We start from the raw sequence: 72,089 nt of genomic DNA, 5'->3' as shown, positions 1-72,089 counted from the left end.
AAAGAGTCAAGTGCAAAGCCAGTATCTGCCATGTTTAGAATGGAATTCAGTGCTCAACACTCACATTATTTGAAAGCCATGTTGTTATCCGATCATAGTGCAAGGTCATGATTCAGTACAGTTTGTCTTTATATGGCGTCTATCTCGTCGTGAGTGTATAAATGCACCCAATCGCAAGCGAGACACCCTGGTTTTGATTTGCAGGCAGTGCGAAACATTGTGTTTCCTTTATCCGCACGTCCGATAATGAATAAACCATCAAGAAAAGAATCATAATAATAATTTGGGGCGAAGGGATGGGAGGGTAATGCCAATAAGCTCTGTCAAATTTGTTTGCTTTGAGGCGGCCTTGAATGAATGTAAAAAGGAAAGCAATTGGAAGAACTCTGAGCTGTTTTTCCAGAGCCTGGGAACAGAATCTCTGAATGTCCAAACGGAAAATGATACATAGATGGGAGGCGTATGAAACACGACAGCTTTTGTTGAGTCTTTTTTATGGCTGGTTCGATGTTGTTGAACGATTTCGCGGAATTAGGGCAGCGGAAGGTGGGCGGAGTATCCACTTTTCTTTGGAAAAGTGGAGTCTTTGGCCTCCGAAATTATTTTGGAGCAAACGTTCGACTTAGGAGAAGCGGTGGGATAGCGGAATGTTTTGATGTGGTCCAGCCGTATCTGCCGATGCACTGATCAGTTAGATTTGAGCCTTATGCGAGCAATGGGAAGCAATTGTGCTTTGACAACTTTCGTGAGCAGGAGGCATTTGGGATGTGAGTTGAAAGGGCATTTCGAGTGGCTGAGAAGGAACTTCGGATTACATTCGCTGATAAGGATCCCTCCTTGTGGGATTAAGCCCAGACGGGAAGATTTTCAATTGTCTCCAGGTCAAGCGATTCGGTGTTGGGGGAGATTTATTTCCACGGCGTTAGGAAATGGGATGGCTTGCGTGGCAAGGAAGCGGATCTAGGAAGTTTCGGAGATGATGCAATGCTTCGAGATGACTTTCTACTGATGCTGTTGTCCGAAAAGATGAGTCTCTGCGTTAATATTAAATCAAGTTGGTAGTAAGGAGGGATGAATTGGAGGTTGTCATCACCAAATTCAAGGAGGCTACACCGCTAGGTGTAGCCAGGCGCTATTTACAATACTGTACAAAAATATATATTAGTATGGCTACTTTCCCGTCGAGAGGACGTCTCAAGGCGATGGACAGTCAGGGATTTGGATCTGAGCAGGGTGTTGCGGATTGGGAAAGGGAGAGTTCAGGGCAGACAGGCTGGGTTGGAGGATGGAGACACATTCCAAGAGTAGTATCTTCAGACGCTCCGTGAAGCAGGCAAGGGACGGAGCAACGTGAACAGAAGGTGGAAAATGCTTATGTTCCAAAATCTAATGTCGGAGTGGCTGAAGGATCGTCTGTCGATGGTGCGGCGATAGCGGGAAGTGAGCAGACCAGTGATTGCTGATTATGGAGAGTCTAAAGGTTGTTTATGTATAAACAAGTATCAGAGGTAGGAAGGTGCAATGCTGTGGGAGGAGGGGGAGTGGGGGAGGGTTGGGTTGGACATGAATGCAAGGATTTTGAATTAGACCGTCTGAGAGATGGGATAGCGTGGAGCCAGGCGAGGGTGGGAACGATGGGGTTATGGAGCCTCGTGCGGGAGAAGACATAAGCTGCAGATTTCTGCATGATGCGCAGCGTGTGAATTGAACATTTGGGAAGGCCGAGCAGCAAGTAGTTGGCATAATCACAAAGCAATTTGTTGCTGAGGCGCTTAGATCTGAGGCAGAGGGAAGATAGATGAGTGGAAGTGTAAGAAAAGAAGTTGATGGGAAAAACATGAGAAGAGCAGTAAGGTAATATTTGGAGTACTGCAAATGTGTTCCGTTGAGCAGTTCAAAACAACAATATGAACTGGGTTGAGAAATGATCAACGTGGTGGGTTCAGCATGAAAGCTTCACAGGTGGTTCCACCGGCAGCACAACAGCGGCCATCGTAGTGACTCAATCCTTTCAGAAAATTTTGCAACAGCGACACCAAGACTTCCTGCCTCAAATCCATCCAACACATGATTAATGAACATATTGAATAGCGTGGGTGACGTTGCAGTCACCAGCTTTCAAGGAAGACGATTTCAATGTGTCCACTCTCGATCTTTATTTGGATCACGGCGGTAAAATACACATTGCGGATAAATTTTTAGCCCGACTGAAACAGGAAGGAACTGCATTTCCCTTGGCTACTCAGTTTCATCATGAGAGCTTCTTAAGGCTTGATCGAAAGCCTTGCGGAATACGAGGAACTTAACTTAGATATATTCACCCTGAAGCTTACGATTTACGAACTGATAGAAAGCAACATTTGAATTATCTCGAGTTGCTTTGCTGGGAAACGTCTGACCAAATGTCCCATCTATGTACGAATGAAACACAGCAAGCACTGTTTTCGTTCATTGTTAAACGTAATATATTTATTTGAAATGAATGAGAGCAAAAGGATATCTAAACACATACTTCAGATCCTCTCTAAACTTCGCCTGTGTCACCGCGTAGATAACGGTATTTGTACAGGAACTCAAAAGCTTAAGCATAAATCCCGTCTGTTGGAAGACATGTCGAGAGCTGTTAATTTTTGCTTCATAATTATAATTTATAATTGACCATTTCAATGTATAGATAATATTTGACATCCATAAAAATATAAAACTAGCTGATATACCGAAGAGTAAAATAATGGATTTTCTTCGCTTTTCAATCTCTGGATCATTCTGTTTGTTCCAATTTTTATTGATCCGAATTCTCCTGCGGATCCTGCTGGCTAACAAAATATGTCGGATGGTCAGAGCATTGAAGAGGGAAATCAAAAGAAATACAGCGAGAGGAGTGAAAACTCGGTTGAACCACGTAAACACTCTCCATATTGGTAAAGAATAATAGCTTGGTTTTCCAGTGCAGTAAAATGGAAAATTATTAATGATCACCAAAGGAGAACATACAAAATACCAGGGAACACTTTGTGCACAGTTTATCACAGTCAATGTTATTATAATGTAAATAGCAGTTTTCACAGAGCAATGTTTAGTTTTCATCTTCTGATGACAAATCGCCACAAAACGATCGAAAGTGAAAGCAACTGTAAACCAGACTGAACATTTTGTTGCTAAAGCCACCAAAACTACTCTGATACTGCACACGGGAGTGTAAAATAAGAAACTAATGGGGAAATAAAAATTATTAATGCGATTGAATATTACATCAGTGACAATGACCATTAGATCTGCCGCTGCCACGCATACCAAGTAGAGAGTGACGCCTTTGGAAAGACCACAATTTCCACGGACGAGGATCAGAATCGCCAACAAGTTAACTGTGAAAAAAATAAGAATAGCGAAATAATAATCAGACTCTTCGTAATGTATTTGGCAAACGGGCTTCAAATTTGTTAGATTGGGTTCTTTGTAAAATGAGTATCTTTGTTAGCGAGTCAGGTAGCCAATATTGGGACAGCGATATCCCCAAAGAATCAATGAATCAATTGACCAATTTTCTTTGCGTGGTTGTTTGACAGAACACCAAGCTAAATGTCATCCTCTGTACAAATTGGCATTGTTTTTTAAAGTCAACCCGACTTTTGAACTCTGTCAAACTTTAGGAACATTGTCGCAAAATGTCGGAAACGAGCCAGTTATACTATCAGTGATGCGGTTCTTAAGATAAAATATTGAACCGATTTACCATGATTTGAAGGACAGCATCTCTGACAATGTACCGCTTCTCATCAATGCAACGTGAGCCTTGGTTATGAATTCAATGTATCAAAATGGAGCTTGAACTGACAGTCTTACCTGTCGGGGCTCTGACACATTCAGAAATTTAATTAAGAGTTCATCATATATATGCCGAATACACAAGGAAATTTCCATATGCCTAGAATGCAAAGGAAACCTCTCCTTCGATGTTTGTATCTTGTTTTCAAAACACCCAAGTTTAATCTGCGCAGAATGAGGAGTTACTGGCAGAGTGTCAAGAATTGGTGATCTCAGTCAGCATGTACATTGCGGGTATTGCTTGAAAGTAACCAACTAAATACTGCATGGATGACAATTAAATATACTGTCTGACCTGCGTTGCTGCTCCTACTCCATTTCGCAACACCTACGTGTTAGAGATTCGGCTTTCAGCGTCATGAGTCGCAGGGAGTGATAATCGCTATTCCTTCCAGGTCCATCTGGTTAGCCAGGCTGACACAGCTTATCTATCATCAGCAATATTCTGGTGTACGATACCTCCGACTTCCGACACACGAACCTGGCTCAGCAACCTTAACATCGACACTGCCAGAGGATTGACTGGGTTCTGAAATTAGTTTGCCAAGCATTTTTTTTTTGGAATAATTCCAGTTCCAAGGAGATCCCAATAAACTTCAACCGAGTGTTTTCACTGAGCCAGGCAGAACAAAAATTATCAGGAATCACAACGAGTTCCATAATAATTCATATATTAAAATATCTTACCAGGAACTCCAACTATTGCAAGAATTGGGTAGTAAATTACTTCCACGTCATAAATGGTTAAATATACCATGTTTTCCAAAAGACAAGCACTCGCGCGTTCCTACTGCAGGAAGGCACCTTTGAACAGGATGAGATGGCAGCATGATAAGATCTTATAATAACGGCAAGCCTCCAGGGAAGAATTAATTGGTATGATCACTGATGTTATTTTACAGTCACCGAACACACATATCGCAAACAAAACAACTCTCTGATATGTAACAAAGGACATCAGGAAAAATATGAACTGGACACTGCGAATTTCTCTATTAGTTGTCGGGGAAATATATTTACCTTTACTTTAGGTTGGTGAGATTCATAAATTGTCTGTCTTCAGTTTTTTTATTCGCAAATTTTTTTGCTAGATTTTTGGAGAGGAATACACTATTTGCTCGACCAACAATTTTGCAATTTCTGGTTGTAGAGCGAAAGTTCACGCTTGTTGGCTATGACGAAAAGAAAGGGCATTGAGGTTGAATTGTTAACTCGCTCCTAGAGTCTGTGGAGAGAGAGAGAGAGAGAGAGAGAACCGAGAGCGAGAAAGAAAGAAAGAAAGAAAGAAAAGAAAGAAGAAAAAAGAAAGAAAGAAAAAGAAGAAGAAAGAAAGAAAGAAATAAAGAAAAAAAGGAACAATGAAAAAAGAAAGAAAGAAAGACATTTTCTTCTTGCGTTCAAAATGTGACTTCATCAGATCTTATTATACATATAAGATTCTTAAACATATAAGTTTCACTAAGGGTCTGTTTCACCTGGTAGAATCTATAACCAGCGGTCTAAGTCTTAGAATTAAGCGGCAGCCTTTTAGAACAGAGATGAGGAAACATTTATTCTCTCAGATGATAGTGAATTTATGGAATGCACTACCCCAGAAGTCTGTAGATGCTCAGTCTTTGAAATTTTCAATGCTGAGTCTGATAGATTTTTTTAGAAATAGAGGGATTTGGGAATATGAGGATAGGGCAGGTAATTAGAGTGAGTTCTGAAGATCAGCCATTGTATGATCGAATGGCGGGGCACAGGCTCGAGGAGCCGAATGGCCTACTCCTGCTCCTAATTCTTATGTTCTTTTGTTATAAGTTTCTTAAGCCGTCACAAAAACAACAATTTATATTGGGTATTGACTTTCATACTGGAAGAGGACTCACATATATCAAGGACATTTGTGAACTTCGACTGGAAGTTCTCATTTAGGATGTGCACAGTCGTGGGAATTAGCGTGATGCTAAAAGGAAAACTGTATGAGAGAACAGGGTTTGTTCAAACAACACAATGCAATATTCAAAGACTGAGCTGCAGCGGGAGGAGATGGAAGCCTGAAACCCATATTTATATAAGGTAAATCAAAAGGTCAAAAGTATGAGCACATAAAACATTTTTAAGCGACAGAAGGAAAAGTACAACTGAGTTTGCCTTCCACCATCGAGTTTACCTTCCAATCAATTGAGCGACAGAGACTTCTGTATATAACTTTTTGCAAGAGAAATACACATTTTGATTCATATAATTTCAGTCACAGTTTACCCTGGGTGATGAGAAATTACACCATTTGTAAGGGAGACATTGAAAGATAAAATCTGAATACAAACAGATGGAAACACTCACCTGTGTGACGTGGTACTGTTTGCTCATCCGGCTTCATGTTCGCTCACAACAGATATTTAAATGAAGTACAAATGACTCTAAAATTGATTTAGATCAAACCAGCAAATAATTTCGGAGCAACTTGTCTTGTACAGGGAGTACTGTAGCTCAGTGGTTAGAGCATTCGCCTTGCAAGCAAGACACCTGGGGTCACTTCCATGCAGGGCGAAACCTTGGGCAAGTTTCTTACTTCACGTGCCTATTAATAATAATCCATCCAAAAAAATAAACAACAATTAATTGGTCATTTTAAATCCAGCTAAGATGTGGGTTACATTTGACCACGCTATGCCACCTGTGCGTTTGTCTGCAAAACAATTTTAGCATCAACTGCTATTACCTATCTTAGAATTTGCTCCTGCCATAATGGAGGCCCGGGTCGATTCTAGAACAATCGGTTGAAATTTATGGAGTAAATGAACGCTGACTTCAGTAAATGTATTAATAATTTCAAGCGGCTCACTGCACTGCACTCGCCCACAATATCAACCTATACATCTGTCTGGCAGTAGCTCACTGATACTCCGAAGAGGTTTACTCAATGTCCTTTGATGCGACGGAGACATTACTGGGAACTGCACGTGGCCAACAAGACTTAGTCGGGTTTGGGAGTGGACAGAGAGCACGTCAACGGGAAAGCAAGAGCCACATCATAGGAGGGAACTTGGCTCTGTGTCTGAGAAACGGAGAGAAATACGGGGCTTACACCTCATTGCTCCTGAGAAAGAGATCTGCAAAGCTGAGATTGTAGCTGGACTATGACAGGTTTATTTTACGCTGATAACATGTGTCATCGCACACACTACGTTACAACATTTCACTGAGAAAATTTATCTTTACATTGATCGCGGTTTGTATGATGACGGGGAAAATCATAAACCTCTGAGGATCCGCGCAGTGACAGTTTATGAGGAGGACGTTCCTCAGTTAATACCGTATTAACTTAATTTCCAAAAAATCTAACATGCCGCGTATCTCATTCTTTGCTTTCCCCTTAGATATCCGCCGATTTTATAACGGGGATTGGTGGTCCGGGTTTAGTTGCGATATTCTGCGCGAAAGCAAGTCCACATCGTTTCGCTCACAAAATATGCAGTGAATTCACTTTCCAGTATGTTCTGTGAAGCGGGTTCAGACGATTAGAACACGTGAGAAACGCTAACTGTTGACCTAACATTACCTACCTACCTGTAGTACTAACTGTAGTACAAGGATTATTATTACTATTGTAACCAGTACAGTGAAAGCCGGCTGTCGCCACTGTCACTGTGCAGTCATAACACAGCACCGCACATTCAGTGTCAATGAAATACAATACAAATTCATATCTGCACACCGCCTTTCTCGTTGGGAGAACTTCCCAAGTCACGGGATAGTAAGGGATTTTGACCCGAACTGGGGGCACGATCGTGAAGTGCAGAACAGGTAGAACGGTGACGGAAGGCTCGGTCGAAGAGGAGGGATTTTGATACTCGCCTTGAAGGAGGAAAGTGAGAGAGCGAGGTCGAAGGAATGTGGGATGGATTCGCATATGGTGGGAGCAGAAAGGCTGAAAGACCGACCGCCGATGGAGCACCCACCCTCAAACCCCACTTCCACTTGTGAGCAATAGCTCGCTTTTCCATAAGATATGTGTCCTTAATGACACGTGCACTTTCAGCAAAAGAAAACCTTCTTACTCCTCCAGCTTTTTATCTCTGAGACTGTGTCTGTACTGTATATTGAATGTTAGGTCTATGTCATGTTTTATTTGCCCTTTTTTGCTGGAGATGTAGAACTCTCTTCTTGTTTGATAAAATGAGTAAAGCTTCATTGCTGATGCTTAAGTTTGATGAGTTTCAGGACAAGAACAACAAATTACATATTTAAATCACTTTCGCGTAAGGCGTATGTCCTAATTTGCTGGGCATTTAGTAAATTGGACCCATACAAGTGTTTGGGATTAGGAGTGATGTAAGAATGTGTGCAGCAGGGAAGTTTAGAATACAGTAGAACAGAGTAGACAGAGACAGGACGTTCGGCTCAATTGGTCTATGCCGCTGTTTACACTCCAAATGAACCTCCTCCTACCACTCTTCAACAAAGCGTTCAAACATAACATTATATTGCTATCTCCCTCATATACCTGTCTCGCTTTCTCTTAAATACATAAGAATAATAATCATTGCATTTGATATAGCGCTTTTCACGTCGGGAGGACGTCCAAAAGCGCTTCACAGAACACACTGTATAGTTAGTTAACTGTATATTTGTGGGCGAGCGCGGTAGCCAATTGCGATTTTTTTTCAAATTTTTAATTTTTAATTTTTTTTTCAAATTTTTAAATTTAGAAAGGGAGATTGGAGATGCAGCGGTAGATGGAGATCTTCGATAGCTCCAAGGAAGGTTTTGTTGAGGATGGGTTAACGACAGATATTTTCAAGGGGATGGCAAATATGCCAGTGGACAAGGAGTCGTCGATGCCGTTTGTTAATGGTGGGGCAAGTTATTGGATCTGGGCAGTGATGAGAGCGGTTAAGATGTCAAGGGAGAAGATTTTTGCTTCACTTTAAACATGTTGCTTCACTTTAAATATGTGATGCATGCTGGAGACAGAAGGTCAAATGGAAGGATGGGAAGGGCCGGCGAGTAAGGGCGAAATTTGCAGGTAGAAGTGCAGGGGTGGCTCAGCGGATCCCCTTTATTTTGGACGCGTGGAATTCGAGGGTATACTCGCAGTTGGAGTTAGAGTTGGAGGAAATGATGGGTGACGAGTGAGAGGGTGGGCGGAGTATCCACTTTTCTTTGGAAAAGTGGAGTCTTTGGCCTCCGAAATTATTTTGGAGCAAACGTTCGACTTAGGAGAAGCGGTGGGATAGCGGAATGTTTTGATGTGGTCCAGCCGTATCTGCCGATGCACTGATCAGTTAGATTTGAGCCTTATGCGAGCAATGGGAAGCAATTGTGCTTTGACAACTTTCGTGAGCAGGAGGCATTTGGGATGTGAGTTGAAAGGGCATTTCGAGTGGCTGAGAAGGAACTTCGGATTACATTCGCTGATAAGGATCCCTCCTTGTGGGATTAAGCCCAGACGGGAAGATTTTCAATTGTCTCCAGGTCAAGCGATTCGGTGTTGGGGGAGATTTATTTCCACGGCGTTAGGAAATGGGATGGCTTGCGTGGCAAGGAAGCGGATCTAGGAAGTTTCGGAGATGATGCAATGCTTCGAGATGACTTTCTACTGATGCTGTTGTCCGAAAAGATGAGTCTCTGCGTTAATATTAAATCAAGTTGGTAGTAAGGAGGGATGAATTGGAGGTTGTCATCACCAAATTTAAGGAGGCTACACCGCTAGGTGTAGCCAGGCGCTATTTACAATACTGTACAAAAATATATATTAGTATGGCTACTTTCCCGTCGAGAGGACGTCTCAAGGCGATGGACAGTCAGGGATTTGGATCTGAGCAGGGTGTTGCGGGATTGGGAAAGGGAGAGTTCAGGGCAGACAGGCTGGGTTGGAGGATGGAGACACATTCCAAGAGTAGTATCTTCAGACGCTCCGTGAAGCAGGCAAGGGACGGAGCAACGTGAACAGAAGGTGGAAAATGCTTATGTTCCAAAATCTAATGTCGGAGTGGCTGAAGGATCGTCTGTCGATGGTGCGGCGATAGCGGGAAGTGAGCAGACCAGTGATTGCTGATTATGGAGAGTCTAAAGGTTGTTTATGTATAAACAAGTATCAGAGGTAGGAAGGTGCAATGCTGTGGGAGGAGGGGGAGTGGGGGGAGGGTTGGGTTGGACATGAATGCAAGGATTTTGAATTAGACCGTCTGAGAGATGGGGATAGCGTGGAGCCAGGCGAGGGTGGGAACGATGGGGTTATGGAGCCTCGTGCGGGAGAAGACATAAGCTGCAGATTTCTGCATGATGCGCAGCGTGTGAATTGAACATTTGGGAAGGCCGAGCAGCAAGTAGTTGGCATAATCACAAAGCAATTTGTTGCTGAGGCGCTTAGATCTGAGGCAGAGGGAAGATAGATGAGTGGAAGTGTAAGAAAAGAAGTTGATGGGAAAAACATGAGAAGAGCAGTAAGGTAATATTTGGAGTACTGCAAATGTGTTCCGTTGAGCAGTTCAAAACAACAATATGAACTGGGTTGAGAAATGATCAACGTGGTGGGTTCAGCATGAAAGCTTCACAGGTGGTTCCACCGGCAGCACAACAGCGGCCATCGTAGTGACTCAATCCTTTCAGAAAATTTTGCAACAGCGACACCAAGACTTCCTGCCTCAAATCCATCCAACACATGATTAATGAACATATTGAATAGCGTGGGTGACGTTGCAGTCACCAGCTTTCAAGGAAGACGATTTCAATGTGTCCACTCTCGATCTTTATTTGGATCACGGCGGTAAAATACACATTGCGGATAAATTTTTAGCCCGACTGAAACAGGAAGGAACTGCATTTCCCTTGGCTACTCAGTTTCATCATGAGAGCTTCTTAAGGCTTGATCGAAAGCCTTGCGGAATACGAGGAACTTAACTTAGATATATTCACCCTGAAGCTTACGATTTACGAACTGATAGAAAGCAACATTTGAATTATCTCGAGTTGCTTTGCTGGGAAACGTCTGACCAAATGTCCCATCTATGTACGAATGAAACACAGCAAGCACTGTTTTCGTTCATTGTTAAACGTAATATATTTATTTGAAATGAATGAGAGCAAAAGGATATCTAAACACATACTTCAGATCCTCTCTAAACTTCGCCTGTGTCACCGCGTAGATAACGGTATTTGTACAGGAACTCAAAAGCTTAAGCATAAATCCCGTCTGTTGGAAGACATGTCGAGAGCTGTTAATTTTTGCTTCATAATTATAATTTATAATTGACCATTTCAATGTATAGATAATATTTGACATCCATAAAAATATAAAACTAGCTGATATACCGAAGAGTAAAATAATGGATTTTCTTCGCTTTTCAATCTCTGGATCATTCTGTTTGTTCCAATTTTTATTGATCCGAATTCTCCTGCGGATCCTGCTGGCTAACAAAATATGTCGGATGGTCAGAGCATTGAAGAGGGAAATCAAAAGAAATACAGCGAGAGGAGTGAAAACTCGGTTGAACCACGTAAACACTCTCCATATTGGTAAAGAATAATAGCTTGGTTTTCCAGTGCAGTAAAATGGAAAATTATTAATGATCACCAAAGGAGAACATACAAAATACCAGGGAACACTTTGTGCACAGTTTATCACAGTCAATGTTATTATAATGTAAATAGCAGTTTTCACAGAGCAATGTTTAGTTTTCATCTTCTGATGACAAATCGCCACAAAACGATCGAAAGTGAAAGCAACTGTAAACCAGACTGAACATTTTGTTGCTAAAGCCACCAAAACTACTCTGATACTGCACACGGGAGTGTAAAATAAGAAACTAATGGGGAAATAAAAATTATTAATGCGATTGAATATTACATCAGTGACAATGACCATTAGATCTGCCGCTGCCACGCATACCAAGTAGAGAGTGACGCCTTTGGAAAGACCACAATTTCCACGGACGAGGATCAGAATCGCCAACAAGTTAACTGTGAAAAAAATAAGAATAGCGAAATAATAATCAGACTCTTCGTAATGTATTTGGCAAACGGGCTTCAAATTTGTTAGATTGGGTTCTTTGTAAAATGAGTATCTTTGTTAGCGAGTCAGGTAGCCAATATTGGGACAGCGATATCCCCAAAGAATCAATGAATCAATTGACCAATTTTCTTTGCGTGGTTGTTTGACAGAACACCAAGCTAAATGTCATCCTCTGTACAAATTGGCATTGTTTTTTAAAGTCAACCCGACTTTTGAACTCTGTCAAACTTTAGGAACATTGTCGCAAAATGTCGGAAACGAGCCAGTTATACTATCAGTGATGCGGTTCTTAAGATAAAATATTGAACCGATTTACCATGATTTGAAGGACAGCATCTCTGACAATGTACCGCTTCTCATCAATGCAACGTGAGCCTTGGTTATGAATTCAATGTATCAAAATGGAGCTTGAACTGACAGTCTTACCTGTCGGGGCTCTGACACATTCAGAAATTTAATTAAGAGTTCATCATATATATGCCGAATACACAAGGAAATTTCCATATGCCTAGAATGCAAAGGAAACCTCTCCTTCGATGTTTGTATCTTGTTTTCAAAACACCCAAGTTTAATCTGCGCAGAATGAGGAGTTACTGGCAGAGTGTCAAGAATTGGTGATCTCAGTCAGCATGTACATTGCGGGTATTGCTTGAAAGTAACCAACTAAATACTGCATGGATGACAATTAAATATACTGTCTGACCTGCGTTGCTGCTCCTACTCCATTTCGCAACACCCTACGTGTTAGAGATTCGGCTTTCAGCGTCATGAGTCGCAGGGAGTGATAATCGCTATTCCTTCCAGGTCCATCTGGTTAGCCAGGCTGACACAGCTTATCTATCATCAGCAATATTCTGGTGTACGATACCTCCGACTTCCGACACACGAACCTGGCTCAGCAACCTTAACATCGACACTGCCAGAGGATTGACTGGGTTCTGAAATTAGTTTGCCAAGCATTTTTTTTTTGGAATAATTCCAGTTCCAAGGAGATCCCAATAAACTTCAACCGAGTGTTTTCACTGAGCCAGGCAGAACAAAAATTATCAGGAATCACAACGAGTTCCATAATAATTCATATATTAAAATATCTTACCAGGAACTCCAACTATTGCAAGAATTGGGTAGTAAATTACTTCCACGTCATAAATGGTTAAATATACCATGTTTTCCAAAAGACAAGCACTCGCGCGTTCCTACTGCAGGAAGGCACCTTTGAACAGGATGAGATGGCAGCATGATAAGATCTTTATAATAACGGCAAGCCTCCAGGGAAGAATTAATTGGTATGATCACTGATGTTATTTTACAGTCACCGAACACACATATCGCAAACAAAACAACTCTCTGATATGTAACAAAGGACATCAGGAAAAATATGAACTGGACACTGCGAATTTCTCTATTAGTTGTCGGGGAAATATATTTACCTTTACTTTAGGTTGGTGAGATTCATAAATTGTCTGTCTTCAGTTTTTTATTCGCAAATTTTTTTGCTAGATTTTTGGAGAGGAATACACTATTTGCTCGACCAACAATTTTGCAATTTCTGGTTGTAGAGCGAAAGTTCACGCTTGTTGGCTATGACGAAAAGAAAGGGCATTGAGGTTGAATTGTTAACTCGCTCCTAGAGTCTGTGGAGAGAGAGAGAGAGAGAGAGAGAGACCGAGAGCGAGAAAGAAAGAAAGAAAGAAAGAAAGGAAGAAAGAAAGAAAGAAAGAAAGAAAGGAAGAATGAAAGAAAGAAAGAAATAAAGAAAAAAAGGAACAATGAAAAAAGAAAGAAAGAAAGACATTTTCTTTGCTTGCGTTCAAAATGTGACTTCATCAGATCTTATTATACATATAAGATTCTTAAACATATAAGTTTCACTAAGGGTCTGTTTCACCTGGTGGGAGAATCTATAACCAGCGGTCTAAGTCTTAGAATTAAGCGGCAGCCTTTCAGAACAGAGATGAGGAAACATTTATTCTCTCAGATGATAGTGAATTTATGGAATGCACTACCCCAGAAGTCTGTAGATGCTCAGTCTTTGAACATTTTCAATGCTGAGTCTGATAGATTTTTTTAGAAATAGAGGGATTTGGGAATATGAGGATAGGGCAGGTAATTAGAGTGAGTTCTGAAGATCAGCCATTGTATGATCGAATGGCGGGGCACAGGCTCGAGGAGCCGAATGGCCTACTCCTGCTCCTAATTCTTATGTTCTTTTGTTATAAGTTTCTTAAGCCGTCACAAAAACAACAATTTATATTGGGTATTGACTTTCATACTGGGAAGAGGACTCACATATATCAAGGACATTTGTGAACTTCGACTGGAAGTTCTCATTTAGGATGTGCACAGTCGTGGGAATTAGCGTGATGCTAAAAGGAAAACTGTATGAGAGAACATGGGTTTGTTCAAACAACACAATGCAATATTCAAAGACTGAGCTGCAGCGGGAGGAGATGGAAGCCTGAAACCCATATTTTATATAAGGTAAATCAAAAGGTCAAAAGTATGAGCACATAAAACATTTTTAAGCGACAGAAGGAAAAGTACAACTGAGTTTGCCTTCCACCATCGAGTTTACCTTCCAATCAATTGAGCGACAGAGACTTCTGTATATAACTTTTTGCAAGAGAAATACACATTTTGATTCATATAATTTCAGTCACAGTTTACCCTGGGTGATGAGAAATTACACCATTTGTAAGGGAGACATTGAAAGATAAAATCTGAATACAAACAGATGGAAACACTCACCTGTGTGACGTGGTACTGTTTGCTCATCCGGCTTCATGTTCGCTCACAACAGATATTTAAATGAAGTACAAATGACTCTAAAATTGATTTAGATCAAACCAGCAAATAATTTCGGAGCAACTTGTCTTGTACAGGGAGTACTGTAGCTCAGTGGTTAGAGCATTCGCCTTGCAAGCAAGACACCTGGGGTCACTTCCATGCAGGGCGAAACCTTGGGCAAGTTTTCTTACTTCACGTGCCTATTAATAATAATCCATCCAAAAAAATAAACAACAATTAATTGGTCATTTTAAATCCACGACTCTTTCTGGGATTGCTGTGCGCAATTGTCTTCCACGTTTCGTCCACATATATACGGTCATTTCGCTTTACGCTGTGCATTGTGAAGCACTTTGAGACCTCTAGAAGACGTGATCAGCGCTACATAAAATGCAATTTTTTTTAAATTTATTATTATTGTAGAGTAGTTTGAAATCTAGTTATAAATACAAGAGTTACGTATGCGCAGCGAACAATCAGTTATTTTATTCAAGCTGAGCTAGAAGGCGTTACAAATAAATATTCCGAAAATGCTGAATGATTCTTGAAAACGTTACAGACAAAAGTTTCTGTGGGGCAATTGTTTAGTGCGTTTGGCAGTTAACTGAAAGGATGGTGGATCAAGCCCACCCACGATCCTCTCCTGGAATAAATATATTATTTTTCAATTCTCTCTTTGCACTTGAAATAAATCATGAAAAATATGATTGGCTCTGCTGTCTTTATTTTCAAAATATTCCAAAACACTCACTTGGTTCATTGATAAATTGGAACAGATATCACTTTCTCTTGGGAATTCAACGACTTTCTTCATCCTATCTTCCGGAAGCATTCGGAGTTCAAAGATAAATTGCTTGCCGGAAGATATTTATCTCTTGCCCATGAATGGCATTGTTGGAGATGGAGGAGTGAAACTAATCTATGCTGGAATCAACGTAATCCTACGGCTAATGCTACTAACGCATTCTGAGGATATTGCCTTATGAGCAAAAACTGATCGGGACAATGTACAAGATGAACAAAATCGTATGCACTTGATAGCGGTGGGATTCGAACCCACGTCCCCGAAGGGACTGGATCCTAAATCCAGCGCCTTAGACCGCTCGGCCACGCTACCCCCTGTCTGGAAAACAAATTATACGGTCATATCTCACTTTTCATGTGAAACATTTCTCTTGCTATGAGAGATTGTCCATTATTGGACAATCTGTTAACGTTGATTTAGTAAAGGAGCACCGACATTAGCCAATTCATCAACAATTTCAACATTTATTAAGCCAATATTTAAACAAAGCAGGTGGAGAAGCATTCGATTTTGATTCATTTAGAGATAGCAAGCAGCTCTCTGAAGTTTCCATACGCTCATGTTTCGAAACCTCCTAAAAAGATTTATTTAACTTTTGTATTCAAAAAAATTCACATAACTCAATACAGATTGGTTGGGATAGACGTGAAGCTCCAAAGAAGGGGACAATGGAAATAAAGCTAAGAGAAGTGGATGATTAGATTTTACAGTGGAAATTGAAGACGGATAGATAATGATTGGGGTGAAGTAAACGAGGTTGATCCCCAGAGGCTGGTGCCTTCTGACTGAAGGTCAGCATCTTTGGATTATGTTTTAGCTGAGTGCAGGAGTTGGGCAGAGACACACATGGGAGGACAGCTTTAGCTCAGCGAAACAGAACGGCAAAGACACATACGGAAGCTCAGCGTTAGAACAGTGCAAGATTTGGGCAAATTTGTGTTTATCAGGAAATCAGAAAGACAGGGAACTGCTGGGGAGTGATCGTACTTGAAGGAGCTGATGTTAAGGCCGTCCAGTCAAAATACAATAGTGACTGTATCTCACGTGAGATGTGGGGTGGTGGTGTGCGCTGCTTGAGGTGGGTGAGGATATGGGTTGGACGATTCGGGTAGCTGGACGTTCTGATTGATGGAAGTGTTGAGACCCGCGAGACCGTTGAGCACTACATTCACTACGAAATGTGGTAACGTCTTAACAACCTACCAGAGAGATACAGTTCTTCTGTTGGTGGAAATGTGCTGGCAGATTCGTATATCAGCATTCATAACCGCTGTTCCAAAAAAATTGATAATTTTATTTCTGGCAGGAAAAAAATAACCTCAGAGAAAAAATAAATGATCCGAAACACAAAAGGCAACCTCCGTCATTGAGTTTCAAAACATGTGGCTCGCTCTACGATGGCAAAAAAGAGTCAAGTGCAAAGCCAGTATCTGCCATGTTTATAATGAATTCAGTGCTCAACACTCACATTATTTGAAAGCCATGTTGTTATCCGATCATAGTGCAAGGTCATGATTCAGTACAGTTTGTCTTTATATGGCGTCTATCTCGTCGTGAGTGTATAAATGCACCCAAATCGCAAGCGAGACACCTGGTTTTGATTTGCAGGCAGTGCGAAACATTGTGTTTCCTTTATCCGCACGTCCGATAATGAATAAACCATCAAGAAAAGAATCATAATAATAATTTGGGGCGAAGGGATGGGAGGGTAATGCCAATAAGCTCTGTCAAATTTTTGCTTTGAGGCGGCCTTGAATGAATGTAAAAAGGAAAGCAATTGGAAGAACTCTGAGCTGTTTTTCCAGAGCCTGGGAACAGAATCTCTGAATGTCCAAACGGAAAATGATACATAGATGGGAGGCGTATGAAACACGACAGCTTTTGTTGAGTCTTTTTTATGGCTGGTTCGATGTTGTTGAACGATTTCGCGGAATTAGGGCAGCGGAAGGCAGTGGGGTCATTTGTCGGGGTGAATAAATATGGTGAATTTAATGACATGATCATTCGATGCTGATGCGTCACGAAATCAACCACCAGTGTCCGTGGGATTTGACTCCACGTTATACTGCAGATTGACTGCATTAAGTTGTAATGTTTTGTTTCTGTTAATATTTTATCAGATGGACACAACCGGTTTGGTCGCCGTATAACTGGCCTATCTCTGTGTAAGTCATATGATCCACATATATATATATAAGTCACAGCTTCCTTTTTTAAGTTTTCATGATTTAAGGCTACAATCAATTTTACAATCAATCGCATAAAGTAGATGCTACAATCAATCGCATAAGGTAGACCTAATATTTCCCCAAACGGAAAGACATGCAGAAGATAAATCGTAGATTTGGAAAACTTGAGGGATATAAAGCAGTTTGCCACGGTCAGTCGCACCATTTAAACAGTATCTCATGTCATAGCTTTGTAGGTTGGTGTCTGAAGTATTGATTCTGCCGATGATTTCGCGGAATTTTAATACCCGTGGTATATTTTTGTGGATAGATCCCAACACAATGTCCTGATGTATGTTCCTTGACATCCACACACACAAATGCATGAACACACAAACAAACACTCACATACACCACAAACACGCTGACACACAGAAACACAAAACCTGAGACACAGACTCTCCCGCCGACACACATACACAAACGGACACACAGCCACAGAGGCACACACACATTATGAAAAGAGATAGACATATGCACGCGCGCACGCATACATAAACACGTACACACACATGGGGTTCAGGGGAAAGGGGAGAGACACCATTCTGCAAATGCGTGGACATGGATGGTCCTCATTGTAAAGAATTTTCACATACCTGTAGTCCACAGCATTGCTAATAGAGTTTAGGGTAGAGAAGAAGATATCAAGAAATATAGATTTGCTCCAATATATCGACATTTTATAGTGGTTATTCATTAATTTATTTGCATGCTGCAGTTTGTAGAACAGAACAATAAAACCCCGAATGCCTGGAAATAACTTATGTTGATAGACACTACAGAGACATAAACTGTATAAAATCTGCACATGTGTGGACATAGGTTGTCCTCATCGTATAGGACTATCACATATCCGTACTGTACTACGTGTATAGCGTTGTTAATAGAGATTAGGGCAGAGAAGAAGACATAGTTTGGGTCGGGATTAACAACGATTTTAACAAGTAATATACATTTACTAATCATCTTTTCATCTATTTATCTATTCATTCCTTCGTCCGTCCGCCCGCTCGTTGCCTGCCTGCCTGCCTACCTGCCTCTCTCCTTCTCTCCTTCTCTCTCTCTCTCTCTCTCTCTCTCTATCTATCTATCTATCCATCTGTCCATCTATCCATCTATCTATCAATCCATCTCTCTCTCTCTCTCTCTCTCTGTCTCTCTCTATCTATCCATCCATCCATCCATCCATCCATCCATCCATCCATCCATCCATCCATCCATCCATCCATCCATCCATCCATCCATCCATCCATCCATCCATCTATCTATCTATCTATCTATCTATCTATCTATCTATCTATCTATCTATCTATCTATCTATCTATCTATCTATCTATCTATCTATCTATCTATCGATCTATCGATCTGTCTGTCTGTCTGTCTGTCTGTCTGTCTGCCTGCCTGCCTGCCTGTCTGTCTGTCTGTCTGTCTGTCTGTCTGTCTATCTATTTATCCATCTGCCTGTTTAAAACATATTCTGCGAAGCGCTTTTAGACGATTCGAAGATATCAAAATTATAAGTTAGGATTGGAGACGCTAATGTATGGAAATGGAATTGTGCATATTTCACCACCACCATCACACATTGACCTCCCAAAAAATATTACAGAAAACAATTCCGATTTACAGAGCAGCTTTATTTTTTTTTCAGTTGACTCGTAACTCGGCCAATATTGTGTGGTTGAATTGTGCTACACATGGGCAGCTTCCAAGCACATCACAGAATTGAGATTTGCAGGTGATGGAGAGCGATTCAAGCTCTCGCCCCCAAAGCCATGTTACCTGAGTTCGCGTCCCAGGCTGGATTATACCCAAGGCATGTTTCCTTACTCCATACACCGCTATTTACCGATCAGAAAGCAGGAAATCGCTTGATAGACTGGCAGATCACACTTTTGGGGATAACAATCACTTCAATAAGAAAACGAGAATATAGTAGCTTGTGAAATAATTCACAGCTGTTTGTGCTGTGCACAATCGGCTCTTGTGCTTCGCCCACAAAATATATAGTCAATGGACATTAGCGTATATTCAGCAAAGCGATTTGCATTTTCTCGAAGACGTGATAAGGCACGATATCAAATGCTACGATGATTAGAATTATTATCATCTTTCTCCTCACTGCGCAGCGCAGAGACTTGCGAATCACAATCGTGGACAACTATCAAAGTAAGTAACAGGTAAACCGTTACAGATTTCATTCAATGCTTGAGCCTGGCTATTAGATTTAAACATTGAGTGAATGGAAAAAGCAAAACACCATTTCTGAGCTCCTCTCTGAAATTCCTCTGGCTCACCGCATTAATACACGTGTTTGTGCCGCTGCTGAAAAGCTGGAGAATAATCCCCAATTCTTCTCTGATGAACAACGTATCGTCGAGACCTGTGTAGTAGTAGTGAAGTGATTCGGCCGTATATACCGTTGACCACGTAAGTCATCCAGAGGAGAGTAAAAGTGCCTGAAATAGCGAAGAGTAAAATAATGGAATCCTTGCGACTCTCCATCTCCGGACCATTCCGGTTCCTTGCAATATTGCCAGCCCGGAACTTTGCACTGACTTTGGTGCTCACCAGTATGTGTCTGACAGTCAAAGTATTCAATAGCAGAATCAACAGGAATGGGAGCAAAGGATTCCAAATGTATATAAAGTAGGCATAGATTTTCCATCCTAGCAACAAGTTAAAGCTCTCAGTGTGGACACAGCCCCATGAGACGTTGTTAATAACGTAGCGAGGACCAAATATAAAATAATCACCAATGCTCCTCAAACAGTTTATGATAAATAATCTGCCGATCACCTTGACCGCGTTTTCTTCAGTACAAAATATTGTTTTCAGCTTTTGCCTAAAAATGGCTATGAAGCGATCGAAGGTGAACGAAACTGTAAACCACACTGAGCAATCTGTGGAGGCCATAAATAGGACTATATTGGCACGGCAAACTGGGGTGATATTCAGCTCCGTGGTGGCAAAGTAAATGTAACCAGTGTAGTAACATATCATACCAAATATGACCAACATCAGATCTGCCGCTGCCATGGCCACCAGGTAGCCAGTGACGCATTTGGGGAGACCGCACTTTCCTCTGCACAGAATCACGATGGCCACTATGTTTGCTGCAAGAGAAAGGGAGAATACAGCTTCAGCAATTGCCACTTTAATGTTTACAAACCAGGTGTATTGTTATTTCGGAGCAAAACCAATGGAATTAGAAATGGACGGATGAATGATAAATTTCCTGCATTTCACTCCACAACCAGGACAGGCTGGACAGAGATGAAAAGACAATTTCTTTCACAGGTTTTTCACAAAGACTTATAAAAGACTGCAAGCACAGAAACAGGATACTCGGACCAACCGTTCTTTCTCAGTGTTTATATTCCACATTAGTCCCCTTCCCCGACTTTTCTACATACCATTATATTTCACTCTCCCTTACCGCTCTATCGTGCATTTTGTTCCTATGAAAGTGAGTTCCGCATTCTCACTCGTGAAGTAGTTCTTCCTAAATTCCCTTTGGAGTCAGTTTATTATTCCTTTGTTCTCCTGGTTACGCACTCCCCATCTTGTGTGAACAGATTATTGATACTATCCTTATCAAATCCTTTTGGGGTGTAGTTTACTGTCTCGTGGTAAGGAGCTCTCCTCGCAGAGCAGGACATAAACTGCTTTGTGTCGTGTCCCCCTTGAAGTTCACAGTCCTTACGTGGGTCTTCGACCCACAACTTTCTGAAATATATGTGGGATAGCTACCAGTTGAGCCAGGCTGACACCAACGTGCAGTATGATTGGCAAGACAACGGTGAATTCGATGTGGTTGCATTACACTTTCAGCTCCTTCAGGAAACTTCTCCATATTACCCCTCAATGTCTTCCTCACAGCAACTCTGCATCACCTGCTCCAGTTCTCAGCACGGGATCGTGCTCTGCACCATGATGTCTCTGCTCTGTTGGCCTCTGACTCGGAGGGTTATGGTTTCCAAACATGTCTTTCCAGTGCAGTGCTGGTGGAGAAGCTGCATTGACCGATATCAACGCACATAAATGTTATGAAATCAAAACCGCTACCGACTTGCTTTACTCAATGTTACTTGATTCTAAGCACTTACTGGGCACCTGAAGGGCTGCGACGATGGGATAATAAATGTAAGTTATTGGAAGGATAATTGCCTGTCGATGCATTTTCTGTGAGAAACAAACAGAAATGCTGGTGCAGGCCACACAGGATTCAATCAACAGTGAATCAGTCAGACGGCTTAAAAGTGCTTTATTTAAACTGCTGGAAGAATTCCCAGTGCGATTTGCAGGTCTCACAAGCTGCAGTTAGTGGCAATCTGGTGAACAATTCAATTAGTAAGCCTCAATCTGTGACATATGACGTTTCAATCAGTGCAACAGAAAATGAAAACAAGAAAAACAAAATCAATGATTTCTCATTATTTTTATTCCGCAGATATTTGAAAATCTGACGTGTCTTGGGAAAAGTCTCCCATGTGCGGAAGTTTGTTGCGTTTCTTTTTATATGTGTAACCAATGGAGCAGATGAACGGATAACTGCTGAAGTCAAAAACACTGTGGAGCTTTTTGCACATACCCAAACCCCAACTGAATTAAAACACTGAGGATTCAGTTTTCGAATCACAACAAGTTGTGTCACAGAAAGTAAGGGAAACAAATAATCCCTTTCTTAAACTAAATTGTGCTGCACAAAAACTAGCAATTGAAATTAATACAGGAACAACACACAACAATAAAAAGAATAATAATACTGATAAAAGTGCTTGAATTTGATGAAGCACCGATCGCAGCCGGAGGGTGTCCATAAAGTGCTTTACAGGATACATTATAATGGACATAGCTCCTTATTTTGTGGGTAACAAACAAAGACTTTTGCGCATAGCAATATCCCACAAACAGCCATGGATTCAGCAATAAAATTTATTTGGTCATTTCTCCCGTCTTTGGATCTTTGAACCTTGCTGACAGGCATCTTCACCTTCTTGCCGTGATACTACACAAGATGACAGAAAAAGCGTCTTTCACTTCCAGAGGACGTACGACGCCGATGAACAGTCGGATTAGGACACGAGCTGGGTGTTTTGGGGCAATTGGGGTCAGGGAGAGTGGAGCGAGAGATACAGGGAGGGTGGCCGAAGGCACGGTCGAAGAAGAGGGTCTTGAGACGCGCCTTCAAGCAGCGAAAGTTGGGAGCGAGACGAACGGAATGTGGGATGGACTTCCTTCATCCTCAGCCATCAGAATATGATTGGGGGCAGAGTCACTGAAGGCCCAACCATCGATGGTGGTGCATGCCGAATGCGATGACATGTAACAGGCCGGAGTCTGCTGAACAGAAGCAGCGGGCAGGTTCATCAGGTGTAGGTTAGCTTTCCGGAGATGTAGGAAATGGCAAGACCATGGAGCGCATTGAATGTGAGTTGGAAAATATTGATCGCGATGCTCAGGGATGGGAAGCCAGTGGAATTTGTAGAGGGTGGGTGTGTTGGTGTCACGAAGACCGGTGCGAGAGAGCACACGAGCTTCAGAGGTCTACATAATCTGCAGCATGTGGTGCGAAGATTGGAAGATCGACATGCAGGGTGTTGGTATATTGTGATGACTGAGGATGAATGAAAATGAGTGGGAGTTCAAAGCTCAAACTCTGCCACTGTTCTGCGCTCCAAGAAGCTACACTCCATAAAAGCTCGAACCTCTCTGAGACAGCTCAACAACGTGATAAGGAAATATATCAAAGAAGATAGTGCATAACTTTTTGCAGCTGCATGCGCAGCTCTGCATCGCTAATTTTGGCCCTAGCCAAGAAATATTTGATAATTTAATAATCCTTGTGTTCAATATGGCGCCTTATCGCTTGATTGAGAAGAAACAAATCACTTGACAGCATATACAGTAAAAAAAGCGATTATCGCTCCCTCCCTTACCCCATCACGACCACCCTGGAAAGCTCTCTTATTGCTTGGAAAACGGAGGTGTGTGGAGTGAGGAGATATGCCTAAGTTTTCGCCATGCTCTTGAATTAAACGTGGATCTTCTAGATAGCGAGGAGAGAGTTATATCCACTCAGTTGCAGGAATATAGTTGCAGCTACGATGCTGTATACCTTCTTAGAATTGTTTTAGCAATTCTAAACTACCCTGAACTACATTTACTCAGTCTGGCTCATCTGGTAGCAGTTCTTGTCTAATACAGAGACTTGTCGGTTCAATCACTATTGTTTTTTGCTTGCTCTGACAGTCAAGCACTGCATTCATTCATTCCCAGCACTTCACTAGGGAGTCATGTACGGCTATGTGATTAAAGCACCCGACTGGAACGTGAAACCCCAACTTTCTGCCTCAGACGCGAGAGTGTTTTCACTGAGCCAGGCTGACAAACCATACTATTTATCGCATTTTGAAAAGATATGAGTTTAGTGTAACTAGCAACAAGTCCCAATGAACAAAGAATCTGTCGTTTTTCCATCTGTACAATCTACAATGCTGTACTGAAGCTGTACTAACAAGCGCAACATGCATTTATACATTTATGCATTGATACAGCGAACCTCACTCACGGAGATGGGGGAGCCGGGTGGAGCTTGTTCACAGTCGTATGTCTTTATGCGCGAACTAAAGATGGGTTAGGAAGGCACAAGGCGGAGTGACACAGGAAGATTATTCTTCGATTTTGGGCCTGTGTTTGAAAGCAGGGCCAAGAATGGTGGAACGGATTGTACGAGGCACATGCAGAATGTCGGAGTCAGTCGAGAAGAGGAAGCCGGTTGTGGTTTGAGGGGTAAGCAGGTCGGAGAGATAGGGATGTGCCAGGGCATGCAGGGATTTGAAAAAGAGTGTACGTATCTTGAAATCGATCCGCTTGACGATAGGGAACCAGTGCAGTCTGTCTAATTCTAGTTTGGTGAGGCTTCGACGTTCAATACAGGTGGGTTTGCGGGCGATTTTCAATCAGCTGGATCCTGTAACATTTTGACTATCTTGCAGCCTATAATACATCGGTATTATGGGATACTGATGATAAATGTTCAAAAAAAAACTTATCTGGATTTCCAAACGCTGCAAGAATTTTATAGTAAATAGATATTATCTCCTAGAACCTTAGAAATGTCATGCCCTGATTTGCACTCCGATGTTTTTTGTAAGATGAAAAGATTTCAACAAAGCTGTGGTTTCGCTGACGCAACTTATAGTACTTATAGTTTGTGTGAATCTATAAGTTGCATCATCATTATTATTAGTGGCAAACAAGGGAGAGTCTTTACTCCAGAATTGATTATGTATTGATTGAGCCTGATTCATCATGCTGTAAAATTGTAAAATATTAACAGAATAATATTATTATTCAAGTCCGTGTACTGGAATTTTTCTATTAATGAGAGGAGAGCAGAGAGTCCAGAGTCATCCTTCTAAATAGGCACTGCTGGTCAAGTGTAATTAGACATTGATTTCATAACTCCTTGGGACATTGGATTGCCTGGTTCATCCACAATCATACACAGTCACTGCAATGACTTCCTGCTCACCTGACAGGCACCGCACTAAATGTGAAGATCATTATTGTGTGAATGAGGTTTACTTCACTCTATCAAAGTGACCGTCAGCGATGGAAAGTAAGCTGGAACCAACAACATTGACAAGTTAAACTTTAATATTTTACCTTCTGTCGGTTGTCTGTCAAATTACCCAAAAAACATCACCGTGGCATACGAGTTTTCAAACCACGATGAGAATTCCGTGCATCCCATCTACACAGGGAACTCCCAGGGATAGATTGCTAAAATGGATGGCCAACTTTCTCCTGAAGAGAAATATCCTGCTTACCGAATTCTAGAAAGTATTAGGCGCAGGTTGACAAATGTCAATGCTTGGCGACCCCAGAGTTTGGGTTCGGGTAGCTGCTGGAGTTTAACCTGCTGAAGCCGCACATCTTGCATTGATATTATTGTCTGGTAAGCTTTCTCGCTGCTTGGCCAGCTGGGATTATTTTACCAATTAGTGCTTTGGCTGGCTGGGTTAACAGCAGCTTAAAGGGGGATTCCGTACCCAGAGTTAACCAATGATTCCGGGTCCTGCCTTTGAGTCAGCCTGGGCTGTGCTGTCAATACTCGTGCACTTGAATACTGCAGACCGGCCTGGCTGAAGAATCCGACTGGAGACATTCATATAGGGCTGCATCGGTGCCAAAATTCAGTTGCCAAATAGGTCACCTTGGAGCCAGTTCTATTTCAAGTAGACACAAAGTACGAATACCTTGACAGTTCTGTTTGATATCACTTATTCCCATTCTAGAGACTACATAAGGAACCCGAATTTGTATGCATATCACTCACGGATGCAGCTTGTGTTCCAGAATACATGAGAATGGCAGAGCACTACGCCGAGGGAGGGGAAGGCCGCTATCGGCCTAGTCGGTGGGTTATATTTTCAGCCATGAATTGATGTTGGGGAATGAACGGTAAATGCGGAGGGACAGACGAATATTGTTCCAGATTCTAGGGATGCTGTGGCTAACATTATGGCCACTGATTTTGAACAGCGGGCAAAATCGTCAAGCTCGATGATTGAGATTTAAGATTGTAAGGATCTTAAAATCGAGTCGTTCAGTGAAAGGGAGAAAATGGAACCAGGCTAGGACTGTTTTGATGGAGCTTTAAAACGTAGTTAGCTTGAATGGGAGCCAGTGGAGGCTGGTGAGGAGATGGTGATGTGCTGTTTGTTGTTTATAATACAACGTGATACAGCATTACATTTGTATAAAGCCTTTCGCGTCGGCTGGACTTAGCAAGGCGCTGAAAGGGAATCAGTGGTGCTGAGCGAGGCATGAGTGATGGGGTATATAGTTTATTGTGTGTGATAGGGAGCCAGTGGAGCCTGGCGATACATGATGTGATGGGAGTACGAAGTTTGCTATATCTAAAAGGAAGCAAAAGGTGCGTGGCGAAGACTGTTGTGCTGGGATCGAAACTCACACACTACTGATACATTTCAGTCATACCGTTTCATGCCAAAGGTCTGGTATGCGTTGCTGCTAAACAGCATTTTTCGCATCTCTCCCTGTGCATCCTCCTCGAGCCACCCGTGACGAGTTTTCACTCTTTCGGTTGCACAGAGATTGTCAATGTCACAAACTGCGTCCTCTCTTTCTATGTTCCCCTTGTCTGCTTGTTCTTCTAGATCTCTCTGGACACAGTCGACCACACCATCCTAATCCGTCACTTCTATTCAATCGTCCATCTCAGTGGGATCGCACTAGACTGTTTCGAATCCGACCTAACAAACCATATTCACTTGATCGCTGCACCTCGATCTGTTCACCTTCGTGTTCGTAAAGGTTTCATCTATTATACCCTCCTCAACTTTACCTATAAGTTCCCTCTTGGCGATGTCATCCGCAGCCATGGTGTAAACTTCCACAAGTAGGTGGATGACACACTAATCTATTTCTCCTCCTCCAGCTGTGATTCCAGATCCGCCAATATTCTCTTGGAATGTCTGGCGGACATCAGAATCTGGATGAGCGGAAACTTTTTCCAACTAAATGTTGGCTAGATGAATGCAAAACTCATTTGATCCGATTAACATCTTCCATCCTCTGGCTCTGACTTCATGAACCTCCCTGCACTACCCCTCAGATTTAACCGAAGCAGTGGTCAACTTTGGTTTCAATATCAACTCAGGATATTCCTTGGTTAGCCAGATGCAGTCCATGATTTGGATCACCTACCACTTCCTCCGCCACATTGCCCTACTCAGACCGTAACTTACACCTGATTCAGCCGGTGAATTCGACTGTGCTTTCGTCACCTCCAGAATTAACTTCCCAACTGGCCAATTGTCAGTCTCCCCATTTCCCCCATTTACATCTTCCAAATTATCCAAGCACCACCATCATCAAGTTCACGCATACTAAACTCCGCACCCCCATGACTCCTGTTCTGTTCAATCTCCAATGTTTCCCCAACACTGAAAGGGTTGATTTCAAGTTCTCCACGCACGTTTTCAAATCACTTCATGCGATAGCAGCTCCCTATCGCTGACCTGCTTGCCCTCAAACTACAACACGCTGCCTCTGATCAACTGGCTTCAGCCTTGTGCATGTCCGTCGTACTCTCCGTTCCATCAGTTGTGACCGCCATTCAACAAAATTCTGGAACACTCTTCCTCTCTCCCTCCATTTTTTCCCTTACTTCCCTATCTTTATGTCGCCGCTGAAAACATTCATATCAGTCATAGTTGCTCTTCTTTGACCACTGAATCAATTCAACTCCTTCAGTAGTTTCTTCTATCACCCCTACAATGTCAACTGTAGTTTAGCTGAATGCTTTATTCTGGACCCGCTCATTTTTTCTATTTTATTCATGGTGATATCATTTGCGGAATTAGGACTCTCTCCATATGTATTATGATGGAACAGAAATCTACCTCGAGAAAGCGGGTCCCACTGTCCCATTCCTATCTCCTTGTAATATATTTTTATGAGAGGTCAGACTACAATCCTGTTGCTCCCTTCCATAAACAGAAACGAAGTGACACGAAATCTTCTTTGCACGCGAAATGTGTCATGAAACAAAAATCGTGAACGGCACAAATGTATAAATATCTTATAAAGGCGCATAATCAGTTCCTATTTCATGGACTGCTACCAACTAATGACATTCCTCCTGGGTGGGATAAGTGGGGTCTTCTCTGATCTGATCTGATCTGGCCACAAGATGACATCTTTCACAACAAAATCTAACTTCCGTGGTATTTTCCATAATCCAGCACCTGAGCCAGTAAGATAGGTTGATTTCAGGGAATAATATCTCGGGATACAACAACAACAAGAACAAGATTCCATTTGTAGAGCGGCTTTCACGTCGGGAGGACGTCCCAAGGCGCTGTACAGTTGGGTCAGGACCCGAGCGAGCGGGAAAGGGTCAAGGACAGGGGAGGGAAGGGAGGGAGGGAGTGAGGAGGTGGTAGAGAGTCGAGAGTGGAGTTGAAGGCAAAGAGAAAGGTCTTGAGCCCGGTCTTCAAGGAGGAAAGGGAGAAGGCAAGGCGAAGGCACTGGTGGATAGAGTTCCAGAACCTTGGGGCTGAGAGGCTGATGGCCAGGCCACCGATGGTAGGACGGTTGTGGTGGGGGATGTGGAGCAGACCGGAGCCAGAGAAACGGAGGATACGGGCAGGTAGGTAGTGGGATAGTAGGTCGGAGTGGTAGGAGGGAGCAAGGACGTGAATGGCATTGTAGGTGAGGATGAGGATCTTGAAATCGAAACTCTGGGGGTTGGGGAGCCAGTGGAGGCGAGCGAGGGAGGTAGTGATGTGGTCCCGAAGCCTGGTGAGGGACACTACACGAGCTGCAGAGTTCGGAATGACCTGCAGCTTGTGGAGGGAGGTGCCGGGAAGGCCGGCGAGAAGAGAGTTCCCATAGTACTGCCTTGAGGTGACAAAGGCGTGGACCAGAGTTTCAGCAGCGTGAGGGTTGAGGTAGTGGCGTAGTCTGGCGACATTCCGGAGGTGATGGAAGGCGGTGCCAGTTGTGGCGGGGATATGGGGGAGAAAGGACAGCTCAGGGTCGAAAGGAACATCGAGGTACCTGACTGGCTTTGAGAGGTGGGGAGTGCAGCCTTGGATGCTGATCCTGAGGCAGGCTTTCAGGACATCGGTGATCTTGGAGATGAGAGTAGAGGACGAAAGGTAGCGTTGCGAGTCATCCGCATACATGTGGATGTTAACCCCATGTCTGCGGATGATGTCACCAAGGGGGAGCATATAGAGGGTGAAGGGGAGGGGACCGAGGACAGAGCCCTGAGGGAAACCGCACGAGACAGTGCGAGGGCCGGAGGAAAAACCATTCGTGGAAAGAAAGTGAACACGGTGGGAGAGGTGCGACCTAAACCACTCAAGGACAGGGCCTTGAAGGTTGAGGTAGGAGAACATGCTGTGAAGAAGGATAGCATGGTTGACCGTATCGAATGCTGTCGAGGAGCACGAGGAGGCAGAGGGAGCCCTGGTGATAGATGTTCAGGATGTCATTTGTGACCTTGACCAGGGCAGTTTCTGTGCTATGGGCAGCACCGAAACCCGACTGAAGGAGTTCGAATAATGAATGAGTGGAGAGGAAAGAGCGCAGCTGGGAGGCGACAACTCGTTCCAGGACCTTGGACAGGAAGGGGTGGTTGGAGATGGGCCGGTAGCTTAATAGCTGCGACGCATCAAGGGAGGGTTTGTTAAGGTGGGAGTGATTGTGGCTGTTTTTAAGGGAATGTGAATAGAGCCAGAGGAGAGGGATAGGTTGACGATGTCTGTGATATGTGGGGCAAGCAGGTAGAGCTGGGAGATAAGGAGTGGAGTGGGGATGGGGTCAAGGGAGCAGGTGGTGGTTTTCAGGTTTAGGATGAGTTTGGTGACAGAGGGTGGGTAAACGGGTAAGAATGTGTGTACGGGAGGATGGGTAGCAGTCGGAGTGTGTATGTGAGGGGTAGGGGGTTGGTGGATGTTGGAGTGGAAGTTACCGCCGTGCGGATTCTCTTGATTTTGGCTTCAAGGAAATCCAGCATCTCCTCGCAGTGAAGGTTGGAGGAGCTCACCGGCGCGGGGTGGCGGGGGGAACGGAGGAGTCGGGATGGGGTAGAAAACAGTAGCGTGGTGTTGTTCTTCGCCACCAGGATTATCCTGGAGTAGAAGAACGACTTGGCCGAGGCTAGAGTGGAGCGGTAGATTTTGAGGAGGTCCAGCCAGATTTGTCGGTAGACTGTTCAGCCAGGTTTGACGCAGGTGCATTCTACGGCCCGCACCTGACTCTTCAGTGAGCGGAGGTAGTTGGCGAACCACGGGGAGGAGCGAGAGTAGGAGACAGTACGGGAGGTGATGGGGGCAAGAGTATCGAGTGTGGAGGAGAGGGTGTTGTGGAGGAGGGTGGGAGGAGAAGAGGTGTCAGTAATTGTTGAAGGCCAGAGGAAGAGGAATTCAGAGAACTATAAGGCATCGGTTAGGGATTGTGGGTGTCACTTCTTCCAGGGGCGGTAGGAGATGGTGGTGTGTCTGCTGGAGGTGGGTGGATGTGGTGAAGGAGATGAAGTGGTAGTCGGAGACGGCCTTGTCGGTGATAGTGACATCCGAGACACTGAGATCACGGGTGATCACCAAGTCGAGTGGGTGTCCGTAACTTCACATTGTTGAAGTAATCAACAATGGGGGAGTTGATTTGGAGGGAGAGGTTGAGCAAGGAAAGCAGGGAGGAGAAACCTGAGGAGATGGAGCAGCAATGGGTGAAGTGCAGGTTGAAGTCGCCCAGGATGATGACGCGATCAGAGCAGAGGCAAAGAGATGTATGAAGTGTCGAAATATCGGAGATGAAGGAGGGAGAGGTTTTCGGGGGCCATTAGAGGAGGAGGATTTTGAGTTAGAGGAAGGAGGGGTGGGAGAGGGTGAGGTGGTCGAAAGAGGGGACAGAGCCAGAGGAGTAGGGATATATGTCAAGTGGTGTCCTTGTGAAAAGGGATATACCACGCCACGGCGGTTGGGGCGAGGGATATATGGGAGGTTTAGCAGGGTGACGTGGCCTCCGTGAGGGAGAAGGAGTCACCTGGAGTGAGCCAGGTTTCCGTTAAGACCATGATGTCAACGCTCTCATCAAGGATGAGATCGTTGATGACCAGGGCCTTGTTATCGTGGGAGCAGACGTTTTGTAGTCCGATGTGGAGGGAGCGGTTGACAGAAGGGTGTGTGGGAGGTGAGGGGGTCCAGGTTGTGAGGCAGGGGTGGGGGAACTGGGGATAAGAGAGAAGAGGTTGGCTCCCCGGGTCTGTGTCCGTGGTGGCTGGCGAGTGTGGTGGAGAATGGGGCAGTCGGTGTGGCTGCTGCTGGATAGCCAACGCCGAGTGCCACTGTGATCCAGGCGGAGGATTCCAGGCTGGAACAGAGGGAATTTGTGGGAGGGTCAAGTGGGGACAGAAGGCGAGAGGGACGGAGAGAGAGGAGGACAGAGCGGGAGAGATGCAGAGTGAGGAGGGTTTGGGGTGAGAGAGGAGGATGGAAGGAGGGTTGAGGGTCTCGGGTCAAAGCGGCAACCATAGGTGGATGGCATTATACCATAGGCTGGGGCTGGGGCAGCCAACCCAACAGGACCATGGTGGGCCCTGATGTGAGCCCTGGGGGTGGGGTGGGGTCGCGCTGTTTTTTTTTTTGCGCACGCACACTCCCTCGCACCGCCCCCACAGCCCTGTGCTCTCCCGCACTGTCCTGCAGCCGATCCCCGTGTGGCTGCACTCCTTGCCGCCGCGACCTTAAATACCTGTGTTGGTAGGCCCAGGCTCCTCAACGCGCTGACCTGCACCCGCTCCCCGTGTGGTGTGGGGCTCGACATATCATCGACTGCCAGAATAGTGGAAGAGAATCTTGAATCGGTCTTCTTCGGCCTTGAAGTCTTTATGTTCCAGATTTTTTTGGACACGCTTGTATTAAGGATCCCATCTTCCCCGCTCCAGTTAATTTTCCTTGAATATTGTATAGTGTTGTGATAAAATTTTCCCATTCTATTGTGTAATATTCCTTCGTTTGTAACACCACATTGTGCACAATTATCCTAAATTGTAGCTTCCTGCAGAAGTTCATTGTTGTCCTTCTTTAACTAAAATCTCCATCCCAGTGTGAAAGACTCCACAATTGTTTTGATGTTGATAAAGATTAGTTGACACTTCTTTGAGGAAATTTTAACACAGCTTCAGTAGCTCCTGAGTCATATTTCATACTAGAATTCTTTCAAATATAATCTTCTCACTGGATCCACACATGATAATTTCTGTTTCTGTATCTCTGTTTCTCTCTCTCTCTCTCTCTTCAAAACACCTATCTATATATCTACTCTCTTTTCAAAGAATCCCATTTGAATAAGAGAAGATACAACTCAGTTAAGATCACATCCCAATATTCCAACAGTCAAAAGATGAACTGACACAGATAAATTGTTACATGAAATAAGCGATGCCTGAGAATAGTGTGTTACATTTGAATGACAATCTTCTCCACTATTTTATAGTTTCCATATTTTGACATCATGATGGTTGCCGTGGAAGTGCATAAGCATATTATATGTTGAGAAACAGAGGAACCTTTGCATTTAACCAACGCCTTTCACACGGGGAAGAGACATCAGCATGAAGTCTAAAAGCACATCACATTATTTTAAGGCATAATAACTTTATTTTCAAGTGAAATTGATAACCTTTCAGATATTAGAATTTCCACAGGATTTCAGAGCCTGGTAAACTTTGATTACTTGAGCCCTGGCGTATCCTCGTTCTCAGAAAAGCGTCTCTCATTCATGTACTTAACTAATGCTCTCCAGAAACACATATGAAACTTTCCTTCACTACCCGATCATGTAAGTAATATATTTTACTCCTAAAATCTACCAGTGTTTTTCGTGAATAAAAACTGATGTTTCTGAAGCTATTTCTTTGTCAACCATCTGAAAACTCCGTCTACAGTTTACATTTACAGATGTTTTTTGTCAAATATCAGAAAGCTGATTTGTATGCAATATGTTTGTTTAATGACTGTAAAACGGCATCAGTGTGTGTTGCAATTAATACTTCCCTGGTGGATTGCCGTTATTATAAATAACTTCTGATGAGGCTGCCCTTTCATTCTGTTCATGGGAGCCATCCAGGAGGAGGAAAGTACAAAGGCTTATCTTGAAAAAGTTGGCATTTTTAACCATTCATGACGTGGAGGCAATTTACTACCCCATCCTTGCAATACTTGGTGTTCCTGGTAAGATTTCTTACATGTTAATGATTATATACATCGCCGTCTCGCTGCGTATTCTGTTAATGATTTTATAGCCTGAGTTTATGCATCTTTCAGTGTTAACAGTTGCCAAGTGGGCAGAATTTTCATTTGTCAGTACCAAATTATTCGTGGTGGGTGGGCGCAAAGTAAGTGGGGTTTCCATTAACTGAACTGGTTCCAAAGTGAAACGCTGGCGAAACAAATTCAGATCCCAGTCTGTCCACTCAGGTCGAGCACCTGAGCCTGGTTTCTCAGTCTCGTTCATCGGGGATATCGTTCTGCTGGATACTGATGATATTAGACCAGCTGGTCTGACTCATCGGTTGGACATGGAGTGGCATTGGCAAAACTGATTTTTACCTCTCAAATACTGCTGACGCTGAAAGCCAAATGCCTAACGGTTAGGATTGGCCAAACGGGAGCGATAGCAGCAAAGCTGGCCAGATAGTATTATTTTGTTTACCTATTCTGTTTTTTTCCAATAAGCTAACAGTAAATTCCTTTACAATTTTTTTCCGTGAAGCAATTCAGATGTCTAAACAATTTGATGAATTGCTTTTTCAAATGCAAACATTATTATTATCACTCCTACACGGTCGTTGTGCATTCAACGAAAAGTTTCTAAAGCATTTTGAGGAACTCCATCATATTTAGACGTTACATAAAAGGTAAGTATTACTCAACATTAAATTATACCGCTGTACAAAGGCAATTTATTTTTTATCACTGAAAGAAAGGCATATTGAATCATTTGGGATGATCCTTTTGGAAGCTGTTGGAAATTGTCTGTCTCGTTCGCCGGCAAAAATAATCCAATTGATGTTCTATGATATGAATCACTGTACCAAGTATAAGGATTCTTGCTTTAATTTCTTTTTTCTTATTTTCTTGAAGTTAACTTGATGGCGCTGCTGATCCTTTCCCGTGGAAATTGTGGTCTCGCCAAAGGCGTCACCCTTTACCTGGTATCCATGGCGGCGGCGGATTTGATGGTCATTATCACGGATGTAATATTGAATCGCATCAATAGTTTTTATTTCCCAATCAGTTTCTTGTTCTATACGCCCGTGTGCAGTCTCAGAATTGTTTTGATGGCTACAGCCATAAGATGTTCTGGCTGGTTGACTGTCGCTTTCACCTTCGACCGTTTTGTGGCAATTTGTTGTCAGAGGTATAAAACTACATATTGCACTGAGAAAACTGCCTATTTGGTGATAACAATAGTCAGTGTGATGAGCTGTGTTCAAAGCATTCCCTGGTACTTTATGATTTCCCCCGCTATAATAATTAACGATGTACCGTTTTACTGCACTGGAAAGCCCAGCACATATACTTCACCAATATCGAGAGCGTTTGGATGGTTTAACCGAATTTTTACTCCTATTACTGTTTTTCTTTTCATTTTTCTCTTCAACGCATTAACCATCAGACACATTTTAACAGCCAGCAGGGTCCGCAGGAGAATACGGGTCAATAAAAATGGGACTAACCAGAATGATCCAGAGATGGAAAAGCGAAGAAAATCCATAACTTTACTATTTGCTATATCGGCCAGTTTTATATTGTTATGGATTACGACTATTATCTACTCATTGAAATGGAAAATTACCAACTATAACTACGAAACAGCAGTGAATAGCTCCCGATATATCTTCCAACAGACGGGATTTATGCTCCAACTTTTAGGTTCCTGTACTAACACATGTATATATGCGGTGACCCAAACCAAGTTTAGAGAGGATCTGAAGAATATGGTTAAATATCCATTAACACTTATTGGCTTTAAGTAAAACTATTATGAATAATAAAGAACTATTTTTCGACTGAAGATGTCTTGAAAGTTTTACTTCTCGAATATGCCTGTGTTCATGTACAGGAAATACACCCATTCCTGTTTGCAGATTATCCGGACAACTACTATTGGACGTGAAAAACTCTCCAGATAACGCAATGTTTGTACAATTATTTGCATAGTCCAGTCGCTGAACCTCGCAACACAAACTAACTGACCTATATCTGTGTGTTTATTTTTCATTTTTATTATTGGTAAAGATGTTTTATTTGGCGTGCAATGTTTTTTTGTAATCTATGTCTACACGACAAGTTACATGTAAAGAGCTCATCTTTCGCATGATAGCTTTTTTTACGCTTATCAGTAACACTTTCCTCGGGGGAAACGACATGTGTGTAGCTGCTTTTATCCGTAATTTCATGAGTCTGTGTCTGTTGTTGTTTTGGATGATGTTTAATACCTTCTAGCAGTTTAGTATCTCTGGCTGTCTGATATTAACTGGGAGCACCACTATATTGTTTGGTATTAACAGTGCGTATGTAGATCTGTATGTGTGTGTGTGTCTGCATATATATCCCTGTGTGTCTGTGTTTCTGAGTGTCTGTGTGTGCTCGTCCGTTGCTTGTGTTGAGGGGTGATGGCTGTTATTCAGTGGCTGCTAACTGGTGTTTAATGGGTGCTTGTTGGTGTTTAGTGGGTGCTAGCTGGTGTTTAGTGGGTGCTGGCTGGTTTTAGTGGGTGCTGGCTGGTGTTTACTGGTGCTAGCTGGTGTTTAGTGGGTGCCGGCTGGTGTTTAGTGGTTGCTGGCTGGTGTTTAGTGGTTGCTAGCTGGTGTTTATTGGGTGCTAGCTGGTGCTTAGTGGGTGCTAGTTGTTGTTTAATGGTTGCTGGATTTTGTTTAGTGGTTGCTGGCTGGTGTTTAGTGGTTTCTGGCTGGTGTTTAGTGGGTGCCAGCTGGTGTTTAGTGGGTTCTAGCTGGTGTTTCGTGTGTGATAGCTGGTGTTTAGTGGGTGCTGGACACACACCCACGAAGCACCAACTGGTCTCTGGACATAATTTAGCAGCCAACAAACACCTTCAACAATCATTGAACAATTTTTCGTGTCTATTGTTGTGGATAGTGTTTAATAACTTCTAGCTGTTCAGTGTCTCTGGCTAATCACCAGCGAGCAACAAAAAAACAGAAAGCACCCATTAAATATCTGCACACACAGACACACACAAACACTGTAAACATCAGACTATATTGAGGTGAACACTGTTAGTATCAGACGATATAGACGTCACTGCTGTGGCTGTCATTCAGTGGCTGCTGGTTGTTGTTTAAAAGTTGGTGTATAGTGGCTGTGAACTGGTGCTAATATATATATGTATGTGTGTCTGTGTACGTATCTGTATTATGATTTTAGCAATGACGGCGATATTGTCTGTATTAACAGTGAGCACCTCAATATCGTTAGATATTTACAGTGTGTGTCTGTTGGTCTGCGTGTAGCTGACTTTTCATGAGTCTGTGTCTGTTGTTGATGTGGATGGTGTGTAATGCTTTCCAGCTGGAGTTTAGTGGCACTGACTGTCTGATACTGACAGGGAGCTCCACTATATAGTCTGATGTTAACAGTGTGTATGGAGATCTGTATGTGTGTCTCTGTACGTGTATCTTTGTATGTATGCCCCTGTGTCTGTGTGTGTCTATGGCTTGTGTTTAGTGGCTGTGGCTGTTATTAGGTGCCTGGTAGCTGTGCTTAGTGGCTGCTAACTGGTGCTAACATTTATGTTTGCGTTTGTCTATATAATGATATTAACAATGTCGTCTGATATTAACAGTGAGAGCACCTCAATACAGTCTGATAATTAGAGTGTGTCTGTGTTTCTGGAACTGTTTGTGGATGTGTGAATCTATGCTTTTTTATATCTGTGTCTCTGTGCGTTTGATTCAGTGTATCTATCTGTGCGTGTATCTATGTGTGTGATTGTTGATCCGCTACTCGTCTTTATTCAGTTACTGCGTCTGGTGTTTGTGGGCTGCGGATGGGATATATTGTCTGCGACTTGTGTTTAATGACTGCTAGCCGGTACTTACTGGCTGCTTTTTGGCTCCTAGCTGGTGGTTTGGGCTGGTGTACAGTGGCTGGTGTTCAGTTGTAGGTGTATGGCGTCTTGTGTTTTTGTGGTTGTGGCTGGTGTTCAGTGATTGTGGAACATATTTATTGGCTGCATAATGGTGTCTGGTGACTTCCAGCTGCAGCTTCGTCGGTTTGTAGCTGTTTATGTGCGTTCCAGTGTGTGTTTCCGTGTATCTGTGCACATGTGTGTGTTTGTGTGTGTCGCTGTGTGTATATGTGTGAGTGTCTGCGTGTGACTATACAATGATTTTAACAAACTATATAGTCTGATATTAACAGTGAGCACCTGAATATAGTCAGATATTTACAGGCTTTCTGTGTGTGTTTGTTGGTCTGTATGTGGCTGTGTGAATCTGTGCTTTACTGTGTCTGTTGTTGTTGTTGTGGATGGTGTTTAATACCTTCTTGCGGTTTAGTGGCTCTGGCAATCTGATATTTACAGGGAGCACCACTATATAGTCTGATGTTAACAGTGTGTATGTAAAACTAAACATCTGTATGTGTCCGTGTATATATTCCTGCGTGTCTGTGTTTCCGTGTGTCTATGTGTGCGCGACTGTTGCTGGTGTTCAGTGGCTCTGGCTGTTATTCAATGGCTGGTCGCTTGTGTTTAGTGGGTGCTGGCTGGTGTTTAGTGGATGCTGGCTGGTGTATAGTGGTTGCTGGCTGGTGTCTAGTGGTTGCTGGCTGGTGTTTAATGGGTGCTGGCAGGTGTTTAGTGGGTGCTGGCTCGTGTTTAGTGGGTGCTAGTTGGTGTTTAGCCATCTCCAACCTCCCCTTCCTGTACAAGGTCCTTGAAAGAGTTATCGCCTCCCAGCTGCGCTCTTTCTTCTCCACCCATTCATTATTCGAACACCTTCAGTCGGGTTTCCGTGCTGCCCATAGCAAAGAAACCGCCCTGGTCAAGGTCACCACTGACATCCTGACCATCTGTGACCAGGGCTCCCTCTGCCTCCTCGTCCTCCTCGTCCTATCGGCAGCATTCGATACGGTCGACCACGGTATCCTCCTCCACCGCTAGTCCTTCCACCTCAACCTTCAATGTCCTGTCCTTGAGTGGTTTAGGTCGTACCTCTCCCACTGACTTCATTTTGTTTCCACCAAAGGCTTTACCTCCACTCCCCACACTGTCTCGTGCGGTGTCCCTCAGGGCTCTGTCCTTGGTCCCCTCCTCTTCACCCTCTATATGCTCCCCCTGTGGTGACATCATCCGCAGACATGGGGTTAACTTCCACATGTATGCGGATGACACCCAACTCTACCTTTCCTCCTCTACCCTCAACTCCACGACCTCCGATGTCCTGACAGCTGTCTGTCCGACATCGAGTCCTGGACGAGAGACAACTTTCTTCAGCGCAACGTGCGTAAAACCGAGGCCCTCCTGATTGGTTCGCGTCAGCGCCTCCGCACCTCAGGCGCTGACAGCATCAGCATCCAAGGCTGCACTCTCCACCTCTCAAAGCCATCAGGAACCTCGGTATTCTGTTCGTCCCTGAATATCACAAATAATCACCAATAATCACCAATAATTAATAATAGTTAATAACATTAAATAATATTAAATACTATAACATATATTTAATAATGATTATTGATCAATAATAATAATTAGTAATATTTTAAAATATTCCATAAGAATTCATAATTAATAATAATACATAATAATTAAAAATATGTCATAATGATTAATTATAAATTATAATTATCAACAATAATTAATAATAAATAAACATATTCATTAATAATTAAAAATGAATAATAATCACCAATAATTAATAATAACCAAAAAATTGAACATATCATAATAATAAATAATAATTTATAATATTCCACAATAATTCATAATAATAATCCGCAATAATTAATAATCACAAATAGTCAGCGATAATTGATAATAATTAAAAATATTTAATAATAATAAATAATAATAAAAATATTTTTAAATAATATTCCATAATAATTCCATAATAATATTTTTTAATTAATAAATTAAGTGATATCAATCCAAAATAATTAACAATGATACAGATATTTAATAACAATTAACAATAGATAATAATTATTAATAATTATTAATAAGTAAAACTATTCAATAATAATTAATCATGAATACTAACCCACAATAATAGATCTTTAATGCCATAATAATTAATAATAATTAATAGTGTTTCACAATAATGAATAATAATTAATAATTATTATTAATAAAAACTACTAAATAAAATTATGCCATAATAATTAATAATAATTAATAACTATCAACGATAATTATCATTAATGATCAACAAATATTATTAATTATTATGTAGTATTATTAATTAATATTCATTATTATGTTTTATTATTATTAAATATTATTAATTATTATCATTTATCATGGCATATTTTTAATTATTATTTATTATTGTTAATCATAAATAAAATTATCCATTATTATGGAATATTATTAAATAATATTTATTGTTATTACTTTTAATTACTATTAAATATTATTAATTACTATTAATGTTCAATAGTATTTATAAATTATTATGGAATATTATTAAATAACTTATATTTATTATTTTTATTGTTAATTATTAATTATGTTTAATTATTATGGATTATTATTAAATAATATTTATTATTATTACTTAAAAATGTCATTGGATATAATATAGCGCCATATCACATCTTCCAGAAGATTCAAAGCATTTTACAGAATACACTGCTTACTTTGTGGGCGAAAATAATCAATGCCAAATCATAAACTTTGATCAAATGCGTAAACATTATACATGACTGCTGCGATTATAACTGTCTCCTGCATTGATATAAACAATTGGGATTGAATAGCAACATCTAAGCCATTCGGATATTTTAAATATTCGTTTTACCAGCGTCAAACTTGCAATCAACCACTCTGTAGGAATAATATTTTTTGAAAGAATTATATTAAACAGTTGACCTACATTGAAATGATAAGTTTTTCAGCCGGATGTGAGAAAACCGTTATCATTCTGAGAATTAAATTAAGTATTACCTGCAACCTACACATAGAAATTCCTAGGTTTGTAATGGAGTGAACATGCTTCAACGGGTGGATATATCGACTGTAGATGATCCTTTACATTATTGTTGACTTGATTCCGCTCAATTCTGTTGGAATAGATTTTGTGCTTTGGGAAATATTGGAGTTTAACAAGCTTGAACTGAAAGCTTGACAACTGAGAGCAACTTTCGTGGTTTAGTAACTTTGGTGAAACTTTACTTGACTTATTTTGATTTTATTTTATGTTGGAGCCCCAAATATCCGTCTCATTTCAATTCATGGATATCCGTTGTGGGAAAATTAGTCAATCGTCACCCAGAAAAGCACTGGCACATTATCTGTCAGTTAAAAACATATCTTTCGAAGGGTTTGAAGTTGCCACGACAATGCAATAATACACTATCCAACTGTATGAAATGCAAGGAATCGAATCATACTGAAAAACACTTATAATTAGGGAAACAACATTAAAGGAATCAGGTGCAAGCAAGATTTACTCCAATTGAGTTCAATTTCGTTGTTCAGTTGTTGAGGACAAATGATTAAGTCGATGGGTTGGAAATCCATGAGGAACCTTCCGCTCATTTCGAATCCGGCAATCTACAAATCTTGCTCACTTTCATTATAATTGTGCCACTGTTTGTAGAAATGTTTCCTTTTTTGTAATAATTGTGAATTTGGGAAACCTGCGGAAGAAACGTGGTGGAGACGAGACCAATGCATTTTTCCCTATGAACGGACCCTTAATAATGTAAATTTAGGTTATTTTAGTATATTAACTCAAATAAATAAATGACGAAGTGTTTTCTCTCAATCAATGACTGGGACACAGCTGTATGCAATTGGTTGTCACATTTTGACCGCAAAGACACAATCAATATACTTTACGGTATATTCTATGAAGCTCTTTGAGACATCCAGAAGAGGTGAGAAACTCTATATCAAACGAAATCATAATTATGATTATTGTAGATAAGTAGATCAGATGATGCAGGATGATGGTAAAACTTTTGGACAGCGTTTTGACAATTCGTATATTTTTTTATTGTGATTTCTCGTAAGACTCATCAACCTCTCAAAATAACATTAGAGCATGATTCTGGAAGGTAAATAAAAATGCTGGGATTGATTACAGATAAGCTCATTTTACAATTCACAATAAAGATAGAAGTATAAATGTGGATATCAAAAAGTCTTTTTAAAATAATTTCTCATATTTACTTTAATAATAATAAAACTAGACTTTAATTTGAAATAGCAATTTTTCACGTCTACTCGACGTCTGAAATCGCTTCACAGAACACACTGTATAGTGAATTAATAATAATAATAATCCTTGCATTTGATATAGCGCTTTTCACGTCAGGAGGACGTCCCAAAGTGCTTCACAGAATATACTGTAAAGTGAATTGAAAGTATATTTGTAGGCGAACGCGGCAGCCAATTCCGCACAGCAATGTCCCACAAACAGTCGTAGATTGAAAATGACCCGTTTATTATTGCTTTTTGGAGGGATTATTCTTAGCCGTGTGGAGTAAGGAAACTTGCCCAAGGTTTAGTCCTGCCTGGATTTGAACCCCAGGGCTTCGCTTGCAAAGCGAGAGCTCAAACCAAATGAGTTTTAAATAGAGAAAACTATCTGTGGGAAGATGTTGCTCTCCGTTGTTAAAACTTTAAATTGAACAGAGAAGATTGTCCACTGTCATTGATTTTCATGTGACTGTGAATCAAAACATTGACCTCGACGTGATTTGAACACGTAGCCTTCTGATCTGGAGTCAGACGCGCTACCGTTGCGCCACGAAGTCCACCTCTTGACTCAGATAACACGATGGGTTGTACAGAGGAAAAAGGAAAGCAGAACAACGCCTGTATCATTAGCAACAACAACAACAACATTGCATTTGTATTGTGTCTTTCACGTCGGGACGAGGTCTCAAGTTGCTGGACAGAGTTTCGGACACGAGCTACATTAAGTAATCAAATATATTAAAATATATTATAATATTATAAATTATAACATACTAAAAATATTATGTTGAAATAAATTGTTGACCAATCGTCAAATCAGTAAAATTACATGTATGTATTGGAGATGCAGTGAGATAACCCTCGACTCACAATTGCTGTTGACAATGATTTGCATTTGTTTTGCGTTTATCACCCGGGAAACTGACAGCGTTATACAATAAAGATAATAATAACTGCGAAAAAAACCTTTGCGTTTGATATGTTTGATACGGCGTCTTTTGACTAAATTAAGGCGTTTCAAATCGCTTCAGATAATATACGGTGACGTGAATTATAGCTCATCATCCCGCAGTGGATAGAGTTCAAAATTCCTTCTTTCACTCCACGTCTCTCACCTTCATAAAGCAAATTATTTGTCCCTCCAAAATGCCGCTCCTTCTAGAATAAAGCCCTTACATTCCAAGACCTGATAATCGACAAATATATGTCAGTGGGATGACCATTCTTTGCTAATTCTTTGATTCCCCCCTTCATGTCTCGGTTTATGTTGATCTCGTCGGAAGATACCTTGAACACGACAATAGAATAATAACTGACACTCGAAATAGCAGAGTTGGGAGAGCGTTAGACTTAAGATCTGAAGGTTCCTGGTTCAATCCCGGGTTTCAGCAATTTTTTGTACATTTTGTCATTCTTGGCGAGCACACAATTTTTATCAATTGTAAATCTTCATCCTCACTGAGATGAGTAAACTTTCAGCGTGCTCACAAGTCGCACAAATAATTAATCGTTGAATTGTTAGAGAGCCTCCAGGAATCACGTGCGAGCGCCCTACAGGATATACGAAATGTGCCGTATATGTGTTTTGTGTGAGAATGGGACAATCTATTTTCGCACAACAATATTCCACCAACAGCACTAATGTCGACCTGACTAGACAGCCGTGAACAGACTGCGGTGGCCTCGGTTTCACTCCTCTTTGTTAACTCAGCCAATCCAGCAAACTTGCAGCACTGCCGTGGAATAAAAGCGGCCTTCCAATGTCAAACATTGCAGCAGCAAAACTCCTTGAAGATTAAGAAATTGCCGAAGTCACTTTTAGGAATTGTAGACTTACTGCTTCCAAAAATTCAGCAGAAGAGGCACCGCTGGGATTTGAACCCAGGATCTCCTGTTTACAAGACAGGTGCTTTCACCGACTAAGCCACAGCACCGTAGATAACCAAGCTGTCATTTTCTCTTCAGGGAATCAAAATGTCATGTGAAAGTTATCAATAATAATAATTGCTTTAGAAGTATTATTTTCCCCTTTGGCAAGAAGGCTGAAAAAAATTCCAATGGTTTCCTTAGAGCGATTTGACTGTGTATTTTGAGAGTGATTATTTCTTTGAATGTGAATTCAATTCTTAAGTCAATTGCAACATTGTAATCCTAAAAGGCTTATCCAGACCCGCGATAACATATCGGACCTTTCACTGGATACTCAGAAATTCAGAGCCACAATAGTTTGTGATAGTCAATTAATTGAATGCTTTGCTGGTGGCCTGCAAAAATGACCTTTGTTTTGTAAAAGTGAGTGTGATCAGTCACAGAAGATATAAACAAAGGAATCTAAAATGCAGATAAAAGGAATTGCATTACATGAATCGATTCACTGTCATGCCTTGATCCATGTTGGTTTGGTGATCAGGATTCGGATCAATTTCCAATGCAATCCAAGTTCATTTGGAAGTCAGGGAGAAAAACATACTTGATTCTATTAACAGCACAGGATCTATTGCCAATGTCATTTCGGCATTTCGTCATACTTGTACTATTTAACACAGAAGTAAATCGTTCAATCAATACTGAAACATTGTAACTCCAAGAAATTATACTTTTTAAATTACTATAGTCACTGTAATCGAAAGGGCTGCTTTATACTCGGTTTCATTTGTCTTCGGGGACGTTGTCCAACGTGAGGGACACTATAACATTGCAAATTGTTATTGCTTTCTTGCTCGCAAGAAATAATGAACTTTTTTTCCCTGGATATGGAGTTAATCATCGTTACTGAAAACGAAAATGGCAGCAAAGCTTCCTCTGATGATTTCTTTTGCCCACCGAACCAACCACAATCACAACAATAAAATTAGAGACGCCGTCGCACATAACTGGACTGTATGTGTTTCATATCTGAGTTGGGGATCGGGATTGGGGATCGTGGAAGGTGGCGGCGGAGCTATGTTACATTCTTCATAATGAACAGAATTGTCGGGTCCAAGAATTTGAAACTCGGACTTTCCTCTAATGAAACACTCGACATAATTGAAATTTATTGTTGCCATTTTGAAAACAAAACAGAAAAGATCAACTAAAGAGTGAACTGAAGCAGCTCTAGTGGCGCAATAGGTTAGCGCGTGATACTTATATGACAGTACTTCCTCGAGAAATGCCGAGATTGTGAGTTCGATCCGCACCTAGAGCAGCATTTTTCTTTAGTTTAGACAAGTGAGTTGCATCATTGGACAACATGGCCGGTCACGGAGTAATGTTTTTTGTTTGGGATTTATCCTCGGTCAGTTTGGTGTTTTACCAAACCTCAATAAACGCTCCTAGAAGCCGCCCCGTAAGAAATGGAAATAAATATTAGATACATGATGCTCTTGGTGTTGAATTTGATCAACTTTGGCTTCAAGTAAAAAAATCCTGTAAAAGAGACATTGCACGTTAAGGAAGGAGGATGTCGAATCTCAGGCAAATTGATAGTCCTGTCAAGTGAGCTGCACTGATAGTGTTATATTGCATTGACCATCAAACTCGCTGGAAAACGAACCGTCTCTTTGACATTATGCAAAGAAAATATTTGTTGATAAATGTTATGTGTGTTGATTAACTGCAGGCCGTGGCCTCGCTGGTACATTGAATCAGCAATTAAGGAGCATTACTTCATAATTTTTGTTGACGATTCGATTTGAATATCACGACGATTTTTGCTAAATATTCAGCAAATCAACAAAGTTCCATTGAGTCTTGTCATGCCAAGTTCTCCTGCTAATATTTCGTATACTTGGTGCATACGTGGCTCGTTGGTCTTGGGGTATGATTCTCGCTTAGGGTTAGCAACTAAATAAATATGCGAGAGCTCCCGCGTTCAAATCCCGGACGAGACCAAATTTTAGTAGACCGTTTTCTATGTTTCTTTTACTGTCTTTATTTCGAAACAAGTAAACTAACGTGGTAATAGAAATGTAGTAAGTAACTAATTTAATAGTGGAGATGAGCATCTGTTGCGGTGTAGTGCTATTATGCAAGATCCGTATTGGCACACTTGACTATTATGGAATAATTCTATGACTAAAATCAGTGCACGCTGAATCATGGGGGAGATAAGCATGCATTGAAGAAAGCATAGAAAATCTCCAGCAGAGTGAAGATTTGAATAGAGTGAAGCTGTAACATCGTATCGTGAGACTGGTGAAGGAATTTGGTGAGATTGGGAAATCTGCAGAGTGGAATTATGGGGCGGAAAGTTCCTGGAGCCTGTTGTTGGGTTGGAGTACTTGATGATCTGCAGCCTGTGGAGGGAGGAGATGGGGAGGTCCAGAAACAGGCAGTTTGGACGTCAAGCCTGGATGTGATGAACGTGTGGATGAGGGTCTCGGTGGCCTGTGGTGAGAATAATAGTGCAGCCGGGCAATGTTACTACGGTGCGGAAAGCGGAGCGGTTCATGGCACCGATGTGCGTTATGAAGCAATGTTGATGGTCGAACAGGACAATGAGTTTACGTCTTGGCTCCGTGGAATGCACAGTGCATCCACAATGTTTGAGTTGACTTTGATGGCGCTTACATTCATGTACACAGTATCTCCTCAACTAACAGTCAAGCATTCTGAGACTCTCCCAGCAAGAAGGGTGATTTTTAACTCCAAGCTGTTATTGTTATTGTTTTTGCTTATTCGCAAAGGACCAAAAAGTATGAAACCAAAGAAACAATTCCGGTATTTACAGATCATTCCTTCAGGCGCAGCTGGATTTCTGCATTCAGTTTTGGCCACAACTTTCCACGAAACAGGACAAAGCTTTCGAGAGTTGCAGGGAAGCTGCATAAGAATGAAACTAGGATTGTTGTCTTCGGTATTGGAGAAATATTGAACAATTTATGTCTATTTTATTTGGAAAAGAGAAGGTTGATAAGGGTCCTCAGAGAGGAAAGTATATGAGGTATTTTGAAAGAATGAACAATGAGGAACTATATGAACTATTGGATACTCTCTGACTTTGGGCCAAGGTTGTAAGATAGTCACAAGAAGAGCGAAATAGAGAGCATTTTGTGATCTCCATTAAACACAGGAGCTTGGAAATACAAACGACAATGATGTGGACATAGACCTTACATAATTCCACAACATTAACTATCCTTATCTCTGACCTCCATACCCCACAACAATCTGTTCGCTCCAACTGCTCAGCAAACTCTGGCCTGTTCCACATTCCACAGACCGACCCGCCCGATCATTGGTCGTCGAGCTTTCAGCCTTTCTGCTCCCACCCTACGGAACCCTATCCCACGTTCCGTTCGCCTCACTCCCTTCTTACCTCCTTCAAAATGTGTTTCAAGACCCTCCTCTTAAACCGAGCCTTCGGCCACCCTCTTATATTCCCTGCCCTCCCCCCTCTCTGTCTCCAAATATTGACCTAATGTATCAACATAGAAGAGTAGCTCTCCCTCACGTATTGTGCAACATCCGTCACATGCACAAAAATAATCAAATATGGAGGGCACATATAACCGCATTTGCTAATCTAATTTATTGAATCTAACTTTCCTTATTAAATAGGTTTTGCTGCACAATGGATTTTGAGTTACGCAATTATATCAATGTAGGAGAATGATACTTGAATCATATTGCTGACGTGTCTGAAGTTGTTTGTTCCGCCATCTATTACTAATGCGATGACCACATCATCTCACAACCTCCATGGAGTTTCCCAAACGCTACAAATATATGACAGCGTTAACTCAATGTTACAGAAGCGGCTGCTCTATCTTCGCAAAAGGTGTCGCTGAGGTGAAAGATGCCACGAAGAGCTAAAGTTTTGAAAATACAAGTCATTTATTATCCTGCTCTTGCAGCAGTTGGAATTCCTGGTCAGTTTAATCATTGCTGGCATTTACTAATGGATTTTTGTAGCTCAGGATTTAGAGCACTCCCCTCGCAAGCGACAGGTCTCTGTTGATTCCCAGCAAGGCTAAACGATCGGGAAGTTTCCTTATTCCATTTGCCGAACACGTTCGAGCTCTCCCCATAGTGCAGCAAATGTGTCCTCCCCAAATATCTATGTAATGCTGCTCAAATTCCCCTCCTCGCCCTTGGCCCTTTCCCACTGATTTAGATATGGCATTCCTTGAACGTCTCTGCTTTTCTGCACAGTAATATAGGAAATTCAACTCGTCACTGAACAAGCTCAATGTACCATTTTAAACGGCTTAATTCTGTTATAAACACCTCCCCATGAGAACACACCAAGCACGTTTAATTTCACTTTATTCTTGTTTCGCTGATGTTTTTACAAACCGAATCGTCAGTATTTTACTTGACAGGTCAGTTTCTAACTAATTTACCTGTTGTGTTTCTCTTACAGTTAATATATTGTCGATTGTGATCCTGTCCCGAGGAAAATGCGGACTGTCCAAATGTATCACCCGCTACCTGGTGGCCATGGCAGCGGCGGATCTGTCAGTCATTGTCTCTGAAGTAATCCTGAAACAAATCGGTGATATTTATTTCCATACCTCATATTTGTTCTACACTCCAGTCTGCAGCTTCATTCATGTCATTTCTGCAGCCGCCGTGGACTCTGCTGTGTGGCTAACTGTGGCTTTCACCTTTGATCGCTTTGTGGCCATTTGTTGTCAGAAACTGAAGCCAAAATACTGCACTGAGAGAATAGCGTCTGTGGTTATAGGAACTTTAATTGCGCTGCTCTGCTTAGAAAACGTTCCCATGTATTTTATGTTCAAACCTTACGGTAAAATTCATAACATGCCCTGGGGCTGCCTTGTCAAAGCAAAGATTCGCTATCAGCCCGCGTGGATCGTATTTTATTGGTTTGAACAGATTTTGGTCCCTTTGCTCCCATTCGTGTTGATTTTGCTGCTCAATGCTCTGACCGTCAGACACATTCTTGTGGCCAGTCGAGTCCGCACCAAACTGCGGGTCTGCAGCAGCAGCGCTGATCATCGCAATGATCCGCAAATGGAAAACAGAAAGAAATCCATCATTTTACTGTTCACTATATCACTCAGCTTTATATTGTTGTGGGTAACATCTATTGCGCACTATATACAGTACAGAGTTTATGGGGTTTACAGATCGAGAGGCTTATTTAACCCTTTAGAAATGCTTGAAGAAGCAGGTGTTATGCTTCAGCTCCTGAGTTCCTGCACAAACACAGCCATCTATGCGGTCACCCAGACCAAATTCAGAGAGGAGCTGAAGAATGCAATTAAATATCCTATCACAATAATTAGTAAATATTCTAAAAATTGAAAAAGAAGAAGGCAATCAAGAGCGTACGCTTCTACAAAAAATGCATACTGTTCACCCGCATATTTATAACTATTACAGTGTTTATCCTGTAAATCGTCATTCATCACAATAATATTTGTGTCATATTATGCTATTACTGTTTAGTTCATGTAAATGTTCCCTCATCTAAATTCCTCTTTGGATTCCTTGTTGTGTTCAGCAATGAATCGCTGTTTAATTTATTGTTAGCTATGCTGGGTATGCCTCTGCTTTTTTAGCTTGTGTCCACTTAAACTTGTAGAACTGTAATGCTAATTAAGCTTAACTGAATTGAACGCGTAGCTTGCATAACAACAGAAAAAATATAATGAACATGTATTGGTATAATGAAGAGTAAAATTGTCAAAGCGAGAAGAAGTGAACATATTAGTGCAGCTTCAGTTTGTTGCGATATTTATTGGTGATCTGGTCCGTTATTATTTTAATCTGAGTCAGCCTTGGGACTCAGGACTGCCTGAATAAATAGATGATTGTGAGCGGTCCTTCATCTGTCAGCAAACGTAATAAAAATGAACTATGATTCAAAATGATCGCTGAGCTACACCTTTTCAGAGGCCGAGTGGTCAGATCCAGTAAGTCAGAGACTGAGCATGAATGTCGCTTCTCTACGTTGGCAGAGCTTCCACCCGAATTTCTTTGACTGAAACCTCTCGACTGTCCATTTTTACAGTAACATCGGATTAAGAAACATGAAAAGAGGAACAGACGTCGACAGTACAAGAACATGTATACGTGAGACTCAATCGCCACCATTGTCACAGTTCTCAAGAAGGAGAATCCTATGAGCTTTGATATTGCCACTGATATAACAAACCGTAACTGTGTATCATAATAATGTTTATTGAAATACTGCTGTTATAACAATGTTTATTGAAACATTATGAAATCATGTTTTATTCCTCTTGCAAAAAAATGTTATAAGGCTTGAAATAAAAGTGAATTCAGTTCCTCTGCTTTCAGGTACTGAATTTTTCCTTTTTCTGTTAAACAGAGTTAGATCGTCTTTTCTCGCAGCATCATTGATCTCAGGTTTCCACAGCGAGTTTATTTCCACCTCTGACCACACTCCAGGTCCCGACGTTTCGCGCAAACTGCACAGACCTGCAGTAGGTCCCCGACATTCTACCTCGCCATTGGGTATCGAAGCCATGTGCTACTGTGTCCCAAACTTTAGCAATTGCATGCTTCAATCCCCAGCCTCGTCCCTCTTTAACTATCTGTGAGTTCCACCTTGAAATCTTCGAATTAGGTTCACCTCCCCTTCCCGTCGTGATAGCACCTCCATAGACTGTCTTGTGGAAAGGCGCTCCAAGAATACAAGTTATTGTTCATGTTGCACTTTCATCCAGAACATCGTGTCTGAGAAACGTAAATGTTAACACAATGCTGTGGATTTACAATAGAAACAAGCGTAATTATAAAAGGCGTTCAGTCATCTTTGGTATTTGTACAAGAAAATCAAGCACATAAACTCGTAATTATGTGACACAAAATGTATTTGCAAATTTCCCAGCGACTTCCAGTGTTCATCTCAGATCAGTCAAACTCACTTCACAGGTGTCTCAGTTTCTGCGGATTGCGTCATCGTCCTGAGTTGGTTTCGCTTCTCTCTTTTTATTCCCTTTATCGGAAAGGAAATCAAATGCATGGTGTGGGTTTTAGCTAGAAACTCAACTTAGTGAGATGGATAAAAATCATGACCTTATACCTCCGTTATTGTACATAGAAACAATTAACTGCAGAGTGAGCAATGAAATATAAAAAATGTTGCTCTGGTGACCCAGTAATCGCACTCACTGTGACAATTCTCGAGTGCATACTGTTGGGATTTCCGATCCCGTAGTTCGGAATATGGCTCAACAATCCAAATGCATTGCAGCAGAATTTATTATGTACAGAGTGAGCACAACATGCATGAGCAAGTTACTACAAATGTCTAATAAATTATACGACCAGTCTTTGAAGACAGTCACGGAACATCACGGAACACCCGCCTTGTGAACTTAAAGGGACCTCTCAACACTGGTCTCTCTCTCTCTGGAGCCATCCTGTTCTTCTAACTGTTCTCACCTGGAGTGCCATAATTATACCCTTTCTCCAAGTGTCCTTCCTTGGGTCCCTCTACCCACTTCTGATATTGTCACGTACTCAGGTTAATCAATGATTTGGCTTGGTGCCAGCCTGACTGAGTATCCACGAGGTCTTCTTTTTGTCCTGTCTAAGATAGGAAATTGATCTGTTTAGGGCTGTATGTGGTGCTTGTCATTTTGTCATGGGGGATCATTAGTATACTCCTTTTAAGTAACTGGTTATTTCTTATCTGTATCCCAGGATGGTACCAAAGACCTCTAGTTTAAACAACTTGCTCATTAGTTGCTATTCTTGAGGGTTACCTTTTGACTCTTGGCCCTGTCAGAATCTCGCGACATATTGCTCAGTCGAGATCCGTGTCGACCGGTGCCGTGCACCGTTACCTCTGTGGGTGTGTTGTCATTTACTGATGAGAGGTGAGCCACTGCCCTTTTCCAAAGCTTTCTTGTTATTCTTTCAAAACCAGAGAAAACCAGATGTCTCCTATCCCATGACTGTCAGTACTTTCTGCATTCTACACTTGTTTAATGTTCATTATTACTAGACGACAACTTCTATAATCTAACACCGAGAAGAAGGGACAGCAGTGTTTGAATTCACAATGCAGTGCAGAAGGACAAACACAAAGTGGTTTTCACCCTAATCTGTGACAGTATCGGGGGTAAACCCAGGGATTAGACTTGTCTAAAGCCTTTTACAATATTTCCATTCTGATCCATCAGAAGTTAATCACAACTGGTTAACATGCGCAACGGCATCGGGTCTGTTAGCTTTAATCTTAAAGTTTTTATCAGCAATTTGACTGGTCTGGGTTTCACACCACATTATATGATCAGTTGTAAAAATAGAGAGTTCAATCAGAAATAATAAAGTGCAGATCTGACTGATTCCCGGCTGCCTGCTGCTCTTCCGGGAAATATGGTAACTGATCTGCACACATTCCTTGATAAATTGTTTGCTTCCATTATCCTGCCTTGTGGTAGAAGGTGTTTAGTCATTGAATAATGATTGACTGCCGATCTATAATGTAGGAAAAAATTGTTTAACCTCCAAATTTTCGCACATCATTTCATTTCATGAATTAAACAACAGGTTTCTTTACAACGGGAAACATCACATCTTTTAGTTGGATTGAAAAGAGAACTTCAAAGAAGACTTTGAGGTGGCAACTGTGAGTATGACATGGGAGTGTGGTGACTGTGTGTACGATAGGAAGGTACAGTGACTGTGTGACAAGGACGTGCCGTTACTCTGTGTGCGTGACAGGGAGATGCAGTAACTTTTTGTGAGTGGGACGTGTAGTAACTATTTGTGTGGGTGAAAGGGAGGTCGAGTGACAGTGTGTGTGTGACAAAGCAGGAGAGCAACTGTGTGTGACAGGGAAGTGTAGTGACTGTGTGTGATATGGAGGTGTAATAACTGCGTGTGAGAGAGGGAGGTGTCGTTTATGTGTCTGCGACAGGGAATAGTAGTGACTGTGTGTGAGTTTAGTGTGTGGTGGCTCAGTGTGTGGCAGAGTGACGGTGTGTGTGACATGGAGGTGTATTGATTGTCTGTGAAACCGGGAGGTGTAGTGAATATCTGTGATTGGGAGTTATAATGCCTGTGTTTTTGAGTGCGATGTGCAGATACTGTGTTTGGAAAAAGGGTATTCAGTGATTGTGTGTGTGATAGGGAAGTATAGTCACTCTATGTGTGTGAGAGGGAAGCGCAGTGAGTGCGTGTGTGACAGGAAGGTGTAGTGACTGTGTGGGTCACAGGGTGTTGCAATGATTGTGCGTGTGACATGGAAGCGTAGTTACTGTGTATGTGACAGTGTGGTGTATTGACTGTGTGTGAGAGGCAGCTGCAGTAAATCTGTGCGTGACAGCGAGGTGCAGTGACTGAGTGTGTGACAGGGAGTTGTAGTGACTGAGTGTGTGACAGGGAGTTGTAGTGACTGTGCGTGCGACAGAGAGGTGACATTATTGTGTGTCGTTCTTGCTCATAACCGGTTATTTGAATCTCCACCTAAGCTCCACTTGCACCACATCTTCTGAATTCACTGCCCTCCACTCCTCTCTAAATATCACCGATCACATTAACAGCTTCCTCAATCTTCACATCCAATGCCAATTGCGGGGTCTTCTTTTCATCCAAAATACATAGCACCCGCCAGGCAGTCTCATTCTCCTGCCTCTTGCCACCCACCACCATCACCTCTCCCTCCACCTCACCCTCCCCTTCATCAACTCCTAGAACGAACCCCATCTTAAATTCCTTCCTCCCCATCTCTCCAGACAGAGAGAGACTGTATGCGTGAGAGAGAACGACAGGGAGAGGCTGTGTGTGTTTGAGAGAGACAGAGAGAGAGACTTTGGCGTGAGAGAGACAGAGAAACTCTGTTTGTGTCTGAGAGAGAGAGAGACTGTGTGTGTGCGTCAGAGTGTCAGAAAGAGACTGTACGTGTTGGAGACAGAGAGAGACTGTGATTGTGTGAGATGCAGAATGGGACTGTATGTGTATGTCTGAGAGAGAAATACTGCGAGTGTTTATGTTAGGAACAGAGAGAGGCTGTGTGTGTGTGTGAGAAGCAGAATGGGACAGTATGTGGGTGTGTGAGAGAGAGAAAGACTGCGCGTGTGTGTGTTAGAGACAGAGAGAGACTTTGAGTGTGTATATGAAACAGAGAGAGACTGCGTGTGTGTGGGATAGAGACAGTGTGAGAGAGAGATAGACAGAAAGAGACGAAGTGTGTGGGTCCCAGAGAGAGGCTGTGGGCATGACTGTTAGAGAGAGAGAAAGAGAGAGAGAGTGAGAATGTTTGTGTGTGTGTGAGAAGAGACAGAGAGAGACTGTGTGTGTGAGAAGCAGAATGGGACTGTATGTGTGTGTATGAGAGAGAAAAACTGGATGTGTGTGTGAGAGAGGACGAGAGAGACTGTGTGTGTGAGAGACAGAGATAGACAGTGAGTGTGAGGGAGAGATAGAGAGAGACTGTGTGTGTTAGCGAGAGAGACATAGAGAGATTGAGTGTGTCTGAGAGACACCGAGAGAGATTGTGCGTGTCAGAGATATGGAGAGACTGGGTTTGTGTGTGAAACAGAGAGAGACTGTGTGTGAGAGAGACAGAGAGAGACTTTGCGTGTGAGTGACAGAGAGCGGCTGTCTGTGTGTGAGTGTGAGAGAGACACACAGGGAGACTGTGCTTGTGAGAGACAGAGAGAGGCTGTATGTGTGTATGAGAGAAAGAGAGAGACAGTTCGTGTGAGAGACAAAGAGGGACAGTGTATGTGAGTGACAGAGAGAGACTGTGCGTGCGTGACACACACAGAAACTCTGTGTGTGTTTGATTAATAGAAATAGATGGAGACTGTGTGTGTGTGTGTGGCAGAGGGAGACTGTGTTTTTGTGTATGAGAGAGAGACAGAGAAATACTGTGTGTGAGAGAGAGGCTACCTGTTTGAGAGTCAGAGTGAGGCTGCGTTTGTGAGTTACAGAGAGATTTTGTTTGTGTGTGTGTATGAGAGAGAGAGAGAGAAAGAGAGAGAATGTGTGTGTGTGTGAGAGAGAGAGACTGCGTGTGTGAGAGACAGATAAAGACTATGTGTGTGAGACAGAGCGAGAGAGAGAGAGAGAGAGAAAATATGTGTGTTTGTGACAGAGTGAGATAATCAGTGTGTGTGTGAGAGACAGAGAGACACTCTGTGTGTGTGAGAGACTGTTTGTGTGTGTTAGAGGGAGAGTGAGAGACAAAGAGAGAGACAGAGAGAGAGCGTGAGTGTGAGAAAGTGGGAGAGAGAGAGAGACTGTGTGTGTGAGACAGAAAGAGACCGTGTGTGAGAGAAAGGGAGAGAGAGAGAGAATGTGAGATACCAAGAGAGACTGTGTATGTTAGAGAGACAGAGAGCGACTATGTGTGCGTGAAACAGAGAAAGACTATATTTGTGAGACAGAGAGGCTGTGTGTGTCTGTGTGTGCGAGAGAGAAAGACTCTGTGTGTGTGAAAGAGAGAGAGACTGTGTGACTGAGAGACAGAGAGAGACTGTGTGTGCGAGAGAGATATAGCGATAGCGTGTATGAAAGAGATAGAGAAAGTGTGTGTGTGTGTGACAGAGTGTTAGTGTGTGAGAATGAGACTGTGTATATGAGAGACACAGAGGGAGTCTCTGTGTGTGACAGAGAGACTGCCGGTGTAAGAGAGGGAGAGAGGGTGACTTTGTGTGACAGATAGACTGTGTGTGTAAGAGAGCGAGAGAGAGAGAGATTTTGTGTGTGAGAGACAGAGTAGATTTACTGTATGCGAGTGAGACAGATACTGTTAATGTGCGGGTGAGACAGAGAGAGAGAGAGAGACTTTAGACGTAAGAGAGCGAGAGAGAGAGAGATTATGTGTGTGAGAGACAGAGTAGATTTACTGTATGCGAGTGAGACAGATACTGTTAATGTGCGGGTGAGACAGAGAGAGAGAGAGAGACTGTATATTTGGGAGTTAGTGAGAGAGAAACTCTGGCTGTGCGTGTGTGAGACAGAGAAAGACTGTGTTTGAGAGACAGAGAAAGACTGTGTATGTGAGTGGGTGTCCGAGTGAGAGAGTCACAGAGAGAGATTATATGTTTGAGAGACAGAGAGATTTTGGTTGTGTGTGTGTGTGAGAGAGAGAGAGAGAGTGACAGAATGAGTGTTTGTGTGTGTGTGTGTGAGAGAGAGAGAGAGAGAGAGAGAGAGAGAGAGCGAGAGAAAAATATGCGTGAGAAAACGACAAAGACTGTTTGTGTGTGAGACAAAGAGAGACTGTGTGTGTGTGAGAGAGAGAGAGAGATTGTGTGACTGAGAGACAGAGAGAGACCCTGTGTGTATGAGAGAGATATAGAGATATTGTGTGTGTGACAGAGAGAGAGATTCAGTGTGTGTGAGAGACAGAAAGACACCGTGGGTGTGAGACACACAGAGAGACTGTGTGTGTGTGTGTGTGTGTTGGAAACAGATTGAGACTGCGACTGTGTGTGTGAAACAGAGGGAGACTGTGTGTTTGTGTATGAGACAGAAACAGGGAAAGACTGTGTGTAATTGGGCATCCGAGGGAGAGTGTTACAGTGAGAGGCTATGTGTTTGTGAGACATAGTGAGGCTGCATTTATGAGAGAAGGAGAGATGTTTTTGTGCGAGTGTATGTGTGCGTGAGAGAGAGAGAGAGAGAGAGAATGAGGGTGTGTGAGAAAAAGAGACAGAAAGTATGTGTGAGAGAAAGAGAAAGACTGTTAGTGTGTGAGAAAGAGACAGTCTCTGTGTCAGACAGAAACTGTGTGTATGAGAGAGACAGAGAGGGCTGTGTGTGTGAGAGTCAGAGAGAGACTGTGTATGAGAGAGACCGAGAGAAAAAGTGCGTGTGAGAGTCAGAGAGAGACTGTGGATGTGTGAGAGAGAGCGGGTGTGTTTGAGAGAGAGCGAGAAACTGTGTGTGTGAAAGACAGAGATACCGGGTGTATGTGTGAGAAAGAGAAGGTCCATGTGTGTGTGCGTGAGAGAGAGACAGAGAGACAGACGGTGTCTGTGTGAGCGACAGAGAGAGACTGTCTTTGTGAGACAGAAGATCTGTGTATGTGTGCGTGTCAGAGAGAGAGACACTTCGTGTGTGTGAGAGACAGAAAGAGAAAACACGCGTGAGAAACCGAGAAAGACTGTTTGTGTGTGAGAAACAGAGATTGTGTGTGTGTGTGATAGGCAAAGAGAGTCAAGTTTTGTGAGAGACAAAGAGAAACTTTGTGTGTGTGTATGTGAGAGAGAGAGAGAGAGAGAGAGAGAGAGAGACTGTGTGACTGAGAGACAGAGAGAGACCGTGTGTGTGAGAGAAAGTTAGAGATAGTTTGTGTTTGACAGAGAGAGAGATTCAGTGTGTGCGTGAGAGACAGATTGAGACTGCGAGTGTGTGTGTGAGACAGAGGGAGACTGTGTGTGTGAAAGACAGAGATACCGGGTGTATGTGTGAGAGAGAGACGGTTTGTGTGTGTGTGTGTGTGAGAGAGAGAGATAGACTGTATGTGAGAAAAAGAGAGACTGTGTTTGTGTGTGAGAGAGAGGGAGAGAGTGACTGTGTATTCGTGAGAGAGAAAGAGACTGTGAATGTGACAGAGAGAGAGAGAGAGAGAGAGAGAGAGAAAGACTGTGTGTGTGTGTGTAAAAGACAGAAAGAGACGGTTTTTGTGTGTGTGTGTGAGTGAGGGAGAGAGATAGAGAGTTCCTGTGTCTGTGTGTGCGAGAGACAGAGAAAGTCTCTATGTGTGTGAGAAAGAGAAAGTCTATATGTGTGTGAGATAGAGAGAGGGAAAGAGAGAAACTGCTCGTCAGAGACAGAGATGGACTGTGTATTTGAGAGGCATAGAGATACTGTGTTTGTGAGAGACACAGAGAGACTGTGTGTACGAGAGAGAGAGAGAGAGAGAGAGAGTGACTGAGTATTTGTGAGAGAGAAAGAGACGGTGTATGTGTGTGTGTGAGAGAGAGAGAGAGAGACAGAGAGAGAGACGGTGTCTGTGTGTGAGACAGAGAGAGACTGTGTGTGTGAGCGACAGAGAGAGACTGTATTTGTGAGACAGAGGATCTGTGTATGAGTGCGTGTCAGAGAGAGACACTTCGTGTGTTTGAGAGACAGAAAGAGAAAGCATGCGTGAGAAACCGAGAAAGACTTTGTGTGTGAGAAAGAGAGATTGTGTGTGTGTGTGATAGGCAAAGAGAGTCAAGTTTTGTGAGAGACAAAGAGAAACTGTGTGTGTGTGTGGAGAGAGAGAGAGAGAGAGAGAGAGAGAGAGAAACTCTGTGTGTGAGAGAGAGAGAGAGAGAGAGAGAGAGAGAGAGACTGTGACTGAGAGAAGAGAGACCGTGTGTGTGAGAGCAAGTTAGAGATAGTTTGTGTGTTTGACAGAGAGAGAGATTCAGTGTGTGTGAGAGACAGATTGAGACTGCGAGTGTGTGTGTGAGAGAGAGAGAGATTGTGTGTTGTGTATGAGACAGAGACAGAAAAATACTGTGTGAGTGGGTGTCCGTGAGAGAGAGTCACAGAGATAGGCTATGTGTTTGAGAGACAGAGTTGGGCTGTGTTTGTGAGAGAGAGAGAGCTGCTGTTTATGTGTGTGTGTGTGTGTGAGAGAGAGAGAGAGAGAGAGAGAGAGAGTTAAAGAATTTATGTTAAAATGAGAAACTATCAACAAGTGCGATGATATATCACTCAGTGATAGACAAAGTCGAGGAGGGGTTTTTGAACAGCAGTACATAAATATTTGGCTGCGGGATCAATTTGCACGTGTATGGGGAGAGCTCGAGAGAATAGGGCAAATGGAGTAAGGAAACTTGCCGAACGTTAAGCCTTTGCTGCAAATCGAGCCCATGTCTGTCGCTGGCACGGCGAATGCGCTAAACACTGAGCTACAGGAAACCACTAGTAACTACCAATAATTATTTAACTCACCGGGAACACCAACGGCTCCAAGAATAGGATAATAAATTATTTGTATTATCACCAGATTGGACGTTTGCAGCATCTTTCACAGCTGCGATAACCTTTGCAAAGGTAGAGCAGCCCCTGCTCTCACATTGAGTTAACGTGGTGACATATCTGTAGCATTTAGAAACTCCGTGGAGATTGTAAGATGATGTGATCATCAGATTAGTAATAGGTGGTAGAACAAGCAAATTCAGACATGTCATCAATATGCATCACGCAGTACTATCCCATACTTTATACCAACATATAGCTTGAAATTCATTGTGCAGTCTAACCTAATAAATATGCAAACCTGACTTCAATAAATTATATTAACATATGTTTTATTTGTGTCCTCCAAACTTCATTCACTTTTGTACATGTGACATACTGCACAGTATTTGAGGGTTTGTGCACTCTCCTAAATCATAATGCAGGTCAATGTTTAGGGAAAAGGGGGTGGACAAAGGATACAATTGTGGAGTCCTGTAGCTCAGTGGTTAGAGCACTCGCTTTGCAAGTGAGAGACCTGAGTTCAAATCCTGTAGCTCAGTGGTTAGAGCACTCCCTTTGCAAGTGAGAGACCTGAGTTCAATTCCAAGCAGGGCGAAACCTTGGGCAAGTTTCCTTACTCCACACGCCTAATAATAATCCCTCCAAAAAAAAAAAAACAATAATAAATTGGTCATTTTCAATCCACGACTGTTTGTGGGACATTGCTGAGCGCAATTGGCTGCCGCGTTCGCCCACAAATATACAGTCAATTCACTTTACAATGTGTTCTGTGAAGCGCTTTGGGACGTCCTCCCGACGTGAAAAGCGCTATATCAAATGCAAGGAAGGATTATTATTATATCAAATGCAAGGATTATTATTATTATTATTATTATAATACATATTTACATTTGTATAGCGCATTTCGCTTAAGAGAACGTCCCCAGGCGCTGGACAGTCCAGCGTGTTATCCGAATCGGAGAGGGTGAACTGTAGACAGAGCGAGGCGAAGGTGGGAGAGAGTTCCATAGGGTGGGTGCAGACAGGTGGAAGGCCCGACCGCCAATGGTGGGGCGTGACTGCCTGGGGATGTATAACAGGCCAGAGTTTATTGAGCGGAGGGAGCGATAAGCTTGTTATTTGGTCAGCATTTAGTAGTGATAACCTTTGCAATGTAACTTTCGTAACTGTTACGAAAGTTACGAAAGACCTATGCCTAAACCATGCAAAAGTCTTGTTGATCAACGCTCCTGCGTTTAATGGAGAGGGTTTCTATAGCACATTTCTAAAGTCTAGGAGCATCAAGGTGTTAAATAGAAGAACCTGTCAGATGGGACGCAGGGCTTTCGCCCGTCCTGATGATGGAGGCGCTGTCCGTTTCGTGTCTTGCACATCTGTTTGCCATAATCCAAAACCGTAGGTTCCATGTTAAGCGTTTCCTGTCTTTCATTTGACGTAGACTATTTGGGCATTAGCATTCAAAATAACAAATTCCATTTATACAGCGCCACTCACACACAGTAGTGCTCCATAGTGGTGGAGCTTAACTTCGAGCCGGTGGGTAAGCGAAGGTGACAGTAGGCGCAGTCGTATCGCACGATCTTCATAGGAAGGAAGAGGCAAGCACCAGGCAAAGAATAGATGAACGGTGTTACAGAGTTTGGGATCTTAGTGGCTGCGTTGTGGGAAGCGTGTTCACCAACGGTAGAACAGGTGACATGCAGAAGGCCGTAGACAGATAAATGGAGGCAGTGTTTTGTGGGTTTGGAGTATGCAGGTCGGAGAGGTATGGACGAGCCAGGGCATGAAAGAATGTGAAAGCGAGCGGGAGGAATATGAAGTCAACCAGTTCGTCGATGGGGAGCCAGTGGACTTTGGCTTCATCTGGTGTGATGGGGATGCCGAGTTTATTACAGGTGAGTATGCTAGTGGCTGTGTTTTGGATGTTCAAGTTGGAGTTCAGGAGATTAGCATATAGGTGCTGGAATGACACAGCTTAACTATCAAACCTCCATCACACCTCGCTAGTATTTTTTTCTATCAGACGCTGATGAAGGAACTTTGTGTTTCGGGAGGACACAAGGGAGACTGTCCGAGTTCGTGACAAACTAGTTCAAATTCTGTTGATCTGAAATTGTGAAAGAATCCAAAACAAATGCGAAATTTTGTTTGAAATATATCGTTTTAAAAAGACCTAATCGCGCAATAATATATGTTTTTCTTAAACTAAGAGCATCATATAATACTGCCATGGCAGTTATTGAATATGGGATGATGGAGTGATTTTATATGAGTTGAAATAGCTTGTTCGTGTGTGTTAGCCTGAAGAGTTGGTCAAATACACGAGGGGATTCATTAAAGTGAAAAGGTAGAGATTGTCTCCATAGGCGTTTCAGTCGGTAACCAGAGGAGACGAATTTAAACTGAACGTAAAATACAGCAGACGCTGAAAATTTGAAGCAAAAAAGTTGCCAGCGTCTTCTCTTTTTGACGTAGATTGAAAATGGTTGCCAAAAGAACCAGAATGGTGGTGAGGAGACTTTTCTCACACAGCGAGTTGTTCGGATCTGCAATGCAATTCCTGAAAAGTGTTGGAAGCGGATTCGATAACAACTTTTATAAACAAATTAGATAGATAATTGGGAGCGCAAATTTGCAGAGCTTTGAGGAGAGCGCGGGAAGTGCGATTAATTTGCACAACTCTTTCAAGTGCTCGAAAGTAGACAATGGGCCGATTGGCCTTATCCTGTGTTCTATAATGTTATATTCCTGTAGTTCTAGGTAGCTGTAGAGCTCCCTATTTCAAGGCCGCTTTTCTAAAAAAAAATTCTGTTTCTGACTATAACTTTCACTTTACTTATTCCACAGGTAAATATTAATCAAAATAAACCTGGCTGTTTGGGCGACCATAACGCTTCTCTCAGTTTCCATGTGAAAATGGAGATACTCACAATTGACTTTTCCCAAACTTTTGAAATGTGGAAGTGAACATGAAATTACAGAGAATTTTTTCTTTGGTTCCACGTTTTTGTGTTGAGCAACGTGGGTTTTCATTTTAGTTCAAATCTCGTGTGCATGTCCGCAAAATCTGTGTTGGCCACCGCGAATATTGTAGGTATTTCGGATGGCTGACTTTGGGATGTCAGAATCAAGCCGGGGCACTTCGATCGTCTCTAGTCTGTGTCGTGAGCCACGCGGTTGCACAGTATTCCAGGGCACAAATGAAGACAGCACTACCCAGCGTGGTTCAGCAGCAAGACCTCGCAGGGTAGACCACTCACTGGGGAGAAGGTGTCATCCCCCTCAGCTAATGTTAACCTTGCAACCAAAGCCATAATATAAGAGTGGTCTAGCTGGACAAGCAGCGGGAAAGCTTGCCAGTCAGCGATAACATTGACAAACGTTTGCAGTTTTCCTTAGCACACACGGGCTGTTAACCCCAGCGAACATTCTGGGCTCCGGAACCCTTTGTTTTTGCCAACCTGCGGGTAATACACTCTCAATCTAGATAAACATCATGTTTCCCCCAGACAGAGCGCATTCGTTTGATTCCAACAAATTGTCTGAAACTACCGTTGTGTAGATATGTTGTAAACTGAAAGTTTACTTTGGTTATTATAGTATACACTTGCTTGGTAGTAGGTTTTGGTACGTATCAAACAACCGGCGGATGCCCCGTATCACCAAATCCCCACCAGACAAAAAAAGTTATAACAATTTGCTGCAATTGGATTTTGTAAGTAGTAACCTTTAATAAAATAGCTTATGGTCAGATAACAGCTGATTGATATATAAGAGAATGTTCAAGATGGCCCTGCAGCGTGTAAGCAAGCGTAATTTGTCCCGTATTCCGCTGGAGCTTGGTACACCAAAATTGATTTTCACCTGGCTGCCGGGAAGTTTAGTTATGGCAAGTGTGGTGCGACACTAAAATTTACTTGCACTTTTATTGCATCTTCAGTTGCTGAAAACTGGAACCGATCTTTTGATATAACAACAAACGTTGCTGAGAACACTCAACATCTATGGAGAGCGGAATGTGGGTTAAAATTTCAGGTGGATTTTGGCGTACTGATCGAATAATCTTGTTATTGTATACAGATTCCTTGCAGTAGAATGGCGTTTGTCGATTTGTCACCGAGTAACGCGATCAAAAGATTGGTCTGGATGAAGAATTGCAGTCAGCCTATTTGACCATATCCCTCCAAAGCACTGAGACTCCCTTCCCCCCAGCCCCCCATCACTGCATCAATGGAGACTCTTTGCTTATACGTTACAACACACGCTTCGTAAACAAGAGGATCTGGGTTTGATTTCCGGGAAGGAAAATTAGTTACTCAAGTTTCCTTAAACGTCACACTTCTCTGTTTACCTAGCAGTAAATAAAATCCAGCTTGTTATCATAGTTAGTTTGACGGATCACTTTTCCGGGTGCAATAATCCCTTCAAGCTTATTTTAAACAACAAATTGGTCACTCAGTTCACAACTGCCTACCACCATTCCTTATCCCAGAAGCAACCAAAACAATTGACCAGGCATTTATCACCCCCTGGCCGGACTTCGCAAATGCCATCTTTGGATCTATTTTCAATTGCATTTTTGGCAAAGACGTCAAGGCAGTAAGCGTGTCAAAATGTTACGTTCCAGATGATTAAAAAAAACCGCCTATTCAACAACATTGTACTTGATATCACCGTCAGACTAGGATTGGACAGCGCATCGATTTCAAGATCCTTACTCTCGTTCTCAAATCCCTTCATACCCTACGACCTGCATACCTCTCTGACCTGCTTACCTCTCAAACCACAACCCGCTGCCTCTTCTCGAAGGGTTCCGAAATCTTCATGTCGATCGTACAATCCGTTCCACCATTGGTGGCCGTGCTTTCAAACATAGGCCACAAATCTCAGGAATGCTCTTCCTCTGTCACTCCGCCTTGTCGCTTCCTTCTCCATCACCAAGTAGCGCCTAAAGACCTTCCTATACAACCGTGCATACGCTATCCCAGGCTCACCCACCTCATGCTTCCCGAAGCTCGGCTTCGTTTTCTGCCACTCTAGAGCCCTTTTCGACGTTACCGTGCGTAAGGGGCGCAGTAAGAATTCAAGCTGCGGTTGTTAATAGAGTGTAAGTGCAGCATTGTAGAATGTAGAGATGGAAACATGACAGATACTTGGTTCATTGGGATTTGTTGCTAGTTGCACTACACTGAGTTTTTTACAAACTGCGATAAATATTATTCTTTGTGCAGCCTCGCTCAATGATAACACGCTCGCCTGAGTCAGAAAATTGTGTTCTCAAGCTCCAAGAATGTTCTTTTAATCACATAGCCCAAGATTACACCCAAGAGAAGTGCTAGCGATGAAGGAAAGCAGCACTTGATTGTCAGATCAAAAAGAAAAAGACATACTTGACAGAAGTCTTCTAATTTAGAATGGTCATCGCCACTCTTTGTATATATCTGGAAACAACAACAACAACAACAAGATTCCATTTATAAAGCGCCTTTCACGTCAGGAGGACGTCCCAAGGCGCTGCACAGTTGGGTCATGACCCGAGCAGGGGGGAAATGGTCAGTTTGAGGGGAGGGAAGGGAGGGAGCGAGGAGGGGGGAAATGGTCAGGGTGAGGGGAGGGAAGGGAGGGAGCAAGGAGGGGGGAAATGGTCAGGGTGAGGGGAGGAAAGGGAGGGAGCGAGGAGGGGGAAGAGAGTCGAGAGGGGAGCTGAAGGCACGGTCAAAGAGAAAAGCTGGATTATTGTTGGAATTGCTAAAGTGCTGTAAAAACAAGGACATTGACAAAATGACCTTGACCCTATTCAGAGAGGAGCTGGTCATCGCAGTACGGTATCCATTGATGGTCAACACTCAAATATTTACACAGAAAAGAAGGAAAATGAATTTGATTTCGGGGGCTTGTTGGACAGGATAGCAGGGGAGACAGCGGTTCTTTTTCGTGTATTATGATAGATTTTTTAACGTCCACATGACCAGGCAAATGGGATCTCGGTTTAACGTCTTATCTGATGGTCATCTCCTCAAATGATATCGTGTTCCACTTCCCTGGTGCGTCATCTTACACTACTTGTGTCCAACGATCGTACATCGGGAATAAACCCACGAGTGTCTGACTCAAGAATGAACTGCTACCAGTTGATCTAGAATGAGACACTAAATGTAATTTTTGCCTAAAGTTCTGCTAAAACAATCCTCATAAGATATACAGACTTGTGGAGGCATCTAAATTCCTGTAGCTGAGTTGTTAGAAAACTTTCCTCGCTATCCTGAAGACCCAAGTTAAATTCACGGGCAGGACGAAATCTGTCATATTTGCTTATTCCGCACGCCACTGTTTTCCAAGCAGTAGGAATGCTTTCCAGGGTGGTTGTGATGGGCGGGGTGGTGACAGTACCCTCTTTTTTGAGAAATGATAATAATTTGGTTACTCAACCCAGGAATGTGGAACAATGTTTTATGTAATCGGCTTCGGCGTTTCAACCACAAAATGTACATTCAATTCACTTTACTCTAAATTCTGTGAAGGGATTTGATTCTTCTCAATCAAGTGATCAGGCGCTTTATTAAAGCAAGAATTGATAAATTTTGATATCCTTCTGGGCCAGTGCCAAAATTAGTGATGAAGAGCTGTGCCTACAGCTGCTTAAATGTTATATAATAAATACCCTTTGATATATCGCCTTGTCACGTTGTTGAGGTGTCTCAGAGAGCTTCGAACCTTTGTGCAGGTTTGGTCCGAGCAGCTCAGATCAGTGGCTGCCGTTTCACTGCCGTTTTATTCATCCTCAGTCATCAGACTATGCCAAAGTCCTGCATGTCAACCTTCCCATTTTCCCTCCACGAGCTACAGCTCATCAAGAACTCTGCAGCACGAGTCCTCTCCCGCAACAGAGAACGTGACCCCATCAAACCCACTCCAACGGCTCCGCTGGCTTCCCATCCCTAAGAGGATCGAATTTAAAATGTTCGTGCTAAATTCAATATTCTCCATGGTCTTGCCCCACCATCCAGGATAAGGCCTTTGGCCACTTTCCTCCCACTCTCTCGAAATCCATCCCACAATCCCTTCGCCTCGATCCCTCAGTTTGCTCCTTTGACGCACGCCTATTTATCAAATGCAAGCAATGTTAATATTATGATTAATGTAGTTAGCGTTATGTCTTGTTTAAGTTTTGCGTTTTAGATTGTATTTTTTGTGCAGCACAATTTTGTTTAAAGAAGAATGATTTATTTTCCGTGGTGGGAAACTGACTATAAAGTGTTTTAAATCAGATGGCGTTTCAGTATGTGAAACAATGTCTACAGTATTTTGGATTAGGATAGTTATCAACTTAGCAGCTCAAATGGTTACAACAACAACAACAACAACAAGATTCCATTTATAGAGCGCCTTTCACGTCAGGAGGACGTCCCAAGGCGCTGCACAGTTGGGTCATGACCCGAGCATTGGGGGGGAAATGGTCAGGGTGAGGGCAGGGAAGGGAGGGAGCGAGGAGGGGGGAAATGGTCAGGGTGAGGGGAGGGAAGGGAGGGAGCGAGGAGGAGGAAGAGAGTCGAGAGGGGAGCTGAAGGCTCGGTCAAAGAGAAAGGTTTTGAGACCGGCCTTGAAGGAGGAAAGGGAGGAAGCAAGGCGAAGGCACTGGGGGATGGAGTTCCAGAGCCTCGGGGCTGAGAGGCTGAAGGCCCGACCACCGATAGTAGGGCGGTTGGGGCGGGGGACGTGGAGCAGACCGGAGCCAGAGGAACGGAGGGTACGGGCAGGTAGGTAGGGGGATAGTAGGTTGGAGAGGTAGGAGGGAGCAAGGCCGTGAATGGCCTTGTAGGTGAGGATGAGGATCTTGAAATCAATCCTCTGGGGGATGGGGAGCCAGTGGAGGCGAGCGACGGTAGGAGTGATGTGGTCCCGAAGCCTGGTGCGGGACAGTACACGAGCTGCAGAGTTCTGAATGACCTGCAGCTTGTGGAGGGAGGTGGCGGGAAGGCCGGCGAGGAGAGAGTTCCCATAGTCCAGCCTTGAGGTGACAAAGGCGTGAACCAGGGTTTCAGCGGCGTGAGGGGTGAGGTAGTGCCGTAATCTGGCGATATTCCGGAGGTGATGGAAGGCGGTGCCAGTTGTGGTGCGGATGTGAGGGAGAAAGGACAGCTCAGGGTCAAACAAAACGCCGAGGTTACATGTGTAAAAGGAAAAGCATAAACTCTTGCGCATTGGACTCACTTCTCAGAAACGACAGATTTTCAAATATCTACGGAATAAAAACAATGTGAAATCATTATTGTTGTTTTTCTTATTTTCTTGTGTGGTTGCACTGATTTAAAAGCCATACCTCACGGATTAGCGGTCGCTATCATAATCGTTCAACAGATTGTCACTAATTGCAACTTGTGAGACCTGCAGATCTCACTGGGAATTCTTCTAGCAGCTTAAGTAAAGCTCTTTTCTGCCGTCTGAATGACACACTTTTCACTGGAACCCGTACGGTCAGCGTCAGCATTTGCGCCTGTTTCTCACAGAAAATGCATCGACAGGAATTTGTCCTTCCGATAACCTACATTTACTATCCCATTCTCGCAGCCCTTCAGGTCCCCAGTAAGTGGTTACAACGAGGCAGCATTGAGCTGAGCATGTAGCGATTCTGATTGCATAACATATACATACACTGACGATGGAGTTTCCAGCTCCATACAGCCTTGTTCAGTTGGTATGGAGGGGGGGTGGGGGCACAGAGATGCAGAAAGCTGCAATCATTGTGAGCAGATGTGAGCCCGAACTCACAATTTGCCTGGTCAGGTGGACATGAAACCACACTTAATGTGACGGCTTGTGTCATAGCCAAAATCGCTCAAATAATATCGCACATCTCGAGAGAGAAAGCCTTTCATATTTTTGAATAGTGCCATAGAATCTTTAATGTCCAAGTTAACAGGCAGTTTACTGGTTCCAATGCAATCAAAAGTAGGTGTCACCCTGACTCAACTGGTCGCAATTTCACATGTAGCTTAGAAAGATGAGGGTTCAAGCCCCAACTCAGGACTTAGAACTAAAAGGCCGTCACTACCCAAAGCAGTCTATCGACTCCATGGTTGAAGGCGAGCGTCTTCCAATGAGACAGTAGTTTGACATCTCCAACCCCCAATGCGCATACTCAGATGGACATTGCATATATATAGCATAGATCATCCTCTGTGTTTACAAAATACTGTTCCCAGGAAGTTGGAGGTTACAACAGAAGAACCGAGAACAGCTGGTGTATTCGGAGATGCTACCAGGGCGGGCATATCAAGGTAGATGGGAGAGGTTTGGCCTTTGTTCACTGTAAAAGTACGTTCAACAGGGGAGCTAATAAAGATGTTTCGAATTATAAAAGGATTAATGAGACTATCTTAAATAGTCCGTTGGTTGCGGAATGCATTTATAAGAGAACACAAGTTAGATACAGTGACTTAACAGGGATTATGTGAGAATGGAGGAGAGTGTGGGATGACGTCGCGGAACGGGATTACAGTGGAGCAGAACGACTTACGCAGAACGTTTGGACCGAATTGTCGATCTCTGTGCTGCTCAAACTGTTTTTATTATTTGTAAAAACTTTTGAGAAAGCAGGGTCTTTTCAGCCTAATGCAGCCTGTTTTTGTTGAGGACTAAATTATAGCAAATGTATGATTCATCCGTTCAGTTCTAATTTCATTTTGTTTTGCAGTGACATCCTAAATATCCTTATACCTGGTTTCTCAACACTGATTTTGCATTGTCAAACCGGTATTCTCTCTTTCTCTTCCAGTAAACCTAGTGGCCATCGTGATTCTGTACAGAGGAAAGTGCGGTCTCTCCAAATGCATTACTCGCTACCTGGTGGCCATGGCAGCGGCAGATCTGATGGTGGTTATATTTGATGTGATATGTTACCGCACTGGATACATTTACTTTGCCTCCACGGTGCTGAACATCACCCCGGTTTGCCGCGTCAATATAGTCCTATTTAAGGCCGCCACAGATTGCTCTGTGTGGTTCACAGTTGCGTTCACATTCGATCGCTTCACAGCCATTTGTTGCCAAAAGCTGAAAGCAATGTTTTGTACTGAACAAACTGCGGTCAAGGTGATCGGCACATTCTTTACCATAAACTGTTTGACGACAATTGGGATATATTTTTCATTCGGTCCTCGCTACGTTATTAACAACGTCTCATGGGGATGCATCCACACTGAGAGCTTTAATTTGTTGCTTGGATGGAAAATCTATGCCTACATTATATACTTTTGGAATCCTTTGCTCCCATTCCTGTTGATTCTGCTCTTCAATGCTCTGACTATTAGACACATACTGGTCAGCAGCAAAGGCCGTGTAAGACTCCAAGCTGGCAATATTGGCGGGAAGCGGAAAGATTCCGAGATGGAGAGTCGCAAGAAGTCCATTATTTTACTCTTCGCTGTTTCAGGCAGTTTTATTCTCCTCTGGATGACTTACGTGGTCAATGGCATATACGGCCGAATCTCGAAAAACTACTATTACTCAGGTTTCAACGATCCGTTGTTCGTCAGACAAGAAGTGGGTATTATGCTCCAGCTCTTCAGCTGCGGCACCAACACGTGCATTTACGCGGTGAGCCAGAGGAAGTTCAGGGAGGAGCTCAGAAATGGTGTGGTCTGCCAATTCGCTCAATTACTAAAAGTAATAGCCTTGGGAAAGCATTGAAATAAATCTATTGTTGTTTTCCTATGACTGACATTGATCATTTCGCCAGGATTGTGATTCGCAAGTGTCTGCGCTACGCTTTGAGCAATAAAATGACCAAAGAAATATTCCTTGCATTTTGATATCGGGCCTCATTACGTCTTCCAATCGCATTGAAGCATGCAATTACTGAAGATTGGGACCCAGTAGCACATGGCTTCGATACCCAATGGCGAGGTAGAATGTCGGGGACCCACTGCAGGTCTGTGCAGTTTGCACGAAACGTCGGGACCAGGTGTGTGGTCAGAGGTGGGCATAATCTCGCTGTAGAAACCTGAGACGAATGATGCTGCGATAAAAGACGACCTAACTCTGTTGAACAGAAGAAAAAAATACTCAATAACTGAAATCAGAGGAACTGAATTCACTTTTATTTCAAGCTTTCAAACTTTTTTTAACAAGAGGAATAAAACATGATTTCAAAATGTTTCAATATAAACATGGTTATGACAGCAGTATTTCAATAAACATTATTATGATACCCAGTTACGGTTTGTCATATCAGTGCCAATAACAAAGCTCAGAGGATTCTCCTTCTTGAGAACTCTGACAATGGTGGCTATTGAGTCTCACGGGTTCTTTTATTGTCGACGTCTGTTCGTCTTTTCATGTTTCTTAATCCGATGTTACTGTAAAAATGGACAGTCGAGAGGTTTCAGTCAAAGAAATTCGGGTGGAAGCTCTGCCAACGTAGAGGAGCGACACTCATGCTCAATTTCTGAATTACTGGATCTGACCACTCGGCCTGTGAAAAGGTGTAGCTCAGCGATCATTTTGAATTATAGTTCATTTTTATTACGTTTGCTGAGAGGTGAAGGACCGCTCACAATCATCTATTTATTCAGTCCGTCCTGAGTCCCAAGACTGACTCAGATTAATATAATAACGGACCAGATCACCAAAAAAAAAAATCGCAACAAACTGAAGCTGCACTAATATGTTCACTTCTTCTCGCTTTGACAGTTTTACTTTTCATTATACCAATACATGTTCATTATATTATTTCTGTTGTTATGCAAGCTACGCGTTCAATTCAGTTAAGCTTAATTAGCATTACAGTTCTACAAGTTTAAGTGGACACAAGCTAAAAAAGCAGAGGCATACCCAATATAGCTAACAATAAATTAAACAGCGATTCATTGCTGAACAAAACAAGGAATCCAAAGAGGAATTTAGATGAGGGAACATTTACATGAACTAAACAGTAATAGCATAATATGACACAAACATTATTGTGATGAATGACGATTTACAGGATAAACAGTGTAATAGTTATAAATATGCGGGTGAACAGTATGCATTTTTTTGTAGAAGCGTACGCTCTTGATTGCCTTCTTCTTTTTCAATTTTTAGAATATTTACTAATTATTGTGATAGGATATTTAATTGCATTCTTCAGCTCCTCTCTGAATTTGGTCTGGGTGACCGCATAGATGGCTGTGTTTGTGCAGGAACTCAGGAGCTGAAGCATAACACCTGCTTCTTCAAGCATTTCTAAAGGGTTAAATAAGCCTCTCGATCTGTAAACCCCATAAACTCTGTACTGTATATAGTGCGCAATAGATGTTACCCACAACAATATAAAGCTGAGTGATATAGTGAACAGTAAAATGATGGATTTCTTTCTGTTTTCCATTTGCGGATCATTGCGATGATCAGCGTTGCTGCTGCAGACCCGCAGTTTGGTGCGGACTCGACTGGCCACAAGAATGTGTCTGACGGTCAGAGCATTGAGCAGCAAAATCAACACGAATGGGAGCAAAGGGACCAAAATCTGTTCAAACCAATAAAATACGATCCACGCGGGCTCATAGCGAATCTTTGCTTTGACAAGGCAGCCCCAGGGCATGTTATGAATTTTACCGTAAGGTTGGAAAATAAAATACATGGGAACGTTTTCTAAGCAGAGCAGCGCAATTAAAGTTCCTATAACCACAGACGCTATTCTCTCAGTGCAGTATTTTGGCTTCAGTTTCTGACAACAAATGGCCACAAAGCGATCAAAGGTGAAAGCCACAGTTAGCCACACAGCAGAGTCCACGGCGGCTGCAGAAATGACATGAATGAAGCTGCAGACAGGAGTGTAGAACAAATATGAGGTATGGAAATAAATATCACCGATTTGTTTCAGGATTACTTCAGAGACAATGACTGACAGATCCGCCGCTGCCATGGCCACCAGGTAGCGGGTGATACATTTGGACAGTCCGCATTTTCCTCGGGACAGGATCACAATCGACAATATATTAACTGTAAGAGAAACACAACAGGTAAATTAGTTAGAAACTGACCTGTCAAGTAAAATACTGACGACTCGGTTTGTAAAAACATCAGCGAAACAAGAATAAAGTGAAATTAAACGGTCTTGGTGTGCTCTAAAGGGGAAGTTTTTACCATTGAATTAAGCCGTTTAAAAGGGTACATCGACCTTGTACAGTGACAAGTTGAATTTCCTATATTACTGTGCAGAAAAGCAGAGACGTTCAAGGAATGCCATATCTAAATCAGTGGGAAAGGGCCAAGGGCGAGGAGGGGAATTTGAGCAGCATTACATAGATATTTGGGGAGGACACATTTGCTACACTATGGGGAGAGCTCGAACGTGTTCGGCAAATGGAATAAGGAAACTTCCCGATCGTTTAGCCTTGTGGGAATCAACAGAGACCTGTCGCTTGCGAGGGGAGTGCTCTAAATCCTGAGCTACAAAAATCCATTAGTAAATGCCAGCAATGATTAAACTGACCAGGAATTCCAACTGCTGCAAGAGCAGGATAATAAATGACTTGTGCTTTCAAAACTTTAGCTCTTCGTGGCATCTTTCACCTCAGCGACACCTTTTGCGAAGATAGAGCAGCCGCTT

At 42.5% G+C, this 72,089-nt stretch overlaps 1 protein-coding gene and 3 non-coding genes across 4 annotated transcripts; 1 reads left to right on the top strand and 3 right to left on the bottom strand.

The window, feature by feature from the left end:
• Positions 1-15,649: 15,649 nt before the first annotated feature.
• trnal-uag lies at positions 15,650-15,731 on the bottom strand. The gene has a single exon. It is a non-coding gene; the product is annotated as a tRNA-Leu (tRNA).
• A 26,398-nt stretch (positions 15,732-42,129) lies between these two features.
• trnaw-cca lies at positions 42,130-42,201 on the bottom strand. Its single transcript has one exon. It is a non-coding gene; the product is annotated as a tRNA-Trp (tRNA).
• A 1,303-nt stretch (positions 42,202-43,504) lies between these two features.
• Positions 43,505-43,578, bottom strand: trnat-ugu. Its single transcript has one exon. It is a non-coding gene; the product is annotated as a tRNA-Thr (tRNA).
• Positions 43,579-67,011: 23,433 nt separating this feature from the next.
• On the top strand, positions 67,012-69,190 carry LOC121851475 (probable G-protein coupled receptor 139). Its single transcript, XM_042345355.1, has 2 exons — positions 67,012-67,084; positions 68,277-69,190. Exons 1-2 carry the CDS (start codon positions 67,012-67,014, stop codon positions 69,188-69,190), a joined length of 987 nt encoding a protein of 328 aa, XP_042201289.1.
• The last annotated feature ends 2,899 nt before the right edge of the window (positions 69,191-72,089 follow it).

This window comes from Callorhinchus milii, unplaced genomic scaffold (assembly GCF_018977255.1).
Source record: "Callorhinchus milii isolate IMCB2004 unplaced genomic scaffold, IMCB_Cmil_1.0 Scaffold42, whole genome shotgun sequence".
In the NCBI taxonomy this organism is placed as follows: Eukaryota; Metazoa; Chordata; class Chondrichthyes; order Chimaeriformes; family Callorhinchidae; genus Callorhinchus; species Callorhinchus milii.
This window is presented reverse-complemented; position numbering and strand designations above follow the sequence as displayed.

Excerpts from the sequence above, each read along its gene's own strand:
- LOC121851475 (XM_042345355.1), top strand. The coding sequence starts at position 67,012 with ATGCATCGACAGGAATTTGTCCTTCCGATAACCTACATTTACTATCCC. Across the intron at positions 67,085-68,276 it reads CGCAGCCCTTCAGGTCCCCA|TAAACCTAGTGGCCATCGTG; the intron begins GTAAGTGGTTAC and ends TTTCTCTTCCAG.